Source organism: Astatotilapia calliptera, chromosome 5, assembly GCF_964374335.1.
Source record: "Astatotilapia calliptera chromosome 5, fAstCal68.1, whole genome shotgun sequence".
Lineage (NCBI taxonomy): Eukaryota > Metazoa > Chordata > Actinopteri > Cichliformes > Cichlidae > Astatotilapia > Astatotilapia calliptera.
In genome coordinates, this window is record NC_137426.1 from 33,165,145 (window position 1) to 33,237,233 (window position 72,089).

Below are 72,089 nucleotides of genomic sequence, written 5' to 3' on the forward strand. Positions count from 1 at the left end.
CTAGAAGGGTCTATGTCAGTATTAAGGTGGAGCGCCTAATAAAATAGCTGGTGTATAATGACAGAGTAGTGCCTTATCCCAGTGGGAGTTGGTTTTTCCAACTCCCACTGGGACAAGAAGATAATGCGGCACATTAGGCTTCATACACAACTTGCTGCATTTACTGATCCATAGTCATATTGGAATTGTAAGAAGAAAAGAAGAGGAAAAAAACATTCATAGAAATGAGTTCCCTGAATTTTGTCCTTTATTTTAAAAGCAACTCCTCTATAATTAACATGATTAGCCATTCTGGCTATTTCTATTCAGAATCTGATGTTCACTCACTATGTTCTGACATTTCTTCAGCAGACAGATGTGAAACCTATTAATACATAATTATTATCATTACACAATTTCATATTAGCTAACTACTACATGGGGTAAGTAATGATGCAAGTTAGCCTCCACTTTGCATAAATTCAAGGCTATTAAGATTACAAAATATTAATATTTACTATTAAAAAATATCATTTTTTTAGCTCCTGTTTTACATTTGAAATTATAGTGGTAAGTCTAAAAAAATATAAATATGAATATGAGTTTTAGAATTGCTTATTTCACACTGTTGAATATAGTGTGTCACTGTAGTTTGTAGGTTTGTAGGCAAGAACAAATGTAATGTTTAATGTTAATGACAATAAAATGTGTACTCGCAGTATAGAAATGTATCGTATTTGTATATGCATGAACGGCTCCTTGTGAGCCAGTCCAGAGAGATGAGGATAATATATACTGTGTGGCTAATGGATAAAAAATAAGTGGTCTGATAATTTGGTTATTGGTAAAAACCTAAAATGCAAATCCATATCCAGTAAGTACACACACACACACACACACAAGAGAGAGAATTATGGTTGAATTAGTGTTGCGCAAAGCTTAAACGAACTGCACAGCCTTCTAAGTGCTTCTTCTCTCTCTATTTGCTCCCACAGAGACTGACTCAGTGCTAATGTTGTATGTAATATATGTCATAATTATCCTCAGATTTAAAGTTTATTCGTAACTTTCTCATTTGACTCACAGTATGAAGGAAGCGAAGGCATTTCATTATGTAAAAGATAATTTTATTCCCTTCACTGTTTTTACTCTTATAAATCTGCTGACAATATGATGAGCCTGGCATTAAGCATTTCTTATCTGTTTTCAAACATTCTGTCAAATTAAAATCTTACTATGGTGAACCTACTAGGAACTATTTATAAAATTCAGTAGCTTCTGGCGAGAGCTGTTTGTTTGAATCAGCTTGAAAAAACAATTTTAATGTTGTAACGCTGGTCATTTTAATGGATTCATGGGGACTGCGTCTCTTTTAGATCAGCCTCAAGTGGCACAAAGACGAACTGTGGGTTTTCTCACTTCCTCTTTGGCTTCATTGTTCAGCTCTGGAAAACGTCCGTTGGGTCAAAGCAGTTCTATTTTAGAAAAGAAAAAGGGTTCAGCCTAGTTAGCCAGTGCAACAGCCACCATTTCAAAGATGCAACTTTAAGTTTCAGGATTTTCAGTCAACAAAAGACGTTCACGTATACTAGACTACCTTTGTCATGCACCACAAATGTTGAAGCCATCAAAAGATGCAAAAAAGCCACAAAACCCAATGATAGTGATAGCGACTATAGCAAGGAAACAACTGTAAAGCTCTTTTTTGTAAGCGTTGTTTAAAGGGAAACATTACCAAAGTGCTCATAAGTAAATCATTCATTGTCAGTTTCAGCTTGTTGATACAAGAGTAATCCGTTTCACTCATTATGGGAAAGAAGCTTGTAAGATTACCGCCAATGTTAACATAAAGGTGAACAAAGGAGCCAGCAATGTTGGCGCTTGACCTCTTATGATAAGAGATGCTCTTCTGCATACCTTAATTGTAACAAGTGGTTTGTTGACTCTTACTGTTGTCTTCCCATCACCTTGAAGCAGTCTGCCCGTCTCCCCTGACGTCATATTTGGCCCAGATAACTGTCACCTACTTATTGTAGGTAAATCCTAAATGGCTGTTTCTGTTCATCTGGATGCAGCATTTTCAGTGGGAGAAATGTCCTGTTTGTAAGTTTGGGGAAACCTGCAATCAGCCAAGACTGAAGAAACGTTTCTCCCACTGAAAAGGTTACGCTACGTCCAGATGAACAATCAACCTTTTGGGAGTCAAACCAGCCAAATTCTAATTCACTTAAATGATCTTTCATCCTAAAACTAATGCTCAGTTCGAACTTCAGCAGGTCTTCATGCACAATTGCTTTGAGTTGCGATGTGACTGGATGATTAGATATTTGCAATAATGAGCATTTGATCAGGCATACCTAATAAAGTGGCCAGTGAACATACAATAGTGCAGTTTATGGGTTTGGGGCTGGTTTAAAGTTTGTCTCATCAAACATGTGATCAAGTCCATTTGGATTCTTTGTTTTTTCAGTGGAATAGACATAAAAAGCCAGTGTTGCCGTGGAGAAGTTGGATGTGGTCTCCCCGTAACCATGTTTGTGTTTGTTTTGTCACCAGCTAGGAAAAATGAAGTTGGTGTGTTTCTAATAATTCCGCCCCATTGCACAACAACAGGAGATAAATAGGGTGTAGCAGAGAGTCTAATATCTAAAATCACACATGCCTTACAGGGAAATAAAGAGGCCTTAATGTGTGTGCTATTGAGCATGAAGCCCTGTGGTCACAAGAAAGCCCCTGCTCTGCCTCACATTCTGTGAAAGCTCAAAACAGATTTTAGAGATCAGTGAACTTTCAAATATGTGCTAAACGGAGGAAACAACTGTAAAAACCCCAGATTTTAAATTATGTCTCCCACCCACCTCCTCCTGCTTCGCTGGGCCTTTGCAAGTCAGTCAAACACAAGTTAAATGCCATTGTCATTCGCGGTCACGGATAATTTTTGAAAGGAGTGGGCACGGTTTGCAAGGTTACGAGTGCAACATTAAGCTTATGAGTCAGTAACTTTCTAACTTGTGTTTTACGGACATCTTTCGAAGATATGCGACGTTGCATTGCAGAAGCAGATGTAATTAAAGTGCGGTTCTTTTCTGAAAAATTTACAGTGCTCAGTGTTTTGGCCATAGACGGAGGTCTAACAGCGTATGGAGCAGAGTGCATGGATGGGTGCCCGGGTCCCACAGCTGCATGGCGCTGGGGCACAGACAGCCCTTCTCTCTGGGACACATTGCTCTTTTTATGCCTAACACACTGAACCATTGATTTGAGGATCCCTCGTCTCCGCTGCATCAGCACAACTCAGGTCATCATAGAGTGCAGCGGAGCTCACAGAACACAATATCTGATATCTGACAAACATTCATTTGCTTACAAGCCCCCGCCAAGGCACGAGCAATTGGGGAAGTGAAAGTTTATCATGATATTCCTGTAACCTCCAAGATGTTATCAACACTGTGGAATGTATTTTTTTAGCAACCATAGAAATTCCAACAATATGACTAAACTTGAGGTACACATGACATGTTATCACACAGAATGTGAAATATTTCATGAATTGTGCTAAATGCAACTATTTTGACTGTGTTACTACCAAATATATTATTTTATATATATATATATTAATAAGATTAAGCTGACAACACCTACAGTGTGCTCAGACAACAACAAAAAGTTAATTCAAATGATTCAAGACTGTCATACCATCACAAGACAGCACCTGTTACACATGGCATCATCTTCTGGTGATCGCAGAAATTATAACAAGAGCAAAAGATTATGGCAAAAATATAAATTCAATGTAGAGAGGAGCTCGGGGTGGCTAAATGGGTCAATGCAACACTGTTTTTTCTGGGGGGCTATTTATTTCAGGCCTCTCACCTTAAAATACAAGAGTAGAAGAAGATGACTGGGGAGAGGCAGGTCTGGGCTTAGGCTGCTACCCCTGTGTTAGTGTATTGTTGCCTTTTTTCAATAAGTTCTTTTGAATTTACAGCAAACAACTTTTTAAATCCATCTCACAGATGTTCAAAAGGTATTTAAGGGTTTGAAGGACACCTTGAGGCACCACTTTTCCAACATATGGCTTTGGGTGAGCTGGAGCCTATCCCAGCAGCATCTGGAGAGAGTGAGGCCGGTCACCAGTCCCTCACACAAAGAAACAAACATCCATGCACTCCTACTGCACCTTCTAAATCACCAGTTAACCTAACATACATGTCTCTGGACTGCAGAGAAACTCAGGCAGGAACATCGATGCCCCAGATGAGCTCAAACCTACAGCAACTGTCTTAAGCACTGTACCTTCACATTGTACATAATGGAACAACCTCACCTAATTTAAAGGTTTACAAAGTAGAGAAATTGTAGAAGATACCTGAAAAGCTTTAGCCTTACGATAAAGCTGTTCTTTATGCGTGGGTGGTAAAAAATCATTTATGGTTGCTTTGATTTATCTCATGAAGCGGGAGTAGTCCAGGTTCTTTCTATTAGTTTCCTGAAGTTTCTCTCATTTTTCTTTGTGTCTTTGTATATTTATGAATTGGAGCAGCACGGCATTGGAATGAGCATTTTTTTGCAAAACAAAAAACAAGAAAACAAAAACATTTCCAGCTCATGCTGTTGTGTCTTCACTTTCATTCATGCTCCAGGGCTAAGATGAGTCTGTGTATCAACTACTTGCATTCATTTTGCATGTAATCACTCAATCTGAGAGATTCAGATTATACTTCGGTTTAATACTCCGGGAGGTAGCATTATACCAAATCCTGCATAAGAGCCTCCAGATGAATGATGTCGCAACTTCAACCTCAATTGTCTCATTTTAATACAGAAAAACGAATAGCTTCTGAAAGCTGTGATAGATATTACAATTTCATTGAGAATAGTGGCTTAAGCAACACTGATTACATGAAAAAAAACATGAGTTTACTTGGATCATGCATACTTGTTACTGCTTTGCTGATGTAAATAATTATTTATAAACTGGCTGTGTTGGATGTGTGAGCTGTAGCAGACTGGGTGTATAATGCAAAATAAAACTATAAAACTTCTCAAATCTTTTTGTTTTTTGACATTTCTTCTGTAAGTGTTGCTTTAAGTATCAGAAGCAGCAGTCAGCGTACTGTACAAAGTACACTCTAGTGCATATATTTTCAAATATCTCATAATATCACACACAGATAATTGAGCTCTTTTGGTTAAATGACAACATAATCGGATTGCAAATGAAAGCTGAGAATGATTTATAACAGCTTTCCACATTAATAGATCTTTGCAAGTGTTTGTAGGAGTTTAGCTGTATAAGCAAAAAACTGTAAAACTTTTACAGTGCATGGCAAACTATCAAATGTGAAAGTTTGTGAGTTCTCCACAGTTCTCTGAGTTCTCTATTGTAAACTGTTTCCGATTTTAAAAAAATCAATCCACCCCCCATCAGTCTCGCTTTCTTTATGTCTCTCTGTGTGTGTTCAGCTATCATTCTGCTGGCCCAGGGAATACTGATTGATATTCACTGCACTTTTCCGCTGGCTGATACGCTGACCAGTTTACAACCTCGGTGGGAGGAAGCCTGTCAATACGAGGCTGAACCTCTTTTATGATTCTGCATAGCAACTTTTCTAATTCTGTGACTGCAGTGCCCTTCAATGATATCTGTGCGTTTTAGAATTAGCAAGCCTCGGGTTTAGACTATAAACCATTGAGACATCAGTTTGGACTCAAACTGAGATTTACTCACATCCAGTTTATTCTGAAGAGCACCCATTGACACAGACAGAAACCGTATCGATATGTCATGCTAATGTGCCAGGATTACAGTAAGTGTTAAAATATTAAGTGACCTACATGGTGTGATGGCAGATACTAGAGAACTGCATGCTTTTTAAATATAGAAACCGTGTGTGTGTGTGTGTGTGTGTGTGTGTGTGTGTGTGTGTGTGTGTGTGTGTGTGTGTGTGTGTGTGTGTGTGCGTGCATTCAAGGATTCTCCACCAAATAATGTAAAAGCATCGGCTTTGTGTTTGCAGCCAGTCGTGTACAGAAACATGTATTCGTGGACTGGCTGACATGACAATGTGCAAGACAGCATAAAGTGCCTTGTTTGACCTCTACTGTGTGGAAGTTTTTTTTGTTGTCCTTTAGAGAAAGGTTACTGGTGTTTGCTGATTAGCTAACACTAGTATGCTAGTCTTAGCTAGTCTTAGCATTCACTTGCAGCTCTAAGAAACAACATGGCGGAGGCCAAAAGGCTGATGTTAAAAGGTCCTACATCCTGTAAAGAGTCCATTCTTTGATTTATTATCAAAAATAATGCCACCCATCAAGGATCAATCATGAAAATTTACTTATAAACACAGATCTGAAAAGTGAAGCCAATAAGGGTGTGCCTAAAACTTGCAGTATTTCCAGCAGGGGGTGAATCCTGTTACTGTAAAAATAAGTCTGTTTGCGTAGAAGTCTACACAAAAATGTCCCAACTGCCCACTTCACCCATGACCTCAGTTAACCCTGATGGGTTTACGGTCTCAGTTGCTACCTTAAAGCCTTACAGATGCTCATTTTGTGAGTGAAATAAATTTACATGTTGCTAACATAGTAGCCTTAGCAGTAGTAGTATTAACCTTGTTTACATCGTCAGATCCATGTGTCTTGCTTTATACAACATGCCTCAGTCAACCATGTTCATGTGCTGCATTGAGAGGAATCTGGGGTTAAGTATCTTGCCCAGGGATACTTTGCCATGCAGATTGGACCAGGCTGGGATCATGTAAATGACCTGCTCTACTTCCTGAGCTACAGCCACCCTTACAACAGAGATTGTGAGAGTCAAAATAATCAATTTGTGCCTTGGAAAACCAATAGGTGATTACAATGGTTGCATCAATCTTCTCATACAGCCTGTGGATGCTATGCTGTACATGGCTTATCATAAATTACAAAGGTGGACACACATCACTCAATATTATATCTGCTTAACATTAATTTGCTGTCATTTACTGTCAGCGTGTTACCATATCAGTGTTAGTGTTGTTTGACTTGAAAGCACGGCTGCTTGGCATCATTTTGACAGGGTACATTGGTATCATCAGGGCAAAATCACAGGGAAATGTTCTGGTATCTGTAAAGTCAGTGACAGGAAATCTTTGCTATAAACAGGAAATTAACATTAGAAAGATGAAATACCAATCCAGTATGTCTCATCCACAGCACAGCAGTGTGCAGACGTTCTGCTCAGAGAGACAGATTCACTCACGTTAAAGCTGTCCCTTTATGATTTTCTTTTTTTGGTTTGAAGCCATCAAAGACCTGGGTGGTAATCACAAGCATGCTGTGTGCATTTTACTGACGCCCCACTGCATAATTCCAGAATACAGTTCAAATTAATTTAAAGTGCCATTTGGAGTCATTAACATAAAAGGCTACCAAAGGAGACATGCCACAGCAAAACTGTTTCATTTACCCATTTCCCATTGTTTAGCTCCAACCAGCCACCCGTGACTCATTAAACACTGGAATTAAATGAAACCATACACTATATCGAAATGCGTCTTGCGCTGATGTAGTATCAGCCTCCCTAAGTTACTAAATGTTGTTATTCTGTGTGATTTCATGTTAACGTGTGGTTATTGTCTCCTTTTTGCAAATGAGCAGCAGAGCGTCCTTGAAGCTTTTGCGTCCTCAAGGAAAGAGTAGTGAGTTTGCCCAGAGTTCAACCATGGGGCACTTGGGCCATCTGCCAGAGCATTTCCAGTGTTTAATGCCCTAGATTTATTTTTTTTTTAAGATGCATGACTTCAAGAGAACATTTAAAAGTGGAAAAGAGAAAGAAGAGTAAAATACAGGCATGGTGAAAAGAATCACAGCCTTGTTAAATTCCAAGGTTTTATGCATCAGGACATAATAAAAGCTAATCTGGTCCTTAGTGATTCTTAGAATTAGGTAAATATAACCCCGGGTTAACAACAATACATTACATATTACCCCGTTTGATTATTTATTTAACAAAAGCTAATCCAAAATGCAGAACTGTGTGAGAAACTAAGAACACCCTTCCTGCCTTCGTAAATATTAAGAGGATAAGTAGCAGCCAGATGCTGATTATCAAATGCATTTGATTCATCAGAAAGTGTGAGCGCTGTTTAAAAGCAGATGTTTGTACTGAGTGTTGGCCTGGAGCATTCAGGTGTGTTAACACAATGCAAAGAGAGAAATACATCAGCGGTGATCTTAAAGGGGCAACTGCTATTGCCCATCAGTCTGAGAGGGGTTATAAGTCCATTTCCAAACAATATGAAATCTGCTACTCTGAGAAATATTATTTACATGAAAAACAGCGCCTTAGCTTTTTGCTGTGTGATATGTCATGTGTTCTTGTTGTTGTATGTCTGAGGTTGTTTTTAGCTCATTTTAGGGGCTAAATCATTTTTGAGTTTAGCTTCTAGAGGGTGGCTTTTGTTTTACCATGACTCTAATTTTTAAGGGAATGTTTCCTCTTCTAGAATCTTCCTAAAACATTCACAGATGATTTGGCAGCTCACTGCAACAGAAACTTCAAAGGTCCACATATTCTGTCTCTGCATCACATTGCTGTACACTGGCTTATTTCTTTGAATATATTGATTTCTGGGACGCAAGAAAAAAAAAAGTTTAAATCATATTTCAAGGTTGGCAATTTTAAGTCTCCTGTTTGTATACATCAATATTGTAGCTGAGGAAGCAAGCAAACAAATTAGTAAGTAGATTTGCATCCAGTTTCTGCCTAAACATAGAACTGTACACAAGATTCATCACTCTGTGATAAAATAATAACATTTTTCTGAGTTCAGCAGAAAACATGTTGAAGATTTGATGAGTTTTTATCACATCTCCAACATTACCTGCACTTTGGAAACAGTGATTCATATTTTATGATAAATAAATCAATCTTGGGTTTGGTTTATCCAGTGTAGAAAAGAATCATCATGATCTTTAAGCTGAAAAAAGACATGCAGACTTTATGAAGCCACTGTGATCAAAACAGAGTAAAACTGATAAGGCATTATGAACTAAAAGTGCATAGTTCATTGCCATAAACTGATGACATAATAATTCATTTGGATGAGTGTTTTTCCTATTTCTGTCACGATTACAAGTGCAGGACTCACTCTGAAGGAAAAGTCAAAAGGCGGTTTATTCACAAAGGTGTCACCAGGTGGGATACATACTGTGGTATCGCAAGAAATTAGTTGGTTATATAAATATATGAGTATGCATAATAGTTATTATTCATAGATACCTACATCCTAAGTTCCTGTTATTCATCTGAAAGAAACAGGATGAGTGTGTCGTTACAATGGTAATGCCAGGACAGGCAGTATTGGTTCTGTGTTACATTAATGTTGTAAGGAAGTGGAAGAAGAGTGTGTCCTGTAGGAGGCAGTAGAAAATGGATGCTGATATTCTGTACATGCACTGAAAAGAAGGTTCAGTAAACCAGTTGCAACGATACTTCATTGTGGGTCTCAGTTATTTCATTTTTATTTTTTGAAGATGCAACACATACATACAGTATATACAGTGCTGGGGGGGAGGAAACGGGGTCCAAGGCTGCTAGGAGAAGGTCCAAAGGAGGGGAGGTCGAAACTGCTCTTCACACACTCAGTGACTCCACACAGTAATCCAGTCCAAATTCCCTCTCACTCACGCTTATCCACACAGTGTCCACACAGTGTCCACAGGGAAGGAAAACAGGCCAAGTTCCAGGGAATCTATACACAAAGAGAGGTTCATGTTAGCAAGGAGCAAAAATACTGGTGTGTGGAAATTTATTCAGCTACAGCCCTTTCCCCCCTGTACTCCTAGCAACATGGCAACATATTTTCATTGTTTAACAAATGAGCTTGGAAAGGTAGCCTGCCACTGTTTCTAGTTGCTGGACGACTTTTGTCAGCTTAAATCTGGGACTTTAAGACTAACTTAACAATTTAATAATTAATAATCTCTATTTGCATTAGAAATGGCCAGGACTGGTCACATGTCCTGACTAGCTCTCACGTTAATGTTGTCATTTTATTATTAGCTATTACTTGCTAGCCACTGCATTAACGATTATGCATCAAACAGCCAGGTTCGAGTTTATTTGAACTATTTAATACTTTAATGCTGTTGAAACAGGAGCTTTAGTGGGGTGTTCGTCTTTATGATGACTTGCTAAGTTTGGTGCGTTTATGTGTTCATCTGCTAGCGAGAGAGCTGTATGATGCGTGTCTGTGTGATGAAAAAGGTAATGAAGCAAAAGTATCTGATTCAATAATAATATCTGCTATCAACCCATATCCAACTATCAGCCCTACACAGTAAAAACGCTGTTTACAATACCTACAGTTCTTTAATTAAAAAACAATCAGCGTCACATTTTCAGAATTTTTGTAACAAAAGACACAGTTGCATCATTTCTGGACCGCTTGTCCAGCTTAGTGATGGGCACAACAGTGTGTGAGCTGTTTTTGTCTTTTAGAGCATTATTAACAAAAAATATTAGAATAATATTATAGCTCGATGTAAGCAGTACAGCCAAATTTGTTTTGCAACCACTGGTGGTCATTTAAAAGGATGTAAGGAACTTGCACATTGGCTTCACTTTTCAGACCTGAAAGCTCTGTCCTTTATTTTTATACAGTCTATGTTCCCAAGCCTCTAAGCGGATGTGCTGGGAGGAAAGGTTTGCTTGCTGTGAGTCTGTCAGTTAATCTGCACTCACATAGAGTCAGGTTTTTGCAACACATTTCTTCTGTAATTATCTTGTGTCATAGTGATCAAAGCGTCATGGCTGAAAAAACCTCCGAATAGCTCCCAGCTGCTCTTTCCGTGATGTTTAACCATCACAGCTACGTTCCAAACCTTTAGCCTAAACTAACCCTAATTCTAACTGACCTCACAGCCCGTTGTTCATTCGGTGGGCTGGTTTCAGTCACTGTGCAAAGGTACTGTTTATAGGGCTGGGGAAACCTGCAGTCAGCTGAGACTGAAGAAGTCACTTGGATGAGTGACAAAACGTTTCTCCCTGAAAACGCTACGTCCAGATGAACAGAATCAACCTTTTGGGAATTCTAACTTACCCTTTAAGCTTTCTGGTGGTCTAAAACACAAAACTGTCTTTGCTTTCCTGTGACACATGACCTCAGTCACTCACTCATTTAATTTGGTCATTTGAGAAAGCTGCAACCCACAATCCACCCATTCTGCACAGCCACATTTTAAACAGGCCCAGTCCCACACATACACTCATCAAGTCTGTCCTTGTTGCTGCCCTCTTTCCGAAACAGTAACACTATGATTGCCTGCATGTGATTTGTTTTTCAGGAGTCATCTGTAGCTCTGGCTACAAACACATGGCTAGAGCTACAGATGGTTACACTTTTTTTAGATGGACAATGCACAACTCTAATAAAGTCTATTTCATCAGGATGGCCTATATTCCAAACTTATTTTCCCCCCAATCAACATTTGTATCCGTCAATCTAGACAAACAGGCCCAAGCCAATTATGATAAGCTGAGCAAGGACAAAATATCCTATTAATTCTAAATGCTGTTGCTTTCCATACAAATTAGCTGAGAACCATCCACCCACAACATTCAGATTTTATTTTCATCTCCACTCTGACTGAGCTATAATCCCGCTTTGAGTTTTCTTTGATTCACCTCAGGCAACTTTGCTGTTATTTTTTATACATACAGCTCTGAAAAGTGTATCATCAATCCTAAGATATTAGTTGTTCTGAGTTGGACTGCAAATGTCAGTGTGGGGAAAAAAAGTATCTCTGAAGCTTGAGAGAAAAAGATCTTTGTTTTCAGAAGAGTCAGGAGGCTCCGAGGACCATAACAGTGAAATATTAGAGGGGGATTTCTCATCAGATACTAGAAAAGCCTGAAGCAGTTGTGACTTTAACAGTATGGTGACAAAGGTGGTACGTTCAGCCGAGCCAAGCAGTGCAGAAGAATGTCTAAACTGGTGCTGCCATTCAAGCGGATTTGCCCTGGATGTATATCTCATGTGCCGTGCTGCCTTTACCCTGAAGGGGGCAGAAGTGCTGCTCCAAGTTCAGAGCAAAAAGCCAGCTGACCAAGATGATTCACATCTAGCATTAAAAAGGAAATGTTAAATGTGATTAAGAAGATGTTTTTACAAGAAAATAATGCATTTATTACAAATAATGCCATAAAACTGTTATAAAATACAGTTTTAAAACAGTCAGGTCAGGTGAAAATCCCGTCAGTGAAAATCAGTGACTGGACGAGTCAACTGTGACTCGACACTTCGCAGTCACTCCACGGTTCTTCATAGCTGTGCAGGCTGACAGGCCAAGTTAAACTCACTGCTGAAGACAAAAAGGAACAGGCTCTCTGTTGCAGGTCTGAGTGTGGACAGCCTGCAGGCAGGAGCAAAGCAAGCTGAACCCTGCGTGAACTCCTCCATGAACCACTCTTTTACCTCCTCTGTACTGAGCTGCAGAGCATTTTTCACCGTGTGTTTCATCTTCCCCCAACGTGAGTGCTTTAGCTGCTCGTTTAGTGCCCGCAGACATTAGGCTGTGAAAAGCTATGTGTCCAAATGGCCCCAACAACTAAGAGGGCTTTCAGACCCAATGTCTGACTGAATAAACCGACCTGCTGTCTGCTCTCGTCCTGGACTAAAAACCATCAGCGTGGAGTCTTTTGAGCCAGACACACAGACTCACACAGCTCATCTTGTTCCATAGTCGGATAACATGAGAGTGGATGAATAATAAACACACGCCTCGTCTATTTGCATCACCTCAGCTGTTGTTTTACATATCAGACCAACAAATTCAAATTCACTTTAATAAAAGCATGCTTCTTTCCAATATTATCTTCATATAAGGCACGTGTTTAACATCTTATTGTTTACATGCAGTGTTTTAATGTGTTTATTGGTGCAAATTGATGATTAGTAAATCCACATCTTCTTTTTTTTTTTTTGGCCTGTCCCGTTTGGCTCTTTTGCCATCAGAATTGTTGTCTAAAGGCGAAGAAAGATGCCCAACGGATTTACTTTACCAAACTGACCATCCCAGCCTTGCCGTAATGGTCCATTTGATTCACCTTTTATTGTTTATTTTATTTTCACTTACTGAATACGGGACAGACTTGACTGGGGGAAAGAAGGGGAGAAAGAAAGAGGGAAAGAGAAACAGCTGAGAAGAGGGACGGGGGAGAAGGGCAAAAACCAAAAACCAACAGAACGGGCAGAGAAAAAAAAATGCATATATCAATCACCTGGATCACCTGCTGAGAAAGAAAAAAGAAAGCAAGCAGAAGAGAACAAGAGTAATAGAATAAACAACATCACAATGATATATGGGAATATGACAGTAAATACTAAATGTTAAACATTATTGTGCAGCACATAAGATCAACAGAACACAGTGTGCTTTGAGGTAGGAGCCAAAAAGGGTGTAGTTTGTGGGTGTGATCACCCGTGTGTACACCTGTGAGCATGGACGCGCTTGTTTTTTGTTTTTTTAAAAGGTTCCTTCATGTAATAATCTGCTAGAGGGTGTGGGGGGGCCATAGCCCCGTCCTCCAGGGCGTAAATCCACATCTTCAATACAGGATGCAATGAAGCAAGGGGATGCTTTCTAAAACAGCCCTGGAGTCAACAGACAGCTATCCTAGCTTTGTTTCCTCGCAAGAAGGTAACAGGACCTACCTTCTACCTGTGTCTCAGGAAACCAGGGATCCCTCACCCTGGAAAGCAGTAGCATTTGAAGGTGTTTACAGGAAATGTTGGCCATTTCTGCACAAATGTGAGGTTAAAAAAAAAAGTATTGCAAACCTATTCAGGAACAGCTGAAACATACCAAAAAGAAAAGTTTTCCACTCTCAGATTATGTAATATGGAATCCTTTTCCCCATTACATACCAAACCATGTCTATTTTTGTTTAAATGACTGCTCTTTTCCTACTTTTAGGACTTCTATGACAATCAAATAAGGTCAAGTTCATGCAGAAATACAGAAAATTCTAAAAGGCTCACAAATCTAAGTGAATAACAGCCATGTTTACACTTTGGTGTTCTGGACAGATGAAACATACTGGCAATAAGATGTTAACTATTTCAGAAGTGCTTATAAAGTTGCAGTTGTTGACACTGGATGTAGCTAAGATCATTTAACCTCTCGCTAAGCTAATCTGAAGTAACCATCTCCTTGTTTTATTGTCTCTTGTAGCACATGAGAATTAGGAATAGTGCTGAAATTTGGACTGGTTTTATTAGATGAAAAACAAAAATCAAAATCTTAAACAGATAGGCAGAAGATGAGATACAGCAAAAATGCCCAGAAAACCGTCCAACAAGTTAGGCTGTCTACTAAAAACAAAGTTTTGATGATGTTCTGAAAGTGAAAAATGTGTGTATTCCACTTTCAGTCCATATTCAGCTGTACCAGAAGTACAACATCCAGGTATCTGTAGAGGACTTTGTACAGCAGCATATGATACTATATAAATACACTTTTGGACTCAAAGTAGGTTCTCAGACTCCTCAATTTGAGAAACCAGTGTTTGGTTATTTAGTACGTTTTTCTAACGTACCGTTGTCATCACGTTAGAAAAACGTTTTTGTGTTATCAGAGACACAACTGCATTCAGCCGTAGCAAATTTTCAGCATTTTCGGTAGTTTACAACTTCATTTTGAAAAAACACAACACTGTCAAAATTCACTACGCAAGTATGTATCCAGTGGATGTGGTGAACTAATTGAAAGTGTACTTAAAGTATCCAAATCGAGACACGCTGTGAGGAGAAGCTCTGAGTGATGGGAAAGGGGTGGGATTAAAGGCTTTGCACACACCTGCAGGTGTTCCAGTCACACCCTAACAGGTTTAACTAAGATGGGGAACTGAGGCGAACGCCAGTCAGGCGCAGTCTCTGCGTGCCTACACAGAGATGTCAAATCAGCAACGGCAAGGAGAAGCATTTATGTGGGCTTACCTCTGGGTGCTGTGCAGGCATCACTCACTCGGTTTGAGTCACAGAGCAGGTTTAAATAATAAGAGCCTCAGCAACAGTTGCTACAGGCATTCAGCCAGCATTCAATCAACTTACCCATTAATCTTTCATCCAGTAATTAGGCTAATTCATGTCACAAAAACTAAAGAGAATTACTGAGTTTGACAGAAACATTTTGTCTACTTTTCATCCTCCATGAAACAAAAGACCTTATTGTCCATGTGCCAGTGTTGATTCGTCACACACTGCAACACTGAAAGGGCTTTTTTCTCTCTTTTTTTTGGACAAGGACAACAGAGCATGAAGTGTGTGATCTCTTAAATCCCCAAGCAAGACCTCGAGGCACCCCTGCTGGCTGCAAATTAACCTACTTCATACCAGGCTCCGAATGCAGCGTGCGTGATAGTGTGAAACTAAAAGCTCGTCGGAGCTTGTTTTTCATGTGTTTGCTTTCATTGAGCTGCAGACTGGACCTGGAGTGTTGCAATTACATTAGATGTTGTGTAATTAGCTTGATTAATAGAGGCAGCAACATGGGTAATCACGGAAGCAGTTCTCCAAACGTGAAGACTGGGTTTATCCATAAACAGCATGTAAACATTGTAAATGTTAATGTTATTAAATCACAATCCCGAGGTTGTCTGAGGGATCCCCCTTTGAGAACCACATATAAAGTAATGTGTATGTTATATATACTTGTGACCACAAGATGTCACTCCAGTTCAGGAAGTCTCAGCGACAGCAGTGTCAGCCTCTCCTTGAAAACATGCATGACTGTGCTTTTGATTGCAATGTTTATGGGCTTTTCTATTAGCTGCTGCCTTTGAGGGTCACCACAGCAGATAATCTGCCTCCATTTCACTCTATACCTAACATCCTCCATCACACCAACCCATCTACATGTCACACTCATCAATCCCTACTCTGGCCTTCCAATTTCCTCCTGCCTGGCAGCTCTATAGTCACCATCATTGGCTCAGTACATCCACTGTCCCTCTGCACATGTCCAGGCCACTCAGCCTGAGCTGTCCCTCTAATATAATAATTTTTGGTCACTCCCAGTGAAACCTTCAGGTCTGCCACCTCCAGATCCACCTCCTGTCTCTTTGTCAGTGCTGCCGTCTCCAAACCACACATCAGAGCAGCTCTCACTACCATCTTGTAAACCTTCACCTTCACTCTTCTCGCTACCCTTCTGTAACAAATCACCCTTGACACTCCTCTCCCACCCACTTCACCCTGCCTGCACTCTCTTCTGTCTGTTGCTTTGGACGGTCGATCCCAGGTATTTAAATTCACCTGTCTTCACTGCCACTGCTCCTTGTATCTTCAGGTAATATGTTTTCAATCATCTTGCTATTTCAGGAGAGTACTTGGCACAGTGGTTAGCACTGTCGCCTCACAGCGAGAAGGTCCTGAGTGCAAGTTAAGTGCTAACTTTAACTGTCCGTAGGTGTGACTGGTTGTCTGTCTTTAAGCCCTTTCACAAACTGGCAACCTGTCTCCCACCATATGGCAGCAGGGATAGGTTCCAGCTTCCTGTGACCCTGAGTTAAAGAAGATGGATGGATTTGATTAGCTCCATATTTCTTGAGTGCATCAGTCTTCTGTTACCTTACACCTGTTTTGAGAACTTAAAGCACTCTAAATTACACCACACCTGTATGAAGGGATGTTCTACACTGACTGTCCAATGGCCTCTCAGAAAAGGAGAAACATTGTATCAGGGTCAGTTTAGGAATTAGGAAAAAAATCAAGATGAAGCAAAGTTTTGAATCCATTTCAAAGACATCATGCCACTAATGAAAATGTGTTATTTGTTTTTATCTCAGAGATTATCTAGTAGCTCATGTTGAACATAGCGGAACAACTCTACATTCCTTTTCTGTTTTTACAGTGAGGTTTCACTTTAGCTTCAGTCTATCCTGATGTTTTTAGTCTAAAAAGTCTTAAAAGCCACTGAATGGTACTTACACTAAACATCAAACAGTAGAAAGAAACGGTTGTGTGTCTAGCTTGTGAACGTAGTGCATTTAGCAGATAAATATTTCCTCAGGAAGTTGGTAGGGAGCAAAAATAGGTGGCATAGGTGGCAGGTGGCAAACGCTCCCAAAGGCAACAACTTAAAGGTGTGTAAAACAAGTTTCTGCTACCACCAAGTGGACAAAAGCAGTTACTAGAAGTTTGATTTTTTTTGTCACCTCACCTTTGAGTTCAGGAATAACAGTGAAATTCTGCACACAAACCAGTGACAGGAGCAATTTCTGCAGAGCAGCTGTGACTGTGCCAAAAGCATTTAGAGCAGTTAAACTGTCTCCTGTAGTAATAACGAGTTGTTTCACTACAGTTATAAAAACTGATGCTTTTTTATGCTAGCAGTGCGTACTAATCTAAGCTGCTTGCTTGAACCCTTCTAAGGCGTCATATACACAGTTTCATTGAGGGTTTGTGGTTTTAACTATAGTCTGTTGCATATTGAGCAACCGTGTGAAACATCCCGTCTAGCGGCCGATGTTATGCAAAAAAGTGATTTCCAATGTTTTGTGTAATAATTATGTGTAACGTCTTTGATAAATTGGTAAATATATTACATTAAGGGGTTATATATAAATTTATGATAGGAATGCTGTTTATGGATAAAAATGACTTGATATGATTTGTTGAGATATGTCTGATGCATATTTTACAGATTATAGGCCCGCCCTTTATAAAGGAGGAAACAGGGGAAATCACATTTTAGCACAACGACAAGACATGGCATGAAAACAAAAGCTTCCACTTCCCCGAGAAGCCACAGAGAAGAGGGAAAAAAAGTGTCGTATTTATTATTCAGCAGATTCACAAATTCAGAAGTAGAGAATCCTCAGGGTGAGCCAAAGTCAGAACAACCAACAAACAGAGCTGTGCATCAATACCAGATCAGATGACCTGCCTGAAAATAACAAACCAAAAAACATGGGCTTGCCTCCCTGGTCCGTGAAAACAGTTACAGAAAACAAAAGGCAGAACAGTGCTGCTTACTTGTTCTCTCTTGCTAGACACAGAACAACTACAAGTCTCAATTATCTCTGCTGTGGCTGATTGAATCAAAGAGAAGCAAATGAGCCATGTTGGTTCCATATATAGGGGTGGTCCTCAGGTTGGAGCTGGTCCTCTGCAAGCTGTAGTGTTGCCACACTAATTATAGCCACTCCATTTAAATGCAGATGTCTTCACAAAACAATACACGAGAAACACAATACGGGTCTAACACAGAGTTTGCCCAGCAATTTAGATCTGAATTAAATTCATATTCATTGTCTAATCATCCAAGTATTTGCTGATGACATAAAGTTTCAGGTTGGAATAAAGGAAATGTTTTTGTCTACAAGCAGCGGTTTAAAATCAATTCAATTCAGTTTAATTTATACAGGGCCAAATCACAAATCACAGTCACTTCTAGGCGCTTTATATTGTAAGCTAGAACTTACATTAGTGCATACAGAGAAAAACCTCAAAATCATATGAGCAAGCGCTTTGGTGACAGTGGGAAGGAAAAATTCCCTTTTAACAGGAAGAAACCTCCTGCAGAATCAGGCTCGGGGAGGGGAGGCCGTCTGCTATCCAGCTGTAGGTGGTGAACTTTAAGAAAAATGACAACAATTCCTTCAGAATGTGTGTCACAAGCTCTTCATGTGACTGTATTTCCTTCTATGTCTTTACTTCGTGTGTTGCAGTTGTAGGCACTTTAGGAGGAATGCTGTAAACTAATAATCCACCCAACATGCTTTTTCTCCTGTCAGCACAATAATTCGATTCTCTCAGACTTTAACCCCATGGCCCGCTGCTATTTTTTACCTCTTCATGCTGCCTCAGATTTCTCACTGTGTAAAAGTTCAGTACTGTTCAGATTGTAAGCGATGTCCACGTTGCTTTGATGCTCCATAAAACAGCAGTAAACACTGAATAGCGTACGAATCATTGTGTATAATACTAGCCGCTGGTTTGTGTGGACCAAAACAGGTCTGACTGGATGCCACCTTGCTTTTTTGTACCTCCACCAATCAGCAGCAAGCAGAGTGTTTTCTTCCCACTGTAAAGGTTTTACACAATTGTGTCAGTTTTCAGTGAAAGGCTTCCTGTTTTCAGACAATAACCGCAGTTACTGACCAGCTGCTGTGTGATGACTTTGTATTTTAAACATAAACAGCAATTCAAAAAGCAGGAAGCAATTTCAGTGGTTTTTAAATGACAAAGAAAATATTGATGCACGTCATGACCAAACAATATGATATAGTAAACTTTTTGGTTGTGTGGTTATCACACTGGATTTTCACTGAGGAACCATTTCCTGGTCTCTTCTTCTGTTTTTGTTTTTTTTTTTAGAAAGTCGAAATGTGCATTTACAGTAAAAGTACAGTAAAAACACATGTGGTTATCTACTCAGAGCAGCAATTTGAAGAGTATTTTTTGATAGCATGGAGAGTTAAAAGGTTATGGCAGTCACAATAAGCACATTAATACTTTAGTTATAGCCAAAATTGTGTTGTGTGAGATCCCACTGACTTTAATAAAGAGTCCAAAATCCACCAAGTTCATCTTTGAGTCCATTTGAATGCTTGAAATTCACTCAAGGGACTGATAACTGATACTGAGTCCACAAGGATGGAGTGGAAAGCAGCCTTTGTCTCTTTAAAAAGCCGGCCTGGCAGCTGAACACATTCAATAATTCTTTGAAAAACATGAGATGAGGAAGTGGGAAGTTGAGTTGTGCCTGGTTCTTGTGTGGTACTTACTGTAAATTCATGCAAGGAACTAAAACACAGACATACCTGCAAAACAAGAGGACAAAATTTCAAGGACATCAAGTTCTTCAAACAATACCAAGCTTTACAGTAGTTGACTTAGTCTGTCTTTAAAATCTCTGATAATCTTTAACTTCTACACTGTTAGTCTTTTGTGAAGAAATGATAAGGGAGTGGAATGAAATTCAATAAAGGGACATTGCAAACGGCATGTTTGCTTATTGTTGCTGGGTGAGTTTCTTTGAGAAGCTCAGTTCCTGATTAAGTAAGTGAATTAGAGCGCATGTGATTCTCTTCCTCTTTCAGTCTGACTCTTTGGCTACGCTGGCACATCGTCTGAGAAAGGGCAAGCTACGTCTTCCGGACGAACTGTTGCTTCAGGTAAGAGTGAGTGTGGGTTAAATGTATATGGCAGCAATGTTTTCTGAGTTGTAATGCTTAATCTCAACACAGATGGTGCAGGCAGTTAACACAGATCTCTCAAAGGGTAAAATCTGAAAGGGTACGTGGCTACTCTACTGCAAAAAAGTTATATTTAGTCTCTCAGTGTGCTTTGGTTGTTGTTATAAGGTTTGACTTGTAAAGACTTGTTATCAGTTGAGCAAACTAGTGTTGCAACTCAGGTTAAGACAGATGTGGTTTGTATTGAGTGCACCATCTCTGAGTGTTGAAAACACTGAGATCTGCATTCAGATGAAACATGAAACATTCTTGAGCCAAACTGACAACATTGAGGATGCTTTTTTTTCACTGGGTATAAAGAAAGGTTTTGGTTTCTAGTGTGGGCTGTAAAAACCGAATGATCTTCAATAAAACAACAAAAACAACCCACATTCTTCAGACAGTCACACTTTACATCACATTATCATATTTTAGACTTGCACAGAGTCCAGATCTGCCATCCACACATGCAGTGTACTAAAGTTCAAGCAAAGTCAGCAGCAAAAGTGAAGTATGAGTTAGAAATGGTTAGCTTTATTTTGGTTTAGTGGGGAGAATGACACGCTGTAGACAAAAAGCATGTAACTGCTCTGGTTTAAAGCTGTATGCACATCTAGCTTGAAACACGCAGTGCTGGTAAAGATGGTGGACCATCTTTATGCCCTGACAATCAGCCTAGGTTGATATAGCTCAAGCTCACCCTGCTGACCTCTCAGGGGACATGTGGTTTCATGTGAAGCAATGACTGTTAGCTCTTTCAATGAAGCATGAAATAAACTGCTTTATACTTCTCCTCCACTGCATAGTATTTCAGTAATGTTGTATTTGTACATCTTCTTTAATTTCTTTCTTTCCAATCTTTCTTCACAGTACTGCTCTGTCTTCTGTTGCTCTTGCATAAACAGGAATTTTGCTGATGTTCTTGTCCTTCCTTTCCAGCTGCTGAGATGTTCCTGTGCTGTTGGTTGGGTCTGGTGGCTCTCATCCCCACAACCTTAAGCACGAATCCTGGAGTAAAGGTCAGGCTGACAGAAAAGGGCATTGAATATGGTAAGGTTTGTGTAAAAATGCTTCATTTTTAGAAAAGCACTGATTTCTCCAGGATTTGTTCATCAGATTCTTTTTTCTTTGGTTTTTCTTAGGCAGGCAACTGGGCATGGCTGTCATCCAGCAGAAACTCGGATCAATCAAAATTCCAGACTTTTCTGGGACAGAGAAGGTGTCTCCGATTGGAAAGGTTCAGTATAGTTTGTCAAAGTAAGCCACCAGATTTTTTTTCTTTTGCATGTGTTTAGATTCTGTAGCAAACTGTTATTTTGTCCTTTTCCTTCTTTAACAAAAAAACATTAATTCCTCCAGTATGCACATAGTTAATGTGGGCTTACCAAAGTCTTCAGTGGATCTGGTGCCAGGGACTGGAGTCACACTGTCTATAGGTGATGCCTTCATCAGTCTGAATGGAAACTGGAGGGTCAAGTACCTGCGAATAATGTGAGTGAGGTAACATCTCTTCTATAGGGAAAATAATTTGGTTGCTTAAAAATATAATATCTGATATCCTTTTTATTTTACTAGAAAGGACAGCGGGTCTTTTGATTTGGATGTGAATGGTCTCAGTATCGCTACGACCATCTCCATCAAGAGTGACGAGACAGGCCGACCAGCGGTCAGCAGTGACAGCTGCTCAGCCACTGTTGGAAGTGCAAAGGTCAAGTTTCATGGTGGAGCGAGGTGAGAAACCCAGCTGTGAGGGAGAAGGGTTTTACTATTTTACTTCATTTTCTTGACAAATGGCAGAATTTCTCTAAATCCTGCTGTTATTGTTTTTGTTTGTCTTTTGTTAGCTGGCTGTACAATCTCTTCACAACATTTATTGATAAGGCTCTGCGCAATGCACTCCAGAAACAGGTGAGAGCAAATCAGCTACTTGCAGCAGAAATCCAGCTCATGCAACTGACCAGAAGTGTCTGCTAGTGCACAGTGTCTCACATTATCTTTTACTCTGAAGTAGAATGAATATATAATATAAAAGGTGCATCTACAGATGTGCCAAGCTTAACTGTTGGTCATGTACATTGATTAATTAATCTTTTCCACAACTGCTCTTTTGTTTGAAACATTCACCAAAGGTTTAATTTTGAAATGCCACTGTGAGCCTTTAATGATGACTTTCTTCGATACAAATCACTGTCTCCAGATTTCTTCCTGAAAATAAGGTTCTTCTTTTCATTACTTGCTGTTGCAGATCTGCCCCCTGGTGGCTGATGCAGTATCTGATTTAAACCCTCAGCTGAAAACTCTCAATGGTAAAGTATCCTGTTTAGTTAGTCAATCAGCTGTTTCACTGGTGATGAACACATGAGTGAGCTTCTGTCTCTATGCAGTCTTAGCCAAGGTGGACAAGTATGCAGAGATTGAATATTCCATGGTATCGTCCCCGACTGTTTTAAAGTCCTTGATAGATCTGAGCTTGAAGGTAGAGAATTATGAAACACTACATTTTTACAGGAATCCAAAGATATCATTTTATTGTTTTTAAAAAATCTGGAGCATTGTTTTCTGGGTCTTCTTTCTCAGGGGGAATTTTACAACATCGGGAAACATCAGGAGCCTCCGTTCTCACCAGCGGCCTTTAACCTGCCACCCCAGAACAACAACATGTTGTACATCGGCATGTCTGCCTTTACTGTCAACTCTGCAGCCTTCGTCTACAACAATGCTGGAGTCCTCAGCCTGTCCATCACTGACGACATGGTAAACTGCTGCCTCCTGAGTCTCATACCTTCTTTTCAGGACATCAAACTGATCTCTAACCTTTCTCACTTTGTCGTGCCAGATACCAAAAAGCTCTCCAATCCGACTCAACACCAAAACGTTTGGAGCCTTTATCCCACAGGTGACAACACAATTTGGTATATTTAAAGTATAAATGTTTGGTAGCTTGTCATCTGAATTTCTTCTTTCTTTGCCAGATTGCTAAGCAGTTCCCAGGTCTGATGATGAAGCTACTGGTGAAGACAGTGAAAACCCCCACACTGACCTTTCAGCCCAACAACGCAACAGTCCAGGCCATCACCACAGTGACGGCCTTTGCCATCCAGCCCAACTCTACTCTGTCGCCTCTTTTTGTCCTGAACTTGGTAAGTTACCCAGCTGATATGATCTTAAATTGTCTTTGTGGTTTTAGAAAACCATCTGAAATGAACCACCATTGCCTTGACAGGAGGCCAGCGTGAGTGCCCGTATGTTTGTCAGTGAAATGAAATTGGCTGCAGCTGTCACCCTCAACAAGTGAGTTAACTGGCAAAGAAAAATAGGGCCAAGAGGTCTTTGTTAAGATGAACATCACGTTCTAATTTAGTCTAATTTGCACAGAATGGATCTGACCCTGGACAAAAGTTATGTGGGAGACTTTCAGGTAAGAAGTGCGTTTCTATACAATAACAGTCTGAACCATCAGCAACTCGAACTAACCCTACATCTAACCTACAGGTGGGACCACTGGAAAATGTCTTTCATGGGGTCCTCAAATTGGTGGTGTTACCTGCTGTTAATGGTGAGTTCATCCTCACTTTGAACTCTAAAGAGGATTTTTCACCAAAAGTTCCAAAAAGGATTTCCATTTGTATTTTCTCAACGCTTCCAAAGTCCTGGGGAATATTATACAAACAACTTGAAGGACCTACACAGAGCATGCAATGAGCTTTGCAGACGAATGTTTAAATACTCGAGTTTAATACTGACACTGGGCAATGACTGTAACGTGGAATAACCACTCCTGACTTCACAGTTAATGATGTCTCCTGCAAATCATTGTCATTACTTTTTACTTGAAAAATCTCTTGGGCCTATCCAACTAGCATAATCCACATCTTCATGTCGAGCCAGTTTGGGACAGCAGTAGAACAGACCATAAAAAGCTGCGGTGCAGACCCAAAAGCTCTGCCAGGGTGTGTAGTTGAAAACATTGGATCGTTATTATCAGTGCATTGAGTAAAACAGCCCTCCAGAAATGTACTGCTGATGTATATCCACTGTGTGGGTACTGGTAGGCACAACGTAGCAGAGATGTGTTTGTTTTTTAAGAAGAGGTCCTTCTTACGTGGTTTAGTGCTGCTGTAAATGATGTTCATCAGCAAGATGCTGTGGCCACGTTGCTTATCTGTGCTTCTCGTATTCTTCTATTCTTTCTCTGTCTCTGTGCGACAGAGAGACGGGAGGCACTGGGTAGCTTGGAGATTGTTTGGGATAAGTAAGCAGGGAAGTTGGATAGTGCAGTCTTCCCAATGAGCCAACATGTCGCTGCCATTTAGGGACTACCACACTCATTTCACAATGAATGAAATTCACCAGTGAACTTACTTTAGCATATTCCACAGTTCGCCCACTCTCACCTCATCAAACAGCCACAAAGGTTTTTGTGCTCGAATCACAAACTTTCCTCAGCAATCACCTTACTCTGGATTCCTGCAACTGATTCTTCTTCCTCAAAGTGAAACTGTAGAGTCACCGTCCCTGTTCTGATGCAGTGAAAGAGACATGCAACTCTGCCCTATGAGAAAACCTTGAAAGAAAGATTAAGCCTAATTTAAATCTGGTCAAGTTTTTACTTCTAGGTGGAGTTGCAGAAATGTGTGATTGTAACTTGAACATCTCCATGACTGGATTGGATTTGTAAACTCACTGATTTTCCTCCTAAAGTGTATTTTAATGTTGTATTTCAGTAGATGGCAGTAGATCCATAGATTCCAAAACATGAGCCGTCTAATACAAGTACTTCCTATTAACAATAGGCCACTTATAAAACTGTGAAAGTTGATCTAAAATTATGAATCTTACTTTACAGCCCAACTTGCTAAGGGATACCCACTGCCCACAATTGGAAAGATGAAGCTTATGAACACCCAGCTTGATGTGCTGAAGGTCAGAGATACTGATAATGTGTTTAATAAGTTTGTTTAAGCATGTTTGTGAGCTTAGCGCTTTTGTTTATGACATGAGATCTAATTAGAAATCTTGACATTTCTAAGAGAGATTTTTTAACTCAAAGCTGTGAACTGTTCCTTCTAGGACTACATCCTGATTGGGACAGATGTTCAGTTCAGCTGAACTGCACTCCTGAAAACTCCCAGGAGTCTTTTCTGCATTCTGGCATCCTTCCATGAAGACACAATTACAGTCAGAGTACGATAATCTGGCAGAAATTCCACTAAAACCCCCAAAACAAAAAACAAACAAAAAAAAACAAATGAGAATGAGTATTACTTCTGTCTGATGACTGTTTGGACATCATTTGATTTTTAAAATATATATTATATATTTTCTATGCATTGATTTTGTGAACTTTTGTGATAGGTATATAAACAGTTGATACCGACCTAATCTTTTCTTAAACTCATCAGGAAAGTTTGTACTGATGTCAAGGGTATGATTCAGTGGTCCATTTTGTTTAGGAAGATCCTGAGTGAGTGAAGCAACCTGGAAGTCTCTACATGATGGCCATAGCTTCAGAAGGGTTCAGAACATTGTAACAGTTACAAAATAATCGAACACACTAACACAGTCCTGTTAAAGCAACATTTGGACAGGAATTTCACTTTTATTGTTACAGATTCAATAAAATCTGTGATAAAAAAGTAACTTCCTGTATGCAGATTACTGAGATCACTTTATTTCTGCTCTGTTTCATTAAAATAAGAGTGTTATTGAGGTGTGTGTGGTTCATCTCTAAATACTGATCATAGAAAGTTAGTGTTTTAAAAAAGAGTCAAGTTTGGGGGGGTTTAGGTTTGAGCTAAAGCACACATCCATTCTAATAACATCTCCACCTCTCGTGCCAAATAAATCAACTCATAGGAATAACTTTCACAGCCACAATACACATGGCATAAGGCCAGCCCCCCACTTCTATCCACAACTTTAAAAACTGTCACAATGGGAAACTCAGATGTGTGAATATGGACAGAAAGACAGAGACAAACCTCAGTTTTTCACTAATTAGCAGTTAATAAATTCACTGATCTACAATAGTTTTTATACCACTGTGTTAGCAAGCCTTACCTCCCTTTCTGACATATTTAATCTAAGTAATCGATAATGAGTCAGAGTCACATAATGAATCAGATATATTTACATATTCAGCACCAAACAGTTTATAATAATTATAATAATTATATATATAAATATAAAAACTCAAAAGAAATACATGTTTATTATGTAGTTCACAGAGGCAGGAAGCTTTCTGTCCTTCTCTTGAAGAAATTTGCTATTACACTAGAGCGCATTAGCAGGTTTCAAACTGCATTAACACACATATTACTGTGCATCGTGTTTTACCAGACATGTTTCAACAGGCATTCTACACTGTAAACAAAATCTGTAATTTACCAGAACTTTTTAAAATATATTTTTTCAGAAATTTCCTGTTATTTTTAAATACATGAAATATCATTGAATTACAAAAAAGACGTGAATTAACATGTCGAATGTACAATAACGTGAAAAATTGCACCTGTAAATAAAGATGATTTATTTGCAGATGTTTTTGTAATTTTACATAGATTTGCTTGTTAATCAACTTCTATGTTATGTAATTTTGTGTTGTTATGGCTATGTAACATCAGAAAGTATTAATAGACTGTCAATTGGTAGGTATATTTACAGTAATTTGCAGTAATTTCACAGTCTGTTTTATAATAGTCATGTATCTTTTGTCATTATTTCCCCTAAATTGGTAAAATTATAGAAAAGTAATAATAACAGAAATGCATATTTTATATTATTCTTAAAATAGTCACAAAATAAAGTGAAGTGAGATTAAAGGCTTGCATCATTAAAATACAATCAATAGCATTTTAACCCTTTCACTCATTGTGGTCACTACAGTGGACAGCTATTCAAAGGCTGTTTTTTTGTATTTGTATCAGTGTTGATGGTATACTTGCACATAAACCACTACATTAGACACTGATGTGCACTCGTTTGTCAATTTCATAAATTAAAACACGTTGTCCACCAAAGTGGACATGTAAAAAACTCTTCGAAAAGTACATTTTAAAAAATGTAGTCTTTTTTTCATGCCTAAAGATGAATAAAAATACTTAAGAAAAAAATCTTGATTGAGGTTGTCATAATTCATGCATGACAGGTTTAAATATAACAAAAATTTAAATACATTTTCTGAAACTAAAAATTTTCAAATATAAAAATATCAGAAAGAAGTAAAGGTTGAAGTCAGGAACAACACTGGCTGATGATGAAATACAGTCAGCTGGCATGGTGACACTGCCAGTATAACCTGCAGGGCTGGACTGGGGCAAAAAATTGGGCATTTTCACTACAGACCGGCCCACCAGGTATTAAAGCCATAAAGCCTTTGAATGAAAACAAATGCTGTTGTGACAGTGATGTACACTGTCTTTTTGGTATATTTATGATTTCTATACATTTTACGTTAGATAAAAACTTTGTTCGCAAGATTCAGATAATTATTTAATAAAAGCTAAATATTTGAAATGAGAATAAGAAAGAAAAGCATTTCTTTGTGCCCCCCTTTCCCTGTTAATGCCCTACCTGGCCCCCTGGCAACACTTTGCTAGACCCGCCCCTGCACAGTTACCAGCTGTCAGCTACTTAGAAAAGGATCCTGGTGTTATTTGTCTCTCAGAAACAGTTCATAACTTCCCTTCAACTCATTCATGTCACCTAAAAGGTAAACCTGTTTCTCCATCACCTGTTTAGCTCTGATGATCCAGTAAGGACATCTCCTGGTTTCATCCTCATGTTTCCCTCTCACCACATATCCAAACCGATATCATAACCAGCAGCTTTACAGCTGTGGCTCCAGCAAACATCAGCTGATACTAGAAATTAATATTAAATAAATTCTAACAACAGCTGATCAAGCTTAAACGTGCTGCTGTTGTTTAGCACGACATCCGCTAGTTTCCTGTCTCTGGCGCAAAGTCGGCGATAAATAAACAAGAGAGAAAAGCCGATCAGCTGATCATTGATCAGTTTCATGATTTAAGTAGCAACAGAAGGGGGGGAGATAAGAGAAGAGGCAGCTGTGCAGCGTAAAGACAGAATAACTCCAGCTTTGTGTCTTTTTCCATTCTAGCTAAAGTCCGGGACAAACTGCATCTCTTCTCAGCTCAATACGAAGAACGTAATATTTTCTCTAAATGAGGGACCATTCCATTTTTAAGGAGCTGTTGGCAACTCTACTAACTAACCTTATGAATAAAATAAAGTTCACTATCAGTAACATCATAGCAACCGAACAGCTGTATAGAAACTCCGTCATGCTAGCTCACGCAGTACGAGTTATTGTAACTGACTGTAAAAAGTCAGCACAATGAAAATAAACTCCATCTAAACTTGGTTTATATCTGACCCAGATGGACTGCAGGTCAAAACTTCTTACCTGAAGTTCAGTTCACCTGATACTCGGACCGGCGGCTGCCTCGGGTCTCTCCTCCTCCTGCCTCCCCTTCCATAGCTGGACTTGCCATCGGTCATACCGGGCACTTGCCCGGTGGGCCGCTGGCAATTTTTTGTTTTTATGGGCCGATCGATTTTTTTTTTTTTTTTTTGGAAGGGTATAAATAATGAAAGGTGTTGGATTGGCCAATTGGTCATGATCGACTCTGGGCTGGACCAATTACAGCCGAGGAGGTTGGGTGCACCCTCCCCCTTGTTTAGTAGTGATTGGATTTCCGGCTCTTTTGGCTCCGAACCGGCTCTTCAGGTTGTTTTGTTGCTTTAATTAATTTATTATTAACAATAATATAAAATTATGCACAAAAGGAATTACTAATGTAAAAAAAAAAAAGTGGTTTTATTTATATATGTTTATATATAAACATATGTGGTGGCCCCTAGAGACAAAACACGTACAAACTCCAAAACACATTTCTAGAGTTAACTGAACTTCCAAAACAGAGCTACCTAGATCACTTAAATTACACAATTGAAAGCATGAAAGCATATGTGTATTGTTTGTGTATTTATACACAAGCATTCATATATAGTCAAATAATAAAAAAAAAAATGTTTATTTACTTGTTATTACTGTCACTACCCGATCCGTACCGGAAACCCGATCGGTACCCCGCATGCGCAAATCTTACGTCACTTCCTCTCTTTGCCAACATTGCGACATTCAATATATTTGAATGATACGGTTAGCGCCCAGTTAGCTCCTAGCATTTCTCAACAGCTCTGCCTCCTTTTCGACTACCGGGACATTTAAACAATGGATAATCTGTATCCGCAACAAATTTTTGCTTTTCTCCTCAACAGAGAGTGTTCCCCGATTGAACAACAGCTAGGGCAGGGCGATATGGCCAAAAATATTTATCACGATATATATTTGAAAATTTGCGATAACGATATAACTGACGATATAATTGATGCGAGACAAAATACAACTCCACAACATTACTAGCACAAAAAGGCAACCTTCCATTTATTTTCACTTAAACAAGAAGCTGGTTTTTATGTACATTAAAGCTTTATAAAAACGTAACATGCAAATTCCTTGCTGAAAGTTTAACCAAAAGGCATTTCCAGTAGAAATGGGCTGACATATCCTGAGCATAACCATGTATAATATCCACTGAAGTTATAAAGAGGTGCTTTGCAACATTAAACTGCAGTGTGCATTACGTATTTTTCGGACCATAAGGTGCACAGGATTATAAGGCACATTAAGCGAAACAAAGCAGTCAGATAAATCAAACTTTATTAAACTCATTCTTCTTGCTTCCTCCACTTCTGTACCATTGATTTATTAATGAATGAATTCTGCTCTATTCCCATGTTGTTGCAGTATATTAATGACTAACCTTGTATTGTAGATGGATTCTAAGTTGTTCTCCTGACTGAAGTTTGGTCCGTTTACAGCATCCTGCCATGCGATTGCATTTGTCTCTAACTATCAGGAACTTTAACACTTTTCCACTTATAAAAGTTAACGTTAGTGTTCGTCCTCCAGCTTCACTGTTTATGTTATGCTAACATAGCTGTGTCGCTAGCGATCAGGTAGCACATCATTATATACCAGCTAGCCCAACTTCAGTAACCCTACAAACATCACTGCTGTTTAGTTTCCTGTCTTCATTTATGTTGGACGTGATAGCAGAGCTGTACGTTTGAATTTTTCCAGAAATCTCTGTCAGAACATGCTATATCATGCTTAGGTAACTAGCGAAACTAGCGAGCTAACTTCCGCTAGCTTCCTGCTAACTTCTAACTCCGTTAAATGTAATAAATTTTGTTTTCATGGATGTCTGGAAGTTAAACTTCATAGTTTCACCTGGTTAAGCAGCAATGCTGATCGTTTTATTAAAGATGAAAGAATTGAGACAGTTTTTAACTCTCAGTGATGCTGCAGTGTTCGTTTGACCTGAAGTTACGGAGTTTAGGACCCAGATTACTCCCAGATTTAAGAGCATCTTAGTCCGACAAATATGACAATAACGACGGCCGCTTGCATGTTCTGCAAAAAAATGTGCTTTGTCGTGTATCTGACGGACAAACATCAAACCAGTTCCATATCACTGAAGTTGCACCATTTTTACAAACCAATTCTGGTTCATCTGTTTCACTCAACAATCGGCCATGTGTGTATGAAAACAAAGGCACTGCGCATGCGCGTTTTACTCATATTCTATCGCGATATTTCATTTTCCTATCGTTGCCTAACATTATACCGGTATTACCGTGAACGGTATAATATGGCCCAGCCCTAACAACAGCGCCATAAAATAAGAAGAATGGTGCCTAATGACAGAGTTAATAATACAGACTTTATAATATGTCACGCGAAGATTCAGCAGCCAGATGAAGTGTTTACTGGCAATTGACAGTGATAGAGGACATTATCATCACTTTTCCAACAATCCTCTTCACACAGAAAAGCACACTCGATTATCACTAAATCAAATTTAACACACGTTTGTAATTACGCTAATTCAGTTTACAATAGGGTTCATTCGCTCAGTCAGCAGGTGGCAGTATCCTCGTACACTGGGGAGTACACTGCTAGTGATGGGATTTCCGGCTCTTTTTAGAGATCCGGCTCTTTCGGCTCGGCTCACTAAAAAGAGCCGGCTCTTTCGGCTCCGAACCGGCTCTTCAGGTTGTTTTGTTGCTTTAATTAATTTATTATTAACAATAATATAAAATTATGCACAAAAGGAATTACTAATGTAAAAAAAGTGGTTTTATTTATATATGTTTATATATAAATATATGCGGTGGCCCCTAGAGAACACGTACAAACTCCAAAACACATTTCTAGCATGAACTGAACTTCCAAAGCAGAGCTACTAGATCACTTAAATTACACAATTGAAAGCATGTGTGTATTGTTTGTGTATTTATACACAGGCACTCAAATATATTCAAATAATTAAAAAAAAAAAAGTTCATCTACCTGTTACTATCACACACCAAATCCGGTCGTTGGTACTTGCTAGCTTGTGTAGCCACAAGATAACAAAAGCTCAACACTGCGCCCAGCATCCTGGAGCACTTCTGTTGTCTTTTGTAAGTGTTTTGAGTTTTTATGTGCTTCTGAGTTTTTACGTGCTTCGGAGTTTGTACGTGTTTTTACGTGTTTTGGAGTTTGTACATGCTTCAGAGTTCGTACGTGATTTGAAGTTTGTATGTGCTTTGTCTCTAGGGACCACTGTAAATATACTTTTGTTTATTCACGCCACATAAAATGTAATAAATAAATCATATAATACAAAAATCAACTATTCACATTTCAACTTTTAACTATTTAAATTTTCAGCTGTTTCCTTTTACAAATTTAAAGTGAAAACAACACACTGCAAAACACAACACAATTAAATATAAATTATAATATGAAAACAAAAAGAAGATGCACATTCTCTGTCATATGGGCCTGCATGAATAAACTTTCTGAATCCTTTATCATCTGCAACCGAAAATAGTTGTGGATGATTACTATACCTTTCTAATGTCACGTTGTTGTCCCTGGCTCTCTTTCTCTCTCTCTCCCTCTGGCTCTGTTCCTGTGCTACTGAGTGTAACTACCGCCCCTCCCCCCTCTGCCCAGCGTAAAGCACAAGGCTCGCATGCAGAGTGAAGCGGAAAAAAAGTGCGAGAGAGAGGGTGAGAGAAAGAAAAGAAAAAAAAACCCACGTGACGGCTCGCGATAAGGAGCCGGCTCTCGTCGTTCACGTCAAAGAGCTGGCTCTAAGAGCCATTTCGTTCGCGAACGACCCATCACTATTCTCCTTAGCTCTGCCCCGGAATGAGCAGGAAACACTGCTGCACTTGAACACTTTTATTACAGGTCTGGACAATCACATACCTACTCTTCCTGCTTCAATGTTCCACACAGAGAAGGACAATATCCACTGGACTGATATGACAGCGAAGTGTATGTTGGAGTACTGGAGTGAATAACTGGAGTAAATGTGGTGTCCCCATAAGCCCAGCGAATAGGGAGGGGGTGAGTAGTGGTGTTATCAATTTATCTAAACACTTTCAGCCTTCCACTGCTCAGCGGACCCTTTTAAGTAGGGGCCTTAATTTCATTCCCACAAAAGGTTATAATAAAAATTTCCTGTTACAATGTAGATACGATATCCAACAATACCACAGAAGGGTCAAATTGGCTATACATTATGGGGATAAGTCTGACACAGAACCCCAGCCTTTCACTCCCAAATCTGATTGGTCTCCTCCCTTGGGTCAGCTTCCACAGGAGGTATCCACCTTGGTGAAAGCTGATTATGAATATTTTCAAAATCATTTCCACATTGACCGCATCAAACCCAATTTGAAGGGAGATGAAACCAAAGCTCTAAAAGAGCTAAGAGAAAACAAACAAATAATTATAAAACCGGCAGACAAAGGAAGTGCTGTGGTCATCCTGGACAGAGATCAATATTTACAGGAGGGCTACAGACAACTAAATGATACAACATACTATTCAAAATTGAAGAAACCCATCTATTTGGAAACACTGCCTATTGTGGAGAAAATAATTAATAATCTTTATCAAAAGAAATTCATTAATATGAAACAAAAAAACTATTTATTAGGCTCCTCTGAGCCAAGAGGAAGGTTGTTTTATTTGCTACCCAAAATCCACAAAGACCCGGCAAAGTGGTCTGTACCATTCCAGGTGCCCCCCGGGCGTCCCATCGTATCTGACTGTGAAAGTGAAACTTACCACACAGCAGAATACTTGGACTTTTTCCTAAATCCCTTGTCCACAAAGCATGATAGTTACATTAAAGATACATATGACTTTGTGGAGAAGGTGAAACAGGCAGAGGTACCCCCTAACTCATTTCTCTTCTCGATTGACATTGACAGCCTTTACACCAACATTGACATTAAGGAGGGAATGAACTCCATTAGGAATATTTTCCATAAATATCCAGACAAGAAAAGGCCAGAAAAAGAATTATTACAATTATTGGAAATCAATCTCACGAGAAATGACTTTGAGTTCAACGGGGACTTCTTCTTACAAATAAAAGGGACAGCCATGGGCAAGAAATTTGCCCCAGCATATGCCAACATATTCATGGCTGAATGGGAAACTGCAGCCCTGGCAAAATGTATTAAAAAACCACTGTATTACTACAGGTTTCTTGACAACATCTGGGGAGTATGGCCTCATTCTGAACAAGATTTTGAAATGTTTCTAAGCACTCTGAATGATCACAATGACTCAATTAAACTTAAATCCACAATTAGCAACTCCACAATTGACTTCTTGGACACAACCACCTTTAAAGGCCCAAATTTTTCACAGACCCACAAATTGGACATCAAAGTATTTTTCAAACCCACGGACACACATGCATTGTTGTTTAAAACAAGCTTCCACCCGAAACATACCTTTGCTGGTTTAATTAAGTCCCAATTATTGCAATTTCACAGAATTTGCACCCAGCGGACTGATTTCAGAGCAGCGACCAAAATTCTATTTTCAGCTCTCACCACTAGAGGGTACTGTCGCTCTTTCCTTAGGAAATGCTTTAAATCATTCCTACAGACCAAACCCATTGATTTAACCCCCATTCTACCAGTGGTTTTGACATATGCCCCATCAACGTGCAAACTAATCAGAGTGATTAAGAACAACTTTCAAGATCTTGTCCAGAAAACCCAATTGCTGGGTGATTATAAGGTGATAGCTGCCTTTAGGAGGAATAGAAACCTGAGGGATTTCCTCATTAAGGCAAAACTCTCACCTCTCTCTGAGCCCAAACTCAGAGACCATGGGCAATTTTTTAAGCACCAAATATGGTTGCGCAGCTTCTCAAACGGAAATGTATTCCACTCACAATGTAACGGTACTCCACGCTCCAAGAACTGTATTTATCTGATTACTTGCAGCAAATGTGGCATCCAATATGTTGGTGAGACAGGCAACACACTCCTGACCAGATTCACCCAGCACAGGTACAATGTGTTAAGAAAAAAGAACACACACACACATTTGGTGAAACACTTCCTGTCACATGGCTGGGAATCTGTCAGAGCAACAGTGACACAGGCAAATCCCAGATGGACAGCTCAGCAGAGGAGGAAGGCTGAAAAAGTCTGGATTGCCAAATTAGACACTGTACACCCTAAGGGGTTGAATGAAAAAAGTTTTTAAAAGGACATAAAGTCCACACAATGTACATACTTGTCGATTATTACTGTCTTGTTGTTGCTATGCTTGTCATAATCATTATCATCATCGCTGTTACCGTCATTCCACCTGTCTCTGTATATATTTGCTGGAGCACCCTGACCATGAGGTTTATCCTAAACCTAACCAGTTCTAACCCTGCGCTGGATTTAACCTTATCCCTGAAGCCCAACCCTGAGTTCAATCCTAACCCTAACCACTTTTAATCCTATATTGGTTTGACCCTTAACCCTAAACCTCTTCCCCCCCCCCCTTCCCCCCCCCCTCCCCTCTCTCCCTCTCTCTTACCCCTCTCTCTCGCTCTCGCTCTCCCTCCCTCCCCATCTGGAAGCCTCATGCCCAGGATGCTAAAACAATCCCTTTTCAGGGCACCAAGTTGGGGACATGGTTCCTTGAGCCGGGAGCAAGGATGGCCTGCGCATTGGTGCTCGATTGCCTTCGGCAATCGAGCCCCCATCTTACCTTCCCCTAACCCTAAATACTTATTTTCCACCCTGATTTACGAATAAATTCTTTACAAATCCTACCATGTGAATTCATGGATTTTTTTTTCACATTCTGTCTCTCACAGTGGAAGTGTACCTCTGGTGCAAATTACTGACTTCTGTCATCATTTTAGGTGGGGGAACTTGCACAATCGGTGGCTGACTAAATACTTTTTTGCCCCACTGTATCATAAGGCTCGGAAGGGCAGAAAAATCATAGACTGGGCGTTCTGTGGGACTCGACCAATTTGGCTCTTAGGGGATTCTAATTTGAACCGCATACCGGCTTACAACAATGACAACATCCAAATCGACAGGGGCCTCGTTTTATCATTTTCTCCAGATTTTGGAAAAGACGCCGGTCCATCCAAACATCAAACTAGTAGTATTGTCAATAGGGATTAATAATAGGGACCAGGATGCAGAAAAAACTTCCATCAAACAATTAAGAATGCTTTACAAAAAAGCAAAATCTGTCTTACCGAATGCTAAGGTAGTCTTCCCATTAATTAATTTTTCATCTTCCCTTCCAATAGAACAACAACGAAATCTAACTCTCATCAATAACTTTGCTGCAAAACGGCTTTTGGTCCTGAACCCACTATCTGGGGACCAGTTTGTAACGATCGACGATAATATTCACTGGACACAAGTGACGGCGCAGTGTATATTTGCAAATTGGTGTGACCAATTACAATTAAATCCATAATCTAAAAAGCCTTAAAACTGTAAAATTACAACGTTCAACAGAAAGAATAAAAACTCAAATTTATGTTTATCAAAGCGGAGTGAATTGCGAACAACAGCATGAGAGGAAATAAGATTTATGTCATTACTTCTAAAATAAGGACAATACCTTTTTTGAGCCACACGAGGGAGCCAGAACCCCAATCTCAGAGAAGACTGCACTTAACAGTAGTTATGTTGTGTATTCTATCATCTGCAAAAGGTGCTCTCTGATGTTTAAGGGAGAAACAGGCTAGACTAATGTAGACAGGTTAAAACAACATATATACCGCATTGGGTAAGACAGATTGAATAACGTCCTTGGTCCGACATTTTCAAACACATCCACTAAATCTTATGGGCAGCCTGGAACTACAACCCTGTGCAGCGTGGGCGGAGGGACAGAGGAGGAGAGATAAGGACCTGTGAATCAAGAAATGAACATCAGAACTCCTTGGGTATGGAACTCCAAAGTGTTCAAAATTAAATAAATAAGTCATGATGAAATAAATAACTATGTGAATAAATAAGACACATATATCTAATGTGAGAATGATATTGTGAAATAATGGAACACATTTTGAAAAAAACTGCTCATTATTGTGAAATATATTGCATTCTGCTATATAAATTTACTTATAATTGTGAAATATTATTTCATGGTCTTTATTTTTCACAATGAAAGAGATTATTCCTGAGGCATTTTATTTATTTCCAGCCGTTTTTATTCCAAAATGACCTTTTTTCAAAGTCAGTGTTTATTTCAAAATCCCGTTTTTCCCGATGGTCAATTTATTTCATAATGCGACTTTTCAGCAGAATGACTTTGTCTGTCAATCAAGAGAGATAGGGCGGAGCCACTTGTGTGATTGGTTGCTCCTTTACTCAGCAATGGCGTGTCCAGCGGGGTGGCCTGGGGGGGCACAGGCCACCCCCCCAACCAGACTGGCCACCCCAGGTGCCACCCCAAAGGCAAAACAATAAAATTCAATCAAATATCAAATGTCCGATTATGTTTTCACGGTGACGCTCAGATATCCGAGTGTAAGTGAATGCAGCATCGGCTTCTGCGCTATGCGCATCACGTTAGCAAAGGTAGGAGAGCCAAGCAGGAAAGATGTCACTGCAGGAAACAATTTTTCGGTGAAAGAAAATGAGGACAGAATAAATGTCCTGGTAAGTAATATTAAGTTTGTTGAGTTTAGTAAACTTCGGCGAAATTAGAATACCAAGGAAAAAATAACACTTAAAGAATTATTGCAGCCGTGGAATATTTCAGACAGTATGCTACAGAGGGGAGCTAACATAAGAGTTATGAGTTATAAGATGTAATCTAAGTCGTAACATTGCTGTATGGAGCTGCAGATTTGGTTGCAGGTTAACATAGCTGGACTGGCCATCGGGCTTATTTGACTTATTTTTTATTTTTTTGTAACGGCATGAACAATGAGAGGTGGTGGATTGGCCAGATGCAGGTCGATGTGTAGAAATAACTCCGTTGTTTGGTGGTGGCTATGGCGGGGCTTCCACAGAGGCAGCAGGTGGATGAGGGAAGGGGAGGCAGGAGGAGAGCCCCGAGGCAGCCGCCAGTCCGAGTGTCAGGTGAACTGAACTTCAGGTAAGAAGTTATGACCTGCAGTCTATCTGGGTCAGATATGAACTAAGTTTAGGTGGAGTTTATTTTCGTTGTGCTGACTTTTTACTGTCAGTTGCAATAACTCATACTGCGTTCTAGCCAGCTTGGAGTTTTTATACAGCTGTTCGGTTGCTATGATGTTACTGATAGTGAACTTTATTTTATTCATAAGGTTAGTTAGTAGAGTTGCCAACGGCTCCTTAAAAAAATGGAATGGTCCCTCAATCAGAGAAAATATTACACGTTTCGTATTGAGCTGAGAAGAGACGCAGTTTGTCCCGAACTTCAGCTAGAATGGAAAAAGACACAAAGCTGGAGTTATTCTGTCTTTACGCTGCACAGCTGCCTCTTCTCTCATCCTGCCTCTCCTGTTGCTACTTCAATCATGAAACTGATCGATGATCAGCTGATCGGCTTTTCTCTCTTGTTTGTTTATCGCCCACTTTGCGCCAGAAAGACGAAACCAGCAGATGTTGCGCTAAACAACAGCAGCACATTTAAGCTTGATCGGCTGTTGTTAGAATTTATTTAATATTAATTTCTAGTATCAGCTGATGTTTGCTGGAGCCACAGCTGTAAAGCTGCTGGTCATGATGTCGGTTTGGATATCTGGTGAGAGGGAAACGTGAAGACCACCCACCAGGATCCTTTTTTATGTAGCTGACAGCTGGTAACTGTGCAGGGGCGGGTCTAGCAAAGTTTTGCCAGGGGGCCAGGTAGGGCATTAACAGGGAAAGGGGGCACAAAGAAATACTTTTCTTTCTTATTCTCATTTAAAATATCTAGCTTTTATTAAATAATTATCTAAATCTTACAACCAAAGTTTTTATCTGACGTAAAATGTATAGAAATCATACATATACCAAAAAGACTGTACATCACTGTCACAACAGGGTTTGTTTTCATTCAAAGGCTTTATGGCTTTAATACCTGGTGGGTCGGTCTGTAGTCAAAATGCCCGATTTTCTGTCCCAGTCCAGCCCTGCAGGTTATACTGGCAGTGTCACCATGCCAGCTGACTGTATTTCATCATCAGCCAATGTTGTTCTTTATCAATATTACCAAAGTTTACCATAAGGCAGCATAGAAAGTATTTACTTGCTTTCAGGTTTTATTCAAATATTAGTCTTTTCAGTTGTTTCTCCACTTTTTTCCTGTTTCAAAATCAAACACCAGTTTGTGAGAAGATTATCTTCTTTTTTTAACAGGCAGAGAAAGTTTTACATTGGAACTGGCTAATTTGTCAATTGTTTGCTACAAATGTTCGTATTTTAATATTCAAAAATGTTTTTGCCCAAAACATATGTGCAGTATATGTCAGTAAAAATACTATGCAAATATTGCTGTCCTTGAATGCTGAGTAAACACTGACAAAGCACTGATTGTATCTCTTGTACTTTATCAACGCAGTATCTAAAAACTTTGCACCGTAGTGGTTAAAATCTCATTCTAATAAGAGTTAAAAGTGCATTTGGTTATTAGGTTTATAGGATTATTGAATTATGGTTAAGGGTTGGTAGAATTTTTTTTTTAAACATTATCTGCCAATTAAATCTGCCACCCTTCTCCAAATCTGTGCCCCTACCTGGCCCCCCCAACAAAAATTTTCTAGACACGCCACTGTTACTCAGACATAAGTAATAGCACATGAATTGTCGATTTAGGTTTAATGGTGCAATGCGTCTCCTATGCAGCTGGCGGCAGTATGCAGCTCAAGATAAACTTAAGGCACCGACAAATGCAAAACACTGGGCGCGAATAACGTTACAGGTGTATCAATTCTTGTGAAGGGCATGGCTGCAGGAAACAAGTCCGTTTCTGAGTTACTCAGAGAAGTTGCTAACTGCTTAGATTGTACGTCTTCACCTCAGTCTGAGAGAGTGTTGCAGCAGCATACTGGAGATGAAGCGGTCCCTGGTCCAAGTTCTCATCAAAACAGCACAATGTTAACGTTAGCAAACGCTAACGCTATCACAGCTAGCTCCACTCCGAGAAACGCTGTTCAGGGTAAGTAACGATGTTACTGCTTGGTTAGTCTGTCTGCCAAAAAATGAGCTTTTTAATCAGTTCAGTCACAAATATTTTATACTGTTTTTATCATAGCAAAGAACTTAATAAATTAGGTAAGAGAAGATAATCGTCTTCTGGGTTAATGTCTGTATCACTATTTACATTGTTGTAGGTAATAGTTAAATCATGACGTTTTAAAGTGTCTTATTTTCTCTGCTAATATGGAAGTCAAGTAATCTATGTGAATGAAAATAAAGCAATTCTAGTTCAATGTAGTGATTTTGTAAGCGGGTATAATACTTGCAAATTAAGTAGCAATTAATCTAAGCTTTTAGAATGTTTTCTATAATATTGGTTTTCCCTTTTTAAAGCTGAAGTCGCAAGACTGTTTGCCCCTTACAGAGTGAGGCCTTCCTCAGCGCCACTTTCATCTCTGACCTCGCATTCTTCCAAGAAAGCATGCCGCTCCATTTACACACACCTTCTTCTGTTTACATGATCATATGTCAGACACAGTGCCAGCTAAAGCAGTCAAATTTGACCTAGCAGCAGCTGGACTTGGAGAGAAACGGATTTCATTCCAAGGTGATGCTACATGTCATTTGTTAATATTTCAAGATTCAGTTTAACTACATTTTTACTCTTATATGTACCATTTTTGTAGTAATGTACAGCAAGTAATGTGTTTTACAGGAAGGGATGATGACCCAGAAGTGGTCAAGGCAAAGATTGAGGATACCTTCCCTCAGCTGAAAGACACAGGAGGGTTTGAACTGCTGAGAATCTCGGGTACAACATGAAGCCGTAACCTGTGCACAATCCCAAGCCCAGACACTGGATATACAGTGCGATATCTCCGCAGTCCATTGAGTGGAATTGGACAAGCTTTGATCTATATAAGGCCACTGCAGAAAAGTATTGATTTGGAAGACGTGAGTAATGATTAGGGTCAGAATATGTTATTTGCATGTATTAATAAACTAGTTCAAATGGCTAGCTAAGCTCAACTATGTGTCAAATCAGCTTTAGCTGTCGGCTGGTTAGAAACATGACTGCATATGAGTAATAATGGTTCTGAATGTGTATGTAAGCAATTGTTAGAAAAGGTTTAGAAGGAGATATGTAATTTTGTGTTTACTAGTGGTGTGCGGATCGATACTGAAATATCGATTCTTCCGATACCAGCAATTTATGTTCTAGAATCGATTCTCATATTATAATATCGATATTTTAGTACTCTGGGGTAAATTTGTAGTTTTTCTATTCAAATGAACGCAGTGGAAAGAAACTATACAATTCGGATCGTCTAATTTGGAAGGAACTACTTCCTCTTACGCCTTTCATAGTCATATGCGAAATACGGCTGTATAAATGTGTCGCAGCCCCTGGCGTGCACACTCACAACAATGGCTGAGCGCAAACAGAGTCCTGTGTGGACACGTTGTTGTGGCAACACCACTGACCTCGTCAAACACCTCGGAGTAAATCACATCACAGAATATGATAAGCTTATGTTGAGGCGAACTGAAGAGGAGGACAGGGACAGGTGCTGCTAGGGCGAGACAGACATCTCTCGCAGAGTCCTTTAGTGCTGCAGGCAGGCAACATGTTCAAATGGCGCACAACGTCAGTTTTTTTTATTTCTATATGATTATTCTGCATTATTAAGCAATAAAAACAAGTTGTCTGATGTCCTCTAATCATTATGAAGCAATATGGTTATGTTATTATTACAATTACATAATACAATTATATATTGTATTATGAAATGCAATGAAACATTACGTTTTTGTACAGAGTATCGGTATCGGATCAGTATCGCTGATACCACCCTGAATTTTACTTGGTATCGGATCGGAAAGGAAATCAGTGGTATCGCACATCACTAGTGTTTACAATTTGTTTCTGCTTCTCACGTTGGCAAATGCGATTGCAGAACTGTCAAAATATCTTTTATCACAGTATGCACCAATTGTATATATATATTTTTATCTCCATATTCTCTGTAGAGCCTGACAACCCTCCAGCAACAAGGACCCCCCACAAAATGCCTGAATTGTGACATTAACATTCCTTTAAATAAAATGAAAAACCACATCACTAAATGCACAAGGTAAGGAACATCTTTGATTTTCTATATATTTTAGTATATAGTGTGGAAACTAAGTAAGTCCACTTTGTATATATTGGTGATGGATGCTGAAATCTCTGCCAATCCCTCTCACAGTTCATTGAGTGGTGCTGAACCTCAGTCTGTTACTGAAAGTCAGGCTAGGCAGACTCGTAGTACAACAGCAAGGTCAGAGGTCCCATCCTGTAGCAACAGTGATGCCTGGAATCTGTCCTGCGGGGTAGAGGAACCAGATAGTATCATCTTGGAATCCACCATAACCTCAGCAAGAGCAGAGCAATCGTCAGGTGATATGGTGGTAGTGCAGGAAGATGCATCTCATCAAGATGAGGAAAAGTCACTTCTATGGGAAAAACCAGGTAGTGACAGGAATTAAGTTAGGAAGATACCAGACAAATGGCAAAAAATACATATATTTTATTTCTTTTGATTCATGTGATCCATACAAATGTGTACCTTTCAGAGTGGAAATGTGAACAAGATGCAACCAGAGCAGCCTGGCTCTACAAGTCCAAGTTACTTTCAAAGTATGAGACCAGAAAGGCAGTAGTCCTGCAAATGGACTTGCGGGAAAGTATTGTGGATCAACAGACATCACTTATCTCCCTCTACAAAGCTCCAAAGGTAGAGTGGGCGGGCCCTGTCAGCTGCAAACTGGAAGGTATTTTTTCTGTATTGTGAAAACATTAGAAATCCAGTGACTGACTAATCCGAAACTTCACAAGTTTTTTTCTTCTTCTTACTTTTAGGGGATGTTGCTGTTGGAGAAGGGGTGAAGAGATTCTTCTTCTCAAAGGCAGTTTCTCTAGTACAGTCTGGTTTGCATTTGAATTTTGGTATGTATGAAACTAGACTGGGCACATGTATAGTGGATTAAATAAGAGAATATTTATTCATGTAAAGAAAATGTATTTGTTATGTAAATGAGTTAATTGTGTTAAAATTACTGCCTGGATTTCTCATACTCACCATAACCTAGATGTACTCTTTTCAGGGAACACAGATCTTACAAGACTGTTTGACGGTGAGCCAGAACACTTGACTCCGTCCACTTCTCAGACCTTGCTTGAGAGTGACATGTTTTTGGTGGCAGGTAAGAAAGTTATGTACAGAAATAAGAGGAATAGTAATTTAAAATAATTCATGTGCAGCACTAAAGTAAAAAGCATTACTTGTGTTACATTATCCTAACTGTAACCATAAAGATGAAAACTAGATTGAATACAGTTACAAAACTGTTTGTCTTTACCCCCATGCAATGTTAGGCTAAGTGAATTTATTATGTTTGATCTTAGGAAGAATAATGGGACATTCATTCATTCATGGTGGACCGTGTGTGTCTGGTATAAGTCCTGCAATCATCCATGTCCTTTTTGGTGGCTCACCTGAAACAGCTACAGTTCAGATTGAGGATTGCCCTGATATTGATATCCGCAGCACTATTCAGCTGGTTTGCATTTTTGTACCATTATTTTAAAGAATTACTATTTCACTAAATATTAAATTTAGAGACAAGATTGAATAGCCATCAGTACCTACTACTGACTAATTTATTTCCCTCTGTCCTAGCTTGATGGCACTGCTGAATTAACAGAACTGGAACGAAGAAATGTTCTCGAGCTAGCCCTGGCTTGGGACCTGCCAGGTGTCACACAAACCAATAGAAAGTGGCTGTATGAACGTCTGCTATTCCACGCTGTGAGTACGGACTTACTCTCCCCAATAAATGTAAATTTTAAATAGAAAAGCAAATCAAACCTTTGGATGTGAATAAGTACATTTTTCATATACATTAAAGAAATCTCTTTGGAGGCCATTTGAAATGCTTTATCAGTACAGTGGATGTTCTTTAAGTATTTAACATTTAAAGTGTCTTTTACTTTATGGACTCACACTTCAGTTTTGGTTTGGTCTCACTGTTGTAGGTCATAACACGAACAAGCCGTCAAGTCAAGCAGCTGAGGAAATGGCTTAAGGAGACCATGGTATGGCCGCTTCTGACAGAAAGATCAGACATCATTCCAAGGGAATCAGAGACTGCTCCCTGTTGTAAGGTAAAGTCAGGTCACATCTTTTAACATCTGAATAGTAAAGGTATTTGGTTAATTTATGAAGGATGAACATTAATTGTTGACACAAAACATCAATATACTATTTTGTATGCTTGGGCTAGTCGAACAGCTGGGTTACATTTAATAAAAATACACCTAATGTTGCTGACGCTCTTAAGACTACAAGATAAGTAAAGATATAAAATGACAAATTAAGCTTATTTTATCTTGTAGCATTTAAGAGAAAAAATTAACCAAGGTGAACTATTTTATGCAGTCTATTCTACACTCAACAAAAATATAAACGCAACACCTTTGTTACTGCTCCCATTCCCCATGTCTCACAGCAAAATGCCACAGATGCCACAAGCAATGAGGGAGCGTGCAATTGGCATGCTGACAGCAGGAATGTCAACCAGATCTGTCGCCCGTGCATTGAATGTTCATTTCTCAACCATAAGCCGTCTCCACAGGCGTTTCAGAGAATATGGCAGCACATCCAACCGGCCTCACAACCGCAGACCTCGTGTAACCACACCAGCCCAGGACCTCCACATCCAGCAGGTTCACCTCCAAGATCGTCTGAGACCAGACACCCAGACAGCTGCTGGAACAATTGGTTTGCACAACCAAACAATTTCTGCACAAACTGTCAGAAACCGTCTCAGGGACGCTCAACTACATGCCCGTTGTCCTCATCGGGGTCTTGACCTGACTCCAGCTCGTCGCCGTAACAGACTTGTGTGGGCAAATGCTCACATTCGATGGCGTCTGGCACGTTGGAGAGGTGTGCGCTTCACGGATGAATCATGGTTCACATTGTTCAGGGCAGATGGCAGCTGAGAATGTCCCAGTTCTTGCATGGCCAGCATACTCACCGGACATGTCACCCATTGAGCATGTTCGGGATGTGCTTGACCGGCGTATACGATAGCGTGTACCAGTTCCCACGAATATCCAACAACCTCGCACAGCCATTGAAGTGGAGTGGACCAACATTCCACAGGCCACAATTGACAATCTGATAGACTCCATGCGACGATGTGTTGCACTGCATGAGGCAAATGGTGGTCACACCAGATACTGACCGGTTCTGGGTCCCCAGACCCCCAATAGCGCAAAAAACTGCACATTCCAGGGTGGCCTTTTGTTGTGGGCAGTCTGAGGTACACCTGTGCACTACTCATGATGTCAGATCAGCATCCTGATGTGGCACACCTGTGAGGTGGGATGGATTATCTCAATATGGCAGATGTGCCCACTACCACACATTTGGACTGATTTGTGACCACTGTTTGGGAGGGATGGTTATATTGTGTATCTGGAATGAATTTTAGGTCTCTACGTCCATCCCATGGGGAATGGGAGCAGTAACAAAGGTGTTGCGTTTATATTTTTGTTGAGTGTATATATATATATATATATATATATATATATATATATATATATATATATGTGTATATGTATATGTTAGGGGTGCAACGATACTCGTATCGATATTGAACCGTTCGATACAGTGCTTTCGGTTCGGTACCCATATGTATCGAACAATACAAAATAAAATTTTAAATTATTTTATCAACTTTCCTTCTGACAATGCTGTCTGTGTTGAGCGCTCAGTGGATCTGCGCTCGACAGTGCAGCCTAGGCGGAGTAGTCGAACGCAGATTCACTGAGCGCAGGGCAAGCTAGCGAGACAGAAGTTAAGCTCTTCTTGCAACATGGCAAATTGAACCTCCCCCACCCTCATTTAGATCTGGCGTTTGGAACTATTTTGGTTTTCATGTGAGGTATGACCCTGAAGGTAAGCGCGTCATGGACTAAAGTAAAACAGTATGTTGGATGTGCCACGCAAAGCTCAATTACATGGGTGGGAGCTAGTGTGTTAGCGCAGTTAGCTCGTTAACGTGTTGGCCGTCCAGCCCCATGCACGGGCGATCCGTGGTAGCTCGTTAACGGAGATTTGCCAACGTCATTTCAACGAGATTTACGCTGACAGCACTAGTGGGAACACAACAAATATGACTGCACATTTACACCGACATCATCCTAGTGCAAAGACAAGTGGAAGCAGACAAAAACAACAAGCACGCATGCTACAAACTTTACCCGAGTCATTTAGACAGCCGTTAGCACATGATTCTTCTTATGGGGACCTGATATGTTTAATATGCTGCTGAGAATATAGCCCAGAAGAAGCGTATAGTATAGCTTTTATTTTGGAAAGAGCCATTTCTCTGTAATAAACTCTCTTTTCCAAAGATGAGTGATTCCTCAATCAGATACAGGGCTCGCAAAATCGCCTGCCCGACGTCCCGGGGCTAGCAATTTTTCCAGTCGGGCTACCAAAATCTATCTCTGCCCTGCCCGTCGGGCTATCGTAGGAAGGAAAAATATATGTCAATGGTTTTGCATTCTTTCGGAAATGTAGCTGGCTAATTATGTCATTGGCATCGGTGAGCCACTGCTAATATGTGACATATTCAAATTGCGTTTGAATTTGCGCTTGTTTTTTGCTTTCACTTTGCAATCGCGCAAACTGTGTATTGGTGAGTGATGATAATTTGCGCACCAATTCCTCTGACATCGTCTTATCAATCGTTAGCTTACTATGCAAACATGACAAGTGAAATCTCCTGCAGCAAGCTTAAACATGTGAGAGGTTGATCGCGCAGAGAATTGCTGAGCGTTATGTGAGTGCGTGTGTAAAAGCAGCAGGATATATATTGTAGCGGGTCAGGGCTGTTCGGGGTTCTGTTTGTACAGTTATGTTTTGTTTATGTTGCCATAGTGATGGGTGACGCCCTCTCGCTGCGACGGTGTGTCCTTCCGGGGTCAGAGGGCGCCCTGTGTGTTGTTGTTGTTGTTGCTGTGCTGTTGCCACGCTGAGCAGTTAGCTAGCGGCAGTGTTCTTCTGCAGATGTCAATAAACGGCTGTGCTCCCTGGCTAGCTCACGGGAAGCAAGACCAAACGATACCTCCGTCTCCTCCTTGTCTGAGCTCGCCACATTGGTGTCAGAAGTGGGATGATGGTGGCACCCCATGTTCTGACCCGAGTGACTTTTCCCCCGCCGGTCGTGACCGGCCGGTGCGCCAAAAGAAGGCACCTGGACATTTGCAGGACTTTGTGTGGGGTAATGGGGTCGTCGGGGACGACTGACCCCTTAGGTGGGGGCTATGTAGCGGGTCAGGGCTGTTCGGGGTTCTGTTTGTACAGTTATGTTTTGTTTATGTTGCCATAGTGACGGGTGACGCCCTCTCGCTGCGACGGTGTGTCCTTCCGGGGTCAGAGGGCGCCCTGTGTGTTGTTGTTGTTGTTGTTGCTGTGCTGTTGCCGCGCTGAGCAGTTAGCTAGCGGCAGTGTTCTTCTGCAGATGTCAATAAACGGCTGTGCTCCCTGGCTAGCTCACGGGAAGCAAGACCAAACGATACCTCCGTCTCCTCCTTGTCTGAGCTCGCCACATTGGTGTCAGAAGTGGGATGATGGTGGCATCCCATGTTCTGACCCGAGTGACTTTCCCCCCCTCCGGTCGTGACCGGCCGGTGCGCCAAAAGAAGGCACCTGGACATTTGCAGGACTTTGTGTGGGGTAATGGGGTCGTCGGGGACGACTGACCCCTTAGGTGGGGGCTATGTAGCGGGTCAGGGCTGTTCGGGGTTCTGTTGGTACAGTTATGTTTTGTTTATGTTGCCATAGTGACGGGTGACGCCCTCTCGCTGCGACGGTGTGTCCTTCCGGGGTCAGAGGGCGCCCTGTGTGTTGTTGTTGTTGTTGCTGTGCTGTTGCCGCGCTGAGCAGTTAGCTAGTGGCAGTGTTCTTCTGCAGATGTCAATAAACGGCTGTGCTCCCTGGCTAGCTCACGGGAAGCGAGACCAAACGATACCTCCGTCTCCTCCTTGTCTGAGCTCGCCACAATATTTTAGTTCTGCTGAGCCAAGTAAGACAGGTCAGGGTGAAGAAGTGACAGCCAAAGAAAAGCTTACCACAAAACGGAAAAGTTATGACAAATCAGACTATAAGGCAAAAAGAAAGTGCAGCTTTATGGTTTCATGGACAAAAGAATTTCTGTGGCTGCAATATGACAAGTGAAATAACCAGGGCTGCACATAAGTGGTCCGCAGGTGCGCATTCGCTGTCAAAATAAAAAACGGGCACAAGATAAGAAGTTGCAACGCGTGTTTGCATACATAAGATTTTCAGGAGGAGGACAGACATTTGTTTAGAACTCTTAAAGATGTCGAAGAAGCAAGCTCCTTTAAGCAATTACTGTGATGTTCCTCCACCTCCAAAGTAATGTCAGAAGGAGTCCGAACCACAAAAGAAGCACGTATTCTCGGAAAAGTAGTTGCAGGAGGCGAGCTGGCTTCAAACAAATGATGAACGCACAGAGATGTGGTGCGGAATGTGCCGTGAAAATTTAATAAATGACAAATTAAAAAGGCATGAACATTTTTTTTGTATCGAAAAAATATCGAACCGTGACACCAAAGTATCGAACCGAACCGAACCGTGAATTTTGTGTATTGTTGCACCCCTAGTATATGTGTATATATATATATATATATATATATATATATATATATATATATATATACATATATATACATATATATACATATATTATACATATATACACATATATACATATACACACACACATATATATATATATATATATATATATATATATATATATATATATATACATGTGTGTGTGTGTATATGTATATATGTGTATATATGTATATATATGTATATATATGTATATATATGTATATATATATATATATATATATATATATATATATATGTGTGTATATATGTATATGTATATGTAATATAATATCAAGTTAAATATTTTATCCATCTTTCCACTTTCTTCTGCTAATCTGGACCCAGGTCACAGGGGCACCAGGCTAAGCAGAGAAGCCTACATCTCCCTCTCCCTAGCCACCTCCTCCTGCTCCAAGGCATTCCCAGGCCAGCCAAGAGATATGGGCTGTTTTCCAATTCAGGGGCTGCATCATTCGGAGGACCCGGCCTTTGTGGTCTATGTGGGCCGGGTCTTTGGAAGACCAAGAAGGCCTGAAGTGCGAGACTTGTGAAATGGGACAGTCTAGCCTCCATTGCACTGCTCAGTTTGCCAAGCAACCTGAGCAGCGCAGCTGTTTGACAGAAATGAAGGAGAAATTTCTTTTCTTCATTTGTTTGTTTTTACATGTGCTTTGTTTGATTAGTTGAGTATCTGAGGCTGAGACCACAGGACTGTAAAACATGATTGTTGGGCTTCATTTCTGTGCTGAACAGTCATTTTAAGGTTAGCTAGTAAATAACAATTAGCTGATGTTGTTCATGAGACTAAAATCATCTCACTCTGGTAATGTAAATATAATATGGTCAACAGCAAAGTAATTATTATATTAATAATTATTAGTTATTACAGCAGTGAACATGAACTCTGTGTCAAATACTGAGCTTCAGTACAGATTTCCCATCACCTTTAATCTTCACTCAAAGACAAGTTTCTGTGACAGTGTATATACAGATGTGTTATATATAAGAGACAAATATTGTTCTTTTAATATGTTGGCATTACTAAATTTGGCTCAATGCTTACATACATGTGTAAAAAGCAAATGTACGAGCTGTGATAACTGTGTCTGATAGAATGAAGAGTCGACTGATATATGAAATATTCCTTTATTGGGTGAGAAAATCAGACCATGTCATAACTGCTTTAAGTCATACAGAATAGATATTAGAGCCTTAAACAGGCTGACTTCTGCTAAATGGGTCAAACTGGGCAGAAAGTCTACAAACACATAACATCCTTATAGAATATGATGTAACACTATAGATCAACTTAGCTCAGAATATATAAAGCATATAAACAGTTACAGCAATATGATGCAACACACACAGCAGCTACTGATCCAAAATACTCAAAGCTTCATAGAACTGAAACCAACATTTATTTTTAGGTCCATTCTGCTGCTGATACAGACTTTAGGTTTCTGAACATTAAACTTGTTGCTGCCTTTCATAGTGTGTAACCTTGAAGGCCCTGAGTACTTTCTCCCACACTGAAAACACTGGGATGATCACATTATTTGAACATTACCTAATAAGACTGATTCAGGACAGACAGTTAGTTATTTCTGCCTTTTGCATAAAGGCTTAATGCAGTTTTTTGATTTTTCACAAAGTGTATTGTAACAAAAATCAGCTGATTTAAAAAGCTTGATCAGTGTATGACATGATTAACTGTCAATATCCACAGGGACAGTTAAAATATGAATAAAAATTAAAGTGTTGAAAAAGCAGCTTGTTAAACAATTGTGGTGGGGTGCTGAGCCTGCACCTGCTCAACTAGCCTGTTTTATGGATATGGTCAGAGGTGCTGTCCCCATCATCATTACAGATTTCCTTGCTAATGTGCTAAAGGAGTATTTTAACATCTTTTAAAAACATGTTTAGCGCCATCTTTTGTCAGTACAGAATGTTTGTTGCATCTAATAGTCTTATCTCAGTTTATGTTAGATAGTGACAGAATAGATAACTCAGTGGAAAGCCAGGGGAATAAAACAAAATCTGTAAATCACTTTTGCGATGCCACTGGCAGCAAGAATGAGTTTTATAAAAACCAAGGATATACCATCTACCTTTACTGTTTGTCTTTAGCAGTATTTGGCTCTTAAAGGTTGGCCAGCTGCACTCATCTGATGGATGAAAAATAATATGTATTCTTTTCCTCCCTATATCATCTCACTCACTAGATCACTAGATTCATAATAGAAATGAGGAAAAGCGAAGCCCAAATTTAAGCAAAGTTGTGCGAAGTAGTGTAGTAGTGCTGCATGCTGGTGAGCCAACCAGCGTGCAGCCTGTTACAGCTGCTCCTGCTTTTTCTCTTTAGTTTAGTTTTTTTCCTTACTTACTCTTTTTTCTTGTACTTTCATTTGTTTTATTATCTTTCATTCAATCATGTGGCTTGAGAGAGCTTTTGTTCTGCTGGTGGCTGCGGAACTGTTACTTTTATCGAGGAACGGACTGCGGCACAACTCCTACATACTACATGGGCTGTTTACTTCAGAGATCGGCTGATTGCCCTGTTGCTGGCCGGCTCATCGGTCAGACCCACAGATGTACCAGGTGAAATCTGGAGGAAAACACATCGGGGATGCAGGGGTGTGTGGATCAGGGAAATTATTTTACTGCTATTGGTAAATAATCATCATCATTACTATTGCATTAATAATATAATCTGCAGCATTGATATTGCATTCAAATGTTTAAACAGTGTGTGTGTCTTTCAGAAAGACTAAGTTGCAGGCTGACAGGAAGTTGCAGAGAGTTTGTAGAAGTGAAAGCAGAGTCTAAGTTATTCTGAGGAGCAGGTTAGACGAAGCTATTTGAATTACTAGGTTATTCAAATTGTCTGTTATACTTTTATATTCTTTTATTAAGCTTTTAGTAGAGGTTCTTGATTAGACCATTTATTCAATATAGTACATATAGTTTCAGTTAGGTTATTGTACCTAAGGATGAGCCTCTGTTCTGGTGAAAGGTCAGAAGTGCAACGGGTGAGATGAGAGAGCATTTGAGGACGACATATACACACACACACACTCAGTTAGAGGGAATCATTTATAGGTGAGAGGTTAGTTAAGTTTACTCGCAACTGTGAAAGAGGAACAGTTTCTTATTGTCTCTGCAAGAAAGAGGAACAGCGTCTGGCAGGATGTGGGGCTCGTGTTCCAGACGAGATAGAAGACAATGTTCTTTTAAAAACCGTGTTAAAAGTCATTGTGGTTTTGATTTGACGTATGTATATATTCTGTCTGTGACGTATGAAGGGGCGTCATTAATTCAAACCCTAATGCTATAAAAATCTGTGTATGCTTTGATTAAGTCGAAGATCAGCCCTGTCTGCGAACGGAACTGGTCTTCCCACGCGTGTATTCATTAAAATCAATTGTTTGACCAAGCTCTTGGACCATGGTTGTTTGTACTCTCCTTCCTCAATATGTGAACCTTAACAGGTGGAGGTCAGAAGAGGAGAAGGAAGGAGATGGTGAGACAGCGGAGGCTGAAAATGAGGAGGAGGTACAGACCGTGTCTATCGTAACAGGAAATGTTCAGTCATTATCAAATAAAATCGACGAGCTGACAGCACTGGTACGGAGTCAGAGGGAATACCGGGAGTATAGCCTGATGTGTTTCACCGAATCATGGATGCACCAGGACATTCCCGACGAGAATGCATCCGTGGAAGGCTTCCACACTGTTCGGGCGGACAGGGACAGCATCGCTAGCAGTAAGCGGAAAGGAGGTGGGCTTGCTGTTCTTGTTAACAACCGGTGGTGTAACCTTGCCCACATGACAATCAAAAAAAGGATTTGTTGCCCGGATATTGAACTGTATGCTGTTGGACTCAGGCCGTATTATTTACCCATGTAATCTTACGTTCCTCCTTCTGCTAACCCCACAGCTGCATGTGACACTATCCACTCTGCCATAGCCCGGTTACAGGCTCAGCACCCGAGTGCCTTCATTGTGATCTCGGGTGACTTCAACCATGTCACCTTGGACAATACACTACCAACATTCACATAGTATGTGGCCTGTCCCATCAGGGGGGAGAGAATCTCAGATGTACTGCATGCTAATGTCAAGGACGAGGTGGTCAGAGGAGGCCACAGCGGAACTACAGGGCTGTTTCGAGGTGACTGACTGGGAGACACTCTCTGAGCCTCACGCTGAGGACATCAATGGGCTTACTGAGTGTATCACAGACTTCATAACTTTCTGCACTGACTCCATTGTTCCAGCTCAGACTGTTCATTGTTACCCAAATAACAAGTGGGTGACTAAGGACATCGAGGCCCTCCTCAACAACAAGAAGAGGGCTTTCAGAGGGGCAATAAAAAGGAGATAGATGAGAAGGGTCCAGGTGTTAATAAAGGACAAGATCAGAGAGGCTAAGGACAATTACAGGAGGAAGCTGGAGTGGAAACTCCAGCAGAACAGCATGAGAGAGGTGTGGAGTGGCATGAAGTCCATCACTCGATTCAGGCCAACCAACAGCAGGGGAGCTGAGGGAGGTGAGGATAGAGCTAACGAGTTGAATTTGTTTTTATTTTTTTTCCTGTCCTATTTGGTTCTTTAGCCATCAGAACTGTTGTCTGAAGATGAACAAAGATACCCAATGGATTTACTTTGCCAAATGAATCATCACGGCCTTGCCGTATTGGTCCATTTGATCGACCTTTGTTGTTATTATTTATTTTATTTTCCGTTGTTACAGGCGGGACAGACATGACTGAGGGATAGGAAAGGGAGAAAGAAAGATGAAGGAAAAGAAAAACAGAGGGGAAGAGGGACAGTGAGAAAGGGCACTTAAAAAGAGAAAGAAAAAAATTGAATTTGTTTTTCAATAGATTCGACACTACAGTGTCTGCTCACCCCCCACAACCTCACTTGTAGTCAACCTGGAATCCAGAGCCACACCACTGTTCCAGCCTCTCTCTGCACATGGCCCTGTTGCCTCGCCCATCCATCACTTTCACTCACGACCAGGTTCAGAGGCAAATGAGGAGGCTTCACTCAGGCAAGTCTGCTGGACCAGACAGAGTGAGTCCCCTCGTCCTCAAGTCCTGTGCCCCCCAGCTTTGTGGAGTCTTCCATAAACTGTTCATGCTGAGTCTGAGTCTGTAGGGCGTCCCTGTACCAAAGACACCACGCCTCAGTGGCCCCCAGGATTACAGGCCTGTGGCACTGACCTCCCACATCATGAAGACCCTGGAAAGGTTCATCCTGGACTAGTTCAGACCCATTGTCAGACCACATCAGGATCCCCTTCAGTTTCCTTACCAGCCCTGTCTTGGAGCTGAGGACGTCATCATCTATCTGCTCTATCTACACCCACCTGGACCAGCCGGCGAGCACTGTGAGGGTCATGTTTTTTGAATTTTCCTGTGCTTTCAACACCATCAGGCCAACCCTCCTGGGTGATAAGTTAACAGCGATGCAGGTGGATGCTTCTCTGGTGTCCTGGATTGTGGATTACCTGACAGGAAGACCACAATATGTGCGTCTTCCACATTGTGTGCCTGACAAGGTGATCAGCAACACAGGGGCACCACAAGCGACTGTCCTCTCTCCCTTCCTCTTCACCCTCTACACCACAGACTTCAACCGCTGCACGGAGACCTGTGTGAGTACAAGAAAATAATAGATGAGAGGGTCCAGCAATAGATCAGAGGAATAGGGAAGGATTTGTTTGTGTGTTTCAGTTTGGCTTAGCTGTAGCCTGAGAGTGTGTGTAATTGTTTAGAGAGAAAGGAAGTTATGGACACCGGGGGTCATAAAAGGAGACAGGAAGCTACAGTGGGGGGTTGCTGATGCTGATGCTTGTACCTTTAATAAAAACTCATAATTGTTATAACTTAGAAGTAGGTTTGCAGGAGACTCTCCACATGCTTATATGTAAATATAAGACAACAAGAGGCCAACGGCCCAGTGGATGCAGAGTGGGGGTCTCGGTGTATGTAATATGTTAACTGTGTTTTGTATGTTGTCTAAAGGAATTTGGTGTAGCTTGGGTAAGGAGATTACTTTTATGACCCCCAGGAAGTCACATATACAGAGACACACGCACAGTGCTTTGACTGTTATGACGCACCCACACCTACATGCACAGTCACTCACGTGCACTCACATAAACACACAGGTACACGCACACACAGCCACTCACATGCTTGTGCATACACACACAGACACAGAGTTTGCAGCACACCATGGGGGTTTTATGATAGGGTCGCTTCTACAAAACTGTGTTTCACAGACAAAGCAGTGAAGATCTGCAGAGGGACACTGGCCTTGCACATCTCCCCTTCTAGAAGATGCATGCTTAAATGAAGATGAATAAAGGTTTTGTGAAAATGACTACTGAGTCCGGTGCCGTCTCTGGATGCCTCGAGGAATAAAAAAGAAACTGATTTCGTAACACCTGCCATCTCCAGAAGTTCTCTGATGACTCTTCAGTGGTTGGATGCATCAGCGGGGTGATCAAACAGAGTACCAGACTGTGGTCGACTCCTTTGTCATGTGGTGCAAGCAGAATCATCTGCAGCTCAACGTGGCAAAGACCAGAGAACTGATTGTGGACTTTAGGAAGACCAGGAAAGACTTGGCCCCTGTTTCAATCAAGGACAGTCAACATGGACATTGTGGGTGACTATAAATACCTTGGAGTATACACAGACAATAAACTGGACTGGGTTAAAAACACCACTGCAGTTTACAGGAAGGGCCAGTGTCATCTCTATTTTCTGAGGCGGCTGAGCTCTGTCAGACAATACTCAGGATTTTCTATGAGTCTGTTGTGGCCAGTGCTCTGTGCTGATGCATACTGGGGGAGCAGGTTGAGGGTTGTTGATGCTAACAGACTTATTAAACTGATCCACAAGGCCAGTAATGTTGTGGGGAGGGAGCTGGATAAAGACAACGTTGGACAATACCTCCCACCTACTCCATGACATGCTGGCTAGCCACAGGAGCACGTTCAGTGAGAGAATGAGATTAGCAAAAGAACACCACTGAATGACATAGGAAATCATTCCCGTCTGTGGCCATCTCCCTGTACAACCCATCCACCTAACATGTGGATGGGCCCTCTGTTGTTCACCCTCCTGACACACGACTGCACTGCCCTAGCTCTAACCACATCATCAAGTTTGCTGACGACACAACTGTGGTTGTACTCATCAGTAGCAACGACGAGTCAGCGTACAGAGATGAGGTTCAGCAGCTGGCGTTCTGGTGCAGCGAGAGCAACCTGTCACTGAATGTGGACAAAACCAAGGAGATGATCGTTGACTTCAGGAAGACTCGCTCCACTCACACACCACTCAGCATCCACGGTTCCACGGTAGAGACTGTTAGCAGTATCAAGTTCCTGAAAGCGTTCCGACCAGCTGCATCTCCGGGTGGTTTGGAAACTGCAAAGTCGGCGAGTTCAGCCGGCTACATCGGATCATCAAAACACCGGCTAAGAACATCGGAACATCTCTCCCTCAGCTTGAGGACATCTTCCACAAGCGCGGCATCATTCGGGCCTCCTGCATCCCACATAGCAAGGAAGTCTGGCCCAGATCTGGTATCAAACCGGCACTGCTGGCTGACTTCTGGCATGATAAGACATATGTCATCCAGATATGGGCTAGGCCTGGCATAGATGGCACTGTCTATGTGATGGCATGCCATATCATAGCTGGCACTTCTGACTGACCCTTTGTCATAGCAGAGTGTATGTCAACCAGATGTGTGCCAGGTCTGCCAATGACGCCACCGTTTATGTGATGGCATGCCATATCTGGCCTGATTGTGGTTTGGTTTATGTGGCCCAGGCTCATAGAAAACAGGTCTGGCCCAGATCCGGCATCAAGCCGGCACTTCTGACTGACTGGTGTCATGGCAGGGTGTATGTCAACCAGATATTGGCCAGGTCTGGCAATGATGGCACTATTTATGTTCTTATTTTCCTATTTGAGTTAGAAGACCCAGATGCCATGTTGCAATATTATACTGCTATGGTAGCCAATGTTTCAAATGCAGGTTTGACAGGTTTGTGAGTGTACACTTTATCCAAAACCTAGTGAGGGTTTACTCATGTTTACCACTGGGTGGCTGTAGTTCAGGAGGTAGAGCAGGTCATCTATTGGTTGGAAGGTTAGTGGTTCGATCCCTGGCTACTCCAGTCTGCATGTCAAGAATGTAGTTAGAAAGCAGTCAGTTTAGAGAAAGTGTGTGAATGTGGCATGCTAGAAAAGTGCTATGTAAGAATCAGTCCATTTACTGTCTGAACTGAGTTTTGTCATGTTACTTTTGCACTGTTATGTTCCGGCACATGTTGTTATTACATGGCTTGATTAAGGTACACATTAGGCTGACATCTGGGGCCAGAGCTGAAACTGTTCTGGGCCAGCACAGGACTAGCAGTGTGTCTGCAACTGGTCTTGCGCTGGCCCATGTGTTGGCCACCTCTGGTAAACCAGATCTGGGCCACCAGAGGGCCGTCGTTCTTTGCGGTATGTGGGCAATGTGTAAGCACATTGTTTGATTATAATGGTATTATAATTTTATATATATATATATATACACATACATATATACACATATATATATACACACATATACACATACATATACACATACATATACACATATACACATATATATATATACACACATACACATATATGTACATATATATATACATACACATATATGTACATATATATATACATATATATATATACATATATGTACATATATATATATACATATATATACATATATATAGATATTAGGGGTGCAACGATACACAAAATTCACGGTTCGGTTCGGTTCGATACTTTGGTGTCACGGTTCGATATTTTTTCGATACAAAAAAAATGTTCATGCCTTTTTAATTTGTCATTTATTAAAATTATAAATATATATTTTAACTCAAAAGTACAGTTTTTAAATTTAACCCTAACCCTTGTGCGTGTTTTTTATTTTGACAGCGAATGCGCACCTGCGGACCACTTATGTGCAGCCCTGGTTATTTAGCTCGTCATATTGCAGCCACAGAAATTCTTTTGTCCATGAAACCATAAATCTGCACTTTCTTTTTGCCTTATAGTCTGATTTGTCATAACTTCTCCTGCTGCTTTTACACACGCACTCACATAAGCTCAGCGATTCTCTGCGCGATCAACCTCTCACATGTTTAAGCTGCAGGAGATTTCACTTGTCATGTTTGCATAGTAAGCTAATGATTAATAAGACGATGTCAGAGGAATTGGTGCACAAATTATCATCACTCACAGATCAGTGCTGTCGCTCTCTATACACAGTTCGCACGATTGCAAAGTGAAAGCAAAAAAACAAGCGCAAATTCAAACGCGACTTCAATATGTCACATATTGACAGTGGCTCACCGATGCCAATGACATAATTACCCAGCTACATTTCTGAAAGAATGCAAAAGCATTGCCATATATTTTTCCTACAATAGCCTGACGGGCAGGGAAGAGATAGATTTTGGTAGCCCGACTGAAAAAATCGCTAGCTCCGGGACGTCGGGCTAGCGATATTGCAAGCCCTGTATCTGATTGAGGAATCACTCATCTTTGGAAAAGAGAGTTTATTACAGAGAAATGGCTCTTTCCAAAATAAAAGCTATACTATCCGCTTCTTCTGGGCTATATTCTCAGCAGCATAAGGAGAATCATGTGCTAACAGCTGTCTAAATGACTCGGCTAAAGTTAGTAGCATGCTTGTTGTTTTTGTCTTTGCACTAGGATGATGTCGGCGTAAATGTGCAGTCATATTCGTTGTGTTCCCACTAGTGCTTTCAGGTTAATCTCGTTGAAATGACCTTAACGCCACAACACGGCAAATCTCCGTTAACGAGCTACCGCCGATCGCCCTGTGCATGGGGCTAAACGGCCAACACGTTAACGAGCTAACTGCGCTAACACACTAGTTCACACCAATGTAATTGAGCATTGCATGGCACATCCAACATACTGTTTTACTTTAGTCCATGACTCGCTTACCTTCAGGGTCATACGTCACATGAAAACCAAAATAATTCCAAACGCCAGATCTGAATGAGGGTGGGGGAGGTGCCCTGTGCTCTTCCTCCTGACTATGCTGTCTGTGTGGAGCGCTCAGTGGATCTGCGCTCGACAGTGCAGCCTAGGCGGAGTAGTCGAACACAGATTCACTGAGCGCTCCACACAGACAGCATCGTCAGAAGGAAAATTGATAAAATAAATTACAAATGTTGTATTGTTCGATACATATGCGTACCGAACCGAAAGCACTGTATCGAACGGTTCAATATCGATACGAATATCGTTGATCGCGCAGAGAATCGCTGAGCTTATGTGAGTGAGTGTGTAAAAGCATTTCAGTTCTGCTGAGCCAAACAAGACAGGTCAGGGTGAAGAAGTGACAGCCAAAGAAAAGCTTACCACAAAACGGAGAAGTTATGACAAATGAGACTATAAGGCAAAAAGAAAGTGCAGCTTTATGGTTTCATGGACAAAATAATTTCTGTGGCTGCAATATGACGAGCTAAATAACCAGGGCTGCACATAAGTGGTCCGCAGGTGCGCATTCGCTGTCAAAATAAAAAACACGCACAAGGGTTAGGGTTAAATTTAAAAACTGTACTTTTGAGTTAAAATATATATTTATAATTTTAATAAATGACAAATTAAAAAGGCATGAACATTTTTTTTGTATCGAAAAAATATCGAACCGTGACACCAAAGTATCAAACCGAACCGAACCGTGAATTTTGTGTATCGTTGCACCCCTAATATATATGTGTGTATATATATATATATATGTATATATATATATGTGTATATATATATGTGTGTGTGTATGTATATATATATATATGTGTGTGTGTGTGTATATATATATATTTATATATATATGTATATATATATATATGTGTGTGTGTGTGTGTGTATATATATATATATATATATATATATATATATATACACACATATATATATATATATACACACACATATATATATATATATATATATATATACACACACATATATATATATATATATATATATATATATATATATATATATATGTGTGTGTGTATATATATATATATATATATATATATATATATATATATGTATATGTGTGTGTGTGTGTGTGTGTGTGTGTGTATATATATATATATATATATATGTGTGTATATATATATATATATATATATATATATTAGTGCTGTCAAAATTATCGCGTTAATTGTTAAGATCAACGCGAAATGTTTAATGCATTAAAAAAATTTAACGCTGATTTTGTTTTTTTATTAATTTCCTGTAATCTAAGACCTTTAAATTCATGAGCACCTCTGGAGGAGGGGGCAACAGTGTGCTATGCTGGCGTTTGGCCTGACAGAAATGATTAGAAGAAGAAGAAGAAGTGACACCATTAGGGCTGGGTATCGTCACTGATTTCTAGAATCGATTCAATTCCGATTCACAAGGTCCCGAATCGATTCGATCCACGATTCGATTTAATTCGATTTAATTCGATTCGATTCGATTTAAATCTGGGAAATTTTGACAGTCAGAAGTATTATAATTCAGATCAGTACATTTACATATTTTTGTATCTATAAAAAGGAAGCTGACACTCGCAAGACTTTATCAAAGGTGTGAGCATCACAGCAGATGCTTTTGTGTCAAAGTAGCTGAAGATAAAACACAGAAAAACATGAAGGTGGTTTTCCTGGCCTGGGATTTTATAAAAATATTCTGCAGTACATCAAAAACGAAAGAAAACCATTAATCAACATATGAACATCACCTCTGAAGTTACAGCGGTTTTATTAGAGACACGGTTAAGCGTTTTGCATTTTGAATAATTTTAAAAAGTTTAAATTTATTCAGTATTGAACAGCAGAAATGAGGTTTTCTTTTCGGAAGAATGTAAAAGGGAAAAAAACAGCGGCTGACAGCGCTGTAAACAACAGTAGACTTGTGTAACAAGCAAGCGAATAATGAAGAAAGGGAAACTGTTCTTGAAGTACAGAGAGAGAGAGAGAGAGGGAGGGAGAGAGGGAGAGGGAGAGAGAGAGAGCTGTGCATCGCGGTGGAAGCAAAACAGTAAAAGTCAGAGTGAATTCATGACGATGTTTATGTGAAGCGTTTGGATCTTCTTCTGCTGCTGGTTCAGTCAATATTGTTTGGAGAGAGATCAAACTAACAGCTTTAGAATCGGCTCATAAAGGGCGTGAACACAAAGCGCGGACCCGCCGACAGATCAGAATCAGCGAGCTGTCGGCTTTCAGCCCCGACCGTGAGAAAGGCGACATCTCACTGATTCTGATCCGCGGGTCGCGCTGTGTGTTTAAGTCTATGTGCAGAATCCGTGTACCTGCTCTCATTTACTGTCTTAACTGTTTGGTGGTTCTTGAAATTTTGTGAGATGTCACCAGAGATTCTGGCATTTCGGGCAAAATAAATTTATATTAAAAAAATCGATTCAGGATTTTAATGAATCGATTTTACGTTATCCAAGCCAGAATCGATTTTAATCGATGAATCGATTATAAAAACCCACCCCTAGACACCATGCTACTATCTAGCTAACACTAGCTAACACACGCAAGCATGGACGAGGGCGGACTTTTGGGTGGAAAGTTTCTCTTTAAGAAGTTGCCTGATGGCTTGTTGGACAAAACGAGAGTAAGATGCACAATTTGCAACGCTGAATTCAAGTACCACAGAAGCAGTTCATCACTGGCGTATCACCTGAGAGCAAAACACCCAACTGAATCCACCTCTACGGGACCTCGCCAGTCTACGCTTCAGGAGTATGGTGCTTGTGGACGAATAACAAAAAATGTGAGAGAAAAGGTAACCAATTCCTTGGTTGTTTGGATAGCTAAAAACTGCCGACCAGTTAGCATAGTAGAAGATGATGGACTGAGAGAAGTCATTCGTGCTGCATCAGGAGATGAGTGTTACAATCTGCCCTCGAGAGGAACCATTGTGTCGAGACTGCACACTTTGTATGGGGACCAGAGGGCTCAGCAGTCCAGCAAGCTTGTGCAAGTAAGGAATGTCGCTCTCACCGGAGACCACTGGACTTCGGTGAACAACGATCATTACTTAAAATATAAAGAATAAAAAAAATGTAATTGGAGCCAGGCTATTAATAAAGTAATTGAGATTAATCGCAATTAATAACAGAAAATTGTGAGATTAGTTAGTTAATTTTTTTTAATCTATTGACAGCACTAATATATATATATATATATGTGGGGTTTTTTTGGGGTTTTTTTTCTTGCTTTTAGTTTTCTCCTATTTTGTTTGGTTTCTTATTCAACCTTTTCAAGATGTTGTTGCACTAATGTTGTCTCCCAACGAGAGATTGTAATATGTGCATAAATTTAATTAAAGTATGAAAAAAAAAAAAAAAAGCAGAAGTGTCGCTACCCGATCCATACCGGAAACCCGATCGGTACTCTGCATGCGCAAATCATACGTCACTTCCTCTCTTTACCAACATTGCGACATTCAATATATTTGAATGATACGGTTAGCGCCCAGTTAGTTCCTAGCATTTCTCAACAGCTCTGCCTCCTTTTCGACTACCGGGACATTTAAACAATGGATAATCCGTATACAAACAAATTCACGCTTTTCTCCTCAACAGAGAGCGTTCCCCGATTGAACAACAGCGCCGTAAAATAAGAAGAATGGCGCCTAATTACAGAGTTAATAACACACTTTGTAATATGTCACGTGTAGATTAAGCAGCCAGATGAAGTGTTTACTGACAATTGACAGTGATAGCGGACATCATCATCACTATTCTAATCAATCCTCTCCACACAGACAAGCATAAACACACTCGACTATCACTAAATCAAATTTAACACACGTTTGTAATTACGCTAATTCAGTTTACAATAGGGTTCATTCGCTCTGTCAGCAGGTGGCAGTATCCTCGTACACTGGGGAGTAAACTGCCATTAAACGAACAGAAGAAGAAGAAAACCCCTGCACATGCGCAGTACGGATCGGGTAGACCCGATTTGTACGGTCCAACTTTGCACATGCGCAGTGAGGATCGGTGAGTCCTGATCCGTAACTATCTTTTTATTTTTCGTTTTTGTCTACATTATTTTGAAATGTTTCATTATTGGAAATATTTTAAGAGATACTTATTATTCTTAACATCTTAACAGATACTCTGACCTGTAACTATCGTAAAACGCTTCGACCGGAAGTAGACACCTTTCGCGCATGCGGGGTACCGACCGGGTTTCCGGTACGGATCGGGTAGTGACAAGAAGCAAGTGGTATGTGTGGAGGGACAGTAACTGTGTGTGTATATGTAAGCATTTAAACAGTGCAGAGAGCAGAATTAACAGTAACAGTATTGTAGAAATTCATTTCACCGAAATAATAACGTGGCGCACAGTGTGACGTCAAAAAATGAGCACACCTTTGACACTGCGTTTTCTCCATTTTTCTGTCCACACGTAAATGCAAAAACGGAGTTTTAGAAAATATCCACCCTGGCTGGAGTTTTTAAAAAGCTCAGTTTTCAGTGACCAAAAACGCCGTTTACGTGTGGACGAAAGGTGCAAACGCATAGAAAAATCTGCGTTTTCAAAAATACCCGGGTACGTGTGGACGTAGCCTAAGAGAATGACTATTAGGCAAGGCAAACCAAAATTACATGATTTGTTCAGAGTTACTGTCAAAAAAAAATTTAAACACACAAAAAAAATACTCATCTTCACATTAATAAGAGCATTAAAGTCAATATTAGGGGAGACCGGGGATAGTTGTAACATTTTTGACATTTCTGTCTGTAAAGCTCTTTTAAGGTAGTGGATTCAAAATGTAATGCAAAGTATTTACATGTCTCGGCTATTAAATAGTGCAGCTATTTTCTCTGCAGCACAATTACCCATTGCATGGTATGGCCTCAAACACAAAGAGTGAAATGTTACAATTAACCCCATAGTCTGGGTTAGTTGTAACATATCCTGGGGTGAAATGTAACACAATGAAATAAGGGTACTAACAAAACATTAACATGTAATCTTTGTTTATTCAACACATGAATGCACTTACATCCATTTATGTAGCTATTTGTGTGTGTGACAGAATGCAGAAATCTAGCTTTTGAACATATACCAACCCCCCAAAAAAGACAAATTATGGAATTTTCTGCAGCTGAATATTTCATTAATTTTGGTTGGTCTTCCTTGAGTTTGGCCTCATTGGCTCAGTGGGCATTATAACCTACAACTCTTGCACCAACTTTGAACATAACAATGAAACTGAAAAAATGTAGTTGTTCACCAGCATCGCAATTCCATTACTTTTTATCATGGCTTACCTTGGTGTGGTTTGCAAAGTGCTTCAGAAAGATGAGGAAATCTGTTTCTTGCACCCATCCTGATTTATTTCCACTACCAGTACTTCCTACTGGTCCATCTCTGACACAGAGGTCTGCATAACGTATGCGTGGGAACACAAACATTGGAGGAATTGTGTTGCCAATGGCATTAACCGCATATACAAAGGTGACCAGTGAACCTCTCTCTGCTGATGTCGTTGCCCCAACTTGTTTAATATAAGTTAAAGTAAGATAAGATAAGATAAGATAACCTTTATTAGTCCCACACGTGGGAAATTTGTTTTGTCACAGCAGGAAGTGGACAGTGCAAAAGTTATGACGCAAAAATTAGAATACAATAAGAATAAATACAGTACACAGCTGTACAGAATAGAATAAAATAATATACTATATACAGTAGAATAAAATAGAATAAAAATATACAATAAGATAAAAATAGAATACGAATGCTATATACAACTGAGTAAAAATACAACGATGCCAGAAAAGATTATTGCACTTAGTGTTATTGCACATGTGTGGATGTGTGTGCTTGTTCAGTTAAAGTCTTTGTTGTGGAGTCTGACAGCAGTGGGGAGGAAAGACCTGCGAAATCTCTCCGTCCCACACCGTGGGTGCCGCAGTCTCCCACTGAAGGAGCTGCTCAGTGCTGTCACAGTCTGCTGCATGGGGTGGGAGACGTTGTCCAACAGGGATGACAGCTTAGCCGCCATTCTCCTGTCACTCACCACCTCCACTGGGTCCAGAGGGCATCCTAGAACAGAGCTGGCCCTTCGGATCACCCTGTTCAGTCTCTTCCTGTCCCCAGCAGAGATGCTGCCGCCCCAGCAGACCACACCATAAAAGATAGCAGAAGCCACCACAGAGTCATAGAAGGTCTTCAGGAGTGGGCCCTCCACCCCAAACGACCTGAGTCTCCGCAGCAGGTACAGCCTGCTCTGCCCTTTCCTGTAGAGGGCGTCTGAGTTATGAGTCCAGTCCAGTCTGTTGTTCAGATGAACACCAAGGTACCTGTAGCTGTCCACAGCCTCAATGTCCATACCCTGGATGTTCAGTGGTTGCAGTGGAGAATGCTTGTGCCTGCGGAAGTCTACCACCAGCTCCTTGGTTTTACTGGCGTTGATCTGGAGGTAGTTCAGCTGGCACCAGTCCACAAAGTCTTGAGTCAGTCCTCTGTACTCCTTGTCGTCCCCATCAGTGATGAGGCCGACTATTGCAGAGTCATCAGAGAACTTCTGCAGGAAGCACTGGGTGGAATTGTGGGAGAAGTCTGCAGTGTAGATGGTGAAGAGGAACGGAGCCAGAACCGTTCCCTGTGGGGCCCCCGTACTGCAGACGACCCTGTCCGACACACAGCCCTGAGTCCTCACATACTGTGGTCGGTCGGTGAGGTAGTCCAAAATCCAGGTAGTGAGGTGATGGTCCACTCCAGAGTTCTCCAGCTTGTCCTTCAGAACCGAGGGAAGAATGGTGTTGAAGGCACTGGAGAAATCAAAGAACATGATTCTCACAGTGCTTCCAGCGGTCTCCAGGTGAGCGAGGGAACGATGTAGGAGGTGAATGACGGCATCATCCGCGCCAATGCCAGGCTGGTAGGCAAACTGAAGTGGGTCCAGTGATGAGCTTGTTAGGCGCCGAAGCTGAGCCAGGACCAACCGCTCCAGGGTCTTCATCAGGTGGGATGTCAGAGCCACCGGCCTGTAGCTGTTGAGGTCCTTGGGGCGTGAAGTCTTTGGCACTGGTACAACACAGGAGGTTTTCCAGAGCTGTGGGACTCTTCCCAACCTCAGGCTCAGGTTGAAGAGGTGCTCCATCACCCCACACAGTTGGTCCGCGCAGGACCTGACGACCCTCGAGCTGATGCCATCTGGGCCCGCTGCCTTCTTGCCATTAATCCTCCTCAGTTCCCTCCTAACCTGGGTGGTTGAGAGAGACAGGCTGGAGCCTTGTGTTGAGTGTGTATTGGATGCTGTTGTTGGGGGTGGGGAGGAGTGAGCAGGGTGAATAGAGGAGGTGTGAAGTGTCTGAGGTGTCAGAGGTGGAACAGCAGCAGTGGGGGTGGGTGAGTCTGCAGCCGATGTTGTAGACTGTCTCATGGTTGAATCAAATCTGTTGAAGAAATGATTCAGTTCATTTGCCCACCTCACATCCCTCCCAGGCAGAGAGTTCTGCTGTTTGTGGCCTGAGATGGTTCTAAGGCCTCTCCAGACTTCACCAACGTTGTTTTGCTGAAGCTGGTTCTCCATCTTCTGCCTGTAGCTGTCCTTCCCATTCCTTATCAGTCCCCTCAACTCTCTCTGCACCCTTTTCAACTCCTCTTTGTCTTTGGATTTGAAGGCCCTCCTCTTCTGCTTGAGGACAGCTTTTAATTTCTGGGGTAATCCAAGGTTTGTTGTTGGAGAAACACCGTACAGTCCTGGTAGGTACGGTGTTATCCACACAGAAATTAATATAGTCAGTAATGCATGTAGTAAGGCTGTCGATGTCCTCTCCATGGTCGTCACAGATCACCTCCCACACAGTCGACTCAAAACAGTCCTTAAGAGCCTCCTCGCTCTCCTCTGACCATCTCTGCACTGTGCGGGTGGCTGGTGGCTCCCTGCGCACTAAGGGCTCATACACAGGGACAAGGTGCACCAGGTTGTGGTCAGATTTGCCCAGTGGAGGGAGAGGTGATGAACTGTATGCCTCTTCAGCATTGGCATACAGTAAGTCCAGTGTTTTATTGTCTCTGGTTGAGCAGGTCACATACTGGGTGAAGGTGGGCAGTGTGGAGTCCAAAGAGGCATGATTGAAGTCCCCTGATATTATGAGAAGGGCTCTCGGAGATTGTGTTTGCAGTCTGCTGACCACTGAGTGGAGAGTGTCACAGGCTGCATCCGCGTTGGCCGAGGGGGGGACATACGCTGTTATTGCGATAACATGCGAGAATTCCCGGGGCAGATAGTACGGACGCATGCTAACGGCTAACAGCTCAATGTCTCTGCTGCAGAGTTGTTCTTTCACAGTGATGTGCCCAGGGTTACACCATCTGTCGTTCACAAAAACTGCCAGTCCCCCTCCTTTCCTCTTACCGCTCTCTCTCGTCCTGTCCGCTCGCAGCATCTGAAATCCCGGTAGTGTCACGCTTGTGTCCGGAGTTAGCGGTGTTAGCCACGACTCCGTTAGCATCATGATGCTACATTGCCGGTACTCCCTCTGTGACCAGGTTAGCGACGTGAGCTCATCCATCTTATTGGGCAAAGATCTTACGTTTCCAATGATTACAGAAGGAAGAGATGGTCGATAACGTCTCCTTCTCGGGCGACGGCGCTCCTTCCCAGCACGACACCCCCGTCTTTTCCTCCTCAGCTCGCTGGGAATGTCGGGTCTGTCCGCCGGAAGTACCGCTGCGGGACGCAGCGCTAACAGCTGATCCTTACTGTAAACAAAGGATCCCTGCTCTGGGTCCCCAGACACGCGTGAAAAAAGTAGAAATAAACTAAGAAAAACGACCAGAACTAGCACAAAACGGTAGAACATGGTTGCAGAGTCTAATTACTGATACGTTAGTTATAAAAAATTACGAGAAGAAAAGATAAGAAAGAAAGAAACTCAGATTGAGCAGAGCTGCTGTAACAGGCTGCCGCACACGGGGGGCGCCGGAAGTGGCAAGTAATAGTGTGGTAAGTTGTAACATCTGCATTATTGTTACAACTAACCCAGACTGTTGCTGTTACAACTGACCCAGACTCCTATAGCCATGAACTAGCTAACATTACAGCCAACGGCTAAAACACTAGCACTAAAGACCTACACAGAATATATCCCCATAGACATACAAATAACATAATTTAAGTTTGAGTTTAACTGCAAAGCAGATAATGCTATTAAACATTGAAATAAAGTAGAAAAACTTACTTTTTGCCATACAAATTACTTTTTTTTTGTGTTAAATTGTCTGTGTTTGACAAAATGTGCTGATTTTTCACATGTGATAGCAGAACTGAGTTGGGCATGCACAGGATGAGTCACATCATTTGAAACTTAGCCCTGATTGGAGAAATTGGAAGTGTTACAACTGACCCATGTTACAACTATCCCCGGTCTCCCCTACTTTTATTGTCAGTATTGGTCATTTTTTTTAAAGGTGAAACTACTAAATATAACATATTTCAAATTGTCAGTAACTTGTCCGACAGTAAATAACTGACATAACTAATTACTTTCATACAAACCAATCAGTAAGTTATTTTGTATATTTTTTTTAATGAGTAATCAGTTATAAATAACTATTTGCATTTCTGAAGTAACAGTAAGACTACTGACAACATTAACTGTTACTTTTTTTTCTAAAACTATCTTTTGTTTTTCTTTTCTTTACCTTTTTTTTCTTAGTAACTCAGGAGGTTATGTTTTTGGTGGCATTTGTCTGACTGTTAGCAAAATAACTCAAAGTTATGGACAGATTTTAAATTTTCAGGAAATGTCACAAATGGGCCAATAAACAAGTAATTCAATTTTGGGGGTGATCAGGCATGATCAAGGAATTTAAACTATACTGTACTGAACTCTCCATGTGCTTTGCTAGTCTTATTAATCTATTATCAAGTACTGCTTTGTTTGTCATTTTAGTTGTCATTTTAAAAGCTCAAATTAAAGACATCAGTCAGTAAAATACGTCTACCTTGTACCTTATGGGCATGAATCTAGCTAACTAATGAATGCAATATTGTTTGGTGATTGCTACCTATCAATGCAATTATTTATTTCTGTTTTAATAGATATGTTTTTTGTTATTCTGTTTCAGAGTGGATTTCAAGAAGATGGAGAGGGTCACCTGAATCTTGACATTTATAAACATGCAACTGCATTTCTTCTTCAAGCCAAGGGAACCCATCGACTGACACAGGTAATTTATGCCATTAATTTTCCATTGAATTGTATTTCATTGTTAGAGAACCTAAAAGCAATATGCTTAACTTATGCTTAACAGTGCTCAAGCTATAACTTGGGCACTGTTCAGACCTGGCATCTTGAATGATCTGATCATAAATGAACAGCTTTAGGTATGTGAGTGAAACACCTGACATTCGAATGTGTCTCCATGTACTTCATGGGTGACCACTCAGATCTCACTCCCCTAAATAGACATGTATGTTGCATCCAAAATCTGCCTATCACTATATTTCCTTAGCATGAGCTAAGAATAGAGACAACATAATACACACAACACAAATTTTCAATTTGCATTTCCACCTATGATCTGATTCCTCAAAATGCATTATAATTAAGTGAAAACCAGGTTTTAACGTTGCATAAGGCAATATTATTCTTTACAAAAAAAATTGGGTGGTGGGGGTAACTTATTTTGCTCATTGTATCTCACTAACTTTATGTAACTGAAGGTTTCCTTTTTCAAAAATTGTGTCTCTGAGTTTGCATGTTGACTGTGTTCTCATATGAATTTTGTAATTAAGGATTTTCCTTTGTTTTTTCCTCTTCCACAGAGAGCTGTTAACCACATCGTGAGTGGAATCCAGCAATATCAGGCCGTATTATTGGAGCACCTAAAACAACAAATGAGTGACATGATTGAGAGACATTCTGGGGACCTGGATCAACTAAAGAGTGATGCAGTGGGGGTATTTGACCAGTTTGTTGACCCTTTCACTCAAATTGCTTCCACCCATTTGCAGGACAAGACCATCAAAGAACTGTTAAAACCAGTTCTTTGATGCACTTTTTTTCTGCTTCACTCTGCACGGGAGTCTTGTGCTTTATGCTGGGCAGAGGGGGGAGGGGCGGTAGTTACACTCGCAGTAGCACAGGAACAGAGACAGAGAAAGAGAGCCAGAGACAACAACGTCACATTAGAAAGGTATAGTAATCATCCACAACTATTTTCAGTTGCAGATGATAAAGGATTCAGAAAGTTTATTCATGCGGGCCCATATGACAGAGAATATGCATCTTCTTTTTGTTTTCATATTATAATTTATATTTAATTGTGTTGTGGTTTGCAGTGTTTTGTGTTGTTTTACTTTAAATTTGTAAAAGGAAAAAGCGGAAAATTTAAATAGTTAAAAGTTGAAATGTGAATAGTTGATTTTTGTATTATATGATTTATTTATTACATTTTTTGTGGAGTGAATAAATGAAAGTATATTTACGGTGGCCCCTACAGACAAAGCACGTAAAAACTCCAAAACACGTACAAACCCTGAAGCACGTACAAACTCCAAAACACGTAAAAACTCCAAAACACGTAAAAACTCCAAAACACGTACAAACTCCGAAGCACATAAAAACTCAGAAGCACATAAAAACTCAAAACACGTACAAAAGACAACAGAAGTGCTCCAGGATGCTGGGCACAGTGTGGAGTTTTTGTTGTCTTGTGGCTACACAAGCCAGCAAGTACCAACGACTGGATTTGGTGTGTGGTAATAACAGGTAAATGAACTTTTTTTTAAATTATTTGAATATATATGAGTGCCTGTGTTTAAATACACAAACAATACACACATGCTTTCAATTGTGTAATTTAAGTGATCTAGTAGCTCTGCTTTGGAAGTTCAGTTCATGCTAGAAATGTGTTTTATATTTATATATAAACATATATAAATAAAACCACTTTTTTTACGTTAGTAATTCCTTTTGTGCAACAATTTTATAGTATTGTTAATAATAAATTAATTAAAGCAACAAAACAACCTGAAGAGCCGATTCGGAGCCGAAAGAGCCGGCTCTTTTTAGTGAGCCGAACCGAAAGAGCCGGATCTCTAAAAAGAGCCGGAAATCCCATCACTAATGCCTGGATGATGCCGCCGGTCATAGTGGCAGAGGAACTGAACTTCAGGTAAGAAGTTATGACCTGCTGTCTATCTGTATCAGATATAAACCAAGTTTAGTTGTAGTTTGTTTTCGTTGTGCTGACTTTTTACAGTCACTTAGAATAACTGGTACTGCGTACTAGCTAGCATGACAGAGTTTATATACTGCTAGGCGGGTGCTTTGAAGTTACTGATAGTAAATTTTATTTTATGCTTAAGGTTAGTTTCTCAAACTCCTCAAAATCTTAACAAATTGTGCCAATCCTTACATGTTGCACCAGGCTGATTTATCATCAAAAGTGGAGAAGTCTGTGACAGAGGAGACAGAAGAGCAAGAGAGAGAAATAAAAGAGCAGGAGAGAGAGATGGAGAGATGACTTTATGTCATCCATGAGGGATGCATTTGACATATGTTTCACATATTATAGCCCAACAAGTTACTTATAGCAATTTAAATACGAGCAATCAGTTTTTGGAAAATACCGGAAATCACTTTTTGGCAGACAATCACTTTTTGGCACAACACCGGCTATTGCAGTAATAATACAACAGCTTCTTGCCATTTTTTGTGTTTCTTTTTATCGCTGTGTAACTGAGTTCAATTGAAAGCCTGCATGCGCTAGTTCCTCTTGCCACAAGTTCCCAGAATCCTTTGCGGTTTTACCCCTGAATGACGTCACATTTTTGGTGGGCCGTCAAAATGCCCGGGCCGATTTTTTGTCCCAGTCCAGCCCTGTCCCCTTCCCTCATCCACCTGTTGCCTCTGTGGAAGCTCCGCCATAGCCACCACCAAACAACTGAGTTATTTTTACACATCGGCCAGTATCTGGCCAATCCACGACCTCTCATTGTTCATGCTGTTACAAAAAAAATAAAGAAATAAGTCATCAGCCCACCGTGACATGTCCGATGGCTAGTCCAGCTATGTTAACTTGTTAATCTTTCGCCCAAAAAATGTTTTCCGCAGTGCTTCATGCTTGGCTCTCCTACCTTTGCTAACATGATGCTCATAGTGCAGAAGCCGGTGCTGCATTCACTTACCCTCGAATATCTGAGCTTCACTGTGAGACCATAATCGTACATTTGATATTTCATTAAATTTTATTTTTTTTAGCTTCGGGGTGGCACCTGGGGTGGCCAGTCTGGTTGGGGGGGTGGCCTGTGCCCCCCCCCAGGCCACCCCGCTGGACACGCCACTGCCAGGGATCCCAGGGGCTGTGTTGTCCGGGGTGCTTTGGTACCCTGGCAGGGTCTCCCATGGCCAATTTGTCCTAGGTGAGGAACCACACAAAGGTTCAGAAGACCCCTATGAATACAATATCAAGGGAACAGTTCACCCTGCCCAGG

At 40.6% G+C, this 72,089-nt stretch overlaps 1 protein-coding gene across 1 annotated transcript; it reads left to right on the plus strand.

Moving 5' to 3' along the window:
- Positions 1 to 19,728: 19,728 nt before the first annotated feature.
- LOC113022965 (bactericidal permeability-increasing protein-like) lies at positions 19,729 to 25,918 on the plus strand. The gene is made up of 17 exons (XM_026168958.2): positions 19,729 to 19,999; positions 20,075 to 20,149; positions 21,149 to 21,259; positions 21,352 to 21,466; positions 21,569 to 21,700; positions 21,785 to 21,940; positions 22,054 to 22,117; positions 22,455 to 22,515; positions 22,594 to 22,685; positions 22,787 to 22,963; positions 23,046 to 23,105; positions 23,182 to 23,349; positions 23,433 to 23,500; positions 23,585 to 23,627; positions 23,702 to 23,765; positions 25,056 to 25,132; positions 25,280 to 25,918. The coding sequence occupies exons 3-17, from the start codon at positions 21,157 to 21,159 to the stop codon at positions 25,316 to 25,318; spliced, it is 1,419 nt and encodes a 472-aa protein (XP_026024743.2). The 5' UTR covers positions 19,729 to 19,999; positions 20,075 to 20,149; positions 21,149 to 21,156; the 3' UTR covers positions 25,319 to 25,918.
- Positions 25,919 to 72,089: the final 46,171 nt, after the last annotated feature.

Bases quoted from the DNA above. Each gene is read 5' to 3' on its own strand.
- LOC113022965 (XM_026168958.2), top strand. From the start codon at position 21,157: ATGTTCCTGTGCTGTTGGTTGGGTCTGGTGGCTCTCATCCCCACAACC. The intron at 23,628-23,701 runs GTAAGAAGTGCG...TCTAACCTACAG, and splicing joins GTTATGTGGGAGACTTTCAG to GTGGGACCACTGGAAAATGT. The intron at 23,766-25,055 runs GTGAGTTCATCC...CTTACTTTACAG, and splicing joins GGTGTTACCTGCTGTTAATG to CCCAACTTGCTAAGGGATAC.